The sequence below is a fragment of the Scyliorhinus canicula genome, chromosome 28, assembly GCF_902713615.1.
Source record: "Scyliorhinus canicula chromosome 28, sScyCan1.1, whole genome shotgun sequence".
In the NCBI taxonomy this organism is placed as follows: Eukaryota; Metazoa; Chordata; class Chondrichthyes; order Carcharhiniformes; family Scyliorhinidae; genus Scyliorhinus; species Scyliorhinus canicula.
The window spans coordinates 12,538,924-12,611,012 of NC_052173.1; the positions used below are offsets into that span (position 1 = coordinate 12,538,924).

Below are 72,089 nucleotides of genomic sequence, written 5' to 3' on the forward strand. Positions count from 1 at the left end.
AAATTCTTTAAGAAATCTATGATTGAAAGCGACTCTCAGTAATGGTAACCATAAAGCTGTGATTGTTGCAGAAACCAGGGACAGGTAGCATTGAGGAAGCAGGGGGGCTGCAGAAGGACTTGGACAAGCTGGGAGAGTGGACAAAGAAGTGGCAGATGGAATCCAATGTGGAAAAGTGTGAGGTTATGCACTTTGGAAGGAGGAATGGAGGCATAGACTATTTTCTAAATGGGGAAATGCTTAGGAAATTGTTCAAGATTCTCTTAAGGTTAACGTGTAGGTTCAGTCGGCAGTTAGGAAGGCAAATGCAATGTTAGCATTCATGTCGAGAAGGCTGGATTACAAGAGCAGGGATGTACTGCTGAGGCTGTATAAGGTTCTGGTCAGATCCCATTTGGAGTATTGTGAGCAGTTTTGGGCCCCGTATCTAAGGAAGGATATGCTGGCCTTGGAAAGGGTCCAGAGGAAGTTCACAAGAATGATCCCTGGAATGAAGGGCGTGTCACATGAGGAACGGTTGAGGACTCTGGGTCTGTACTCGTTGGAGTTTAGATGGATGAGGGGGGATCTTATTGAAACTTACAGGGTACTGAGAGGCCTGGGATAGAGTGGATGTGGGGAGGATGTTTCCACTAGTAAGAAAAACTAGAAGCAGAGGACACAATCTCAGACTAAAGGGACGATCCTTTAAAACTGAGATGAGGAGGAATTTCTTCAGCCAGAGGGTGGTGAATCTGTGGAACTCTTTGCCGAGGAAGGCTGTGGAGGCCAAATCACTGAGTGTCTTTAAGACAGAGATGGATAGGTTCATGATTAATAAAGGGACCAGGGGTTATGGGGAAAGGCAGGAGAATGGGGATGAGAAAATATCAGCCATGATTGAATGGCAGAGCAGACTCAATGGACCGAGTGAGGCGAAGGCTAAAACATCTGCCCCCCCGCTCCTGTCTGCAACTCCGACATCCCGAATGTGGCCCCGAGGGGACTGGGCTCTAAATTCACATTCACAATCGCTGACAGATGCTGAAGAACAACCGCCAAGATGTTGCCCCCTTTGGGCAGTGCGTTCTATGTACTACCTTTAGCTGCATCAACCCCTCGCACGAGGTTGAGGCATTCGCCCTCCGCAGCACCTCACGCCACAATGTCTCCTCCAGCGCCATCACCAGCTCCTTTTCCCACTTGGCCTTCACTCCCTCCAGAGACACCTTATCCTCCTCCAAAATCCTCCCATAGATCGGCGAGGTGACCCCGCACTCCAACCGCATCACTGACAACATCCCGCCCAGCAGTGAGGAGGTGGGTGCCACCGGAAAGGTCGGAAAATCCCGCACCTGCATGTACCTGAAACCCTCACCCCAAACCTGGTGCAGACTCAATTGGCCAAATGGCCTCTTTCTCAAACCACGATATAATGAAAACCACTTAATTTGGACAGTTTCCTGGAATTATCCAGCATTGAAGAGGGCCATTCAGCCCATTGTAGAGTCCCTCTGAAAGAGCTCCAATTAGTCCCACTCTCACATTTTAATTGGTTACTTGGTATCCTGTCCAGACTTCTTTATCCTGTCCTTATTAAATACAAGGTTCAAAACAGATCAAAGACTATGCAGATTGGTAGTAAAAGTGTTGGAATGCCTAGCATTCTCTACCCTTTGAAACACTGACATACCTTGTAAAAAAAACATACTGTGCTCCATTGTGTTTTTACATACATGCCAACCATTGGAGGTTTCAGAATTTGTTGACAAGAATCAGTGTGCAACATTTCATGGAAATGGTTTGGTTGCTGTATATAGTGGGCAAGGTTAGAGATGTCAATAGCGAAGGGGATGGAAACTGGGAGCAATGTTTGGAGGGGAAGAGAATCTGGAAGTGATGCTTTTGAGCTGCAGGAGCATTTTGTAAAACACTCAAGCGACCAACAGTGACACGTAGAGTCAAGCTTGCTTCAGGTTTTTTTAATCCTCTATGTTCATGACACAAAGTTTATTTAATATACCATGTAATTAATACACCATGGCACTGAAATTATATTGTGCGATAAAGTGTTACTGTGAAATGTCTCGGCTAAAACCAATAGGTTAATGCCTTCAAACCCACAATCTCATTTTGTAATTTCAAGGCAGACAGCTGACGAATGATAAAAGATGTGAGAAATGGTTGAGAGCTTCCAGAGAATTCTAACATCAGGCTTCAGCCCAGAAGCACGTCACACAAATACATACAATGGACCCAGCGGGACGTATCTAATCGACAATACAGAGCAGAGTTATTCTGTGGTAAATATCTAATTCTCTTCCTCGTAGCAGAGTTATGGGAGACAGTATTGAGATAGATACAGATACAGCCTTTAATTTTTTAAAGAAGTCAATTAAAATATTTTTACTTTTTAAAAAAAAATCACATTTTATTCAAACTTGTATCAAAGTAGGTTACAGCAAATAAACACCCCGGGAGACATTCTTCCCAACAATCAACTATACAGTTTGTACAGAGTTTTCTCCTTTTTCACCCCCCCCCCCCCACCCCCCAAGAGACGAACAACTCCTCAAACACAGTCACAAACATCCCCCACCTTTTCTCAAACTCCCCTGCTGAGCCCCTTAACTCATACTTTATCTTCTCTAACCGCAGGAAGTCATACAGGTCACCCAACCATGCTGCTACCCCCGGTGGCGATGCCGACCGCCACTCCAGCAAAATTCCCCACCGTGCAATCAGAGAGGCGAAGGCCAAGACATCGGCCTTCCTCCTCTCCATGAGCTCCGGCTTCTCTGAAACCCCAAATATCACCACCAAAGGGTCTGGGTCCACTCCCTCCTCCACTATCCTGGCTAAGACCCTGAACACTCCCGCCCAGAATCTTCCCAATTTTTCACAACCCCAAAACATGTGCGTATGATTCGCTGGTCCCCGCCCACACCTCTCACATTCATCTGCTACCCCCTGAAAGAACCCACTCATTCTCGCCCGAGTCATATGCACCCTGTGCACCACCTTAAACTGTATCAGGCTCATCCTTGCACAAGAGGAGGTCCCGTTTACCCTTCGCAGTGCCTCACTCCATACTCCCCAATTGATCTCCATTCCCAACTCCGCTTCCCATTTCTCCTTGACCTTCACCACCCACTCGCCTCCCTGCTCTCCCAGCCACTTATATATATCCCCAATTCTTTCCTCCCCTTCCACATCCGGAAGCAGCAGTCACTCCAGCAGGGTGTATCCTGGCAATCTAGGAACCCATTCCAGACCTTTTGTGCAAAGTCCCTAACCTGTAGATACCTGAACTCACTACCCCTCGGCAGCTCTACCCTCTCCCTTTGCTCCTCCAGACTGGCGAACCCTTCCTCCAAATACAAATCCCTCCCCTTGACCAGCCCCACTTCCCTCCACCTCCTGTATACACTATCCATCCTACCCGGCTCAAACCCATGATTCTCACACAGCGGCGTTAGCACCGACATCCCTTCCACCCTAAAATGCCTCCTCAGCTGATTCCATATCTTCACGTGGACTGCACCACTGGGCTCCCTGAATACCTACACGGAGCCATTGGCAATGCTGCCGTCACCATAGCCCTCAAACTAGACCCCTTACAAGATTCCTCCTCCATCCTAACCCACTCTACCCCTTCTCCTTCCCACCACCGCCGCACCTTGTCCACATTCGCTGCCCAATAATAATGAAGCAAGTTTGGCAACGCCAACCCCCCCTGCTGCCTCTGTAGCAGGGTCCTCCCCACCCTTGGCACCTTCCCCGCCCATACAAAGTCAGAGATAATTGTGTCCACTTTCCGAAAAAAAGCCTTTGGTATAAAGATCGGGAGAGCATGAAAGATAAACAAGAACCTCGACAGAATATTCATTTTCACCACTTGGATCCTCCCCGCCAATGTTAAGTGCAGTGTGTCCCACCTCTTAAGATCCTCCCTGGCCTCCTGCACCAGCTTCGTTAAGTTCCACTTATGGAGCCCCGTCCATTCCCTCGCTACCCGAATCCCCAAATACCTAAACCTATCCCTCGCTACCGTAACTGGCATCCCCCCTAAATTAGCCCACTGTGCCGGCTCATTCACCGGGAATACCTCGCTTTTGCCAATTAAAATATTATTCAATTTTTGCAATCATATTCTCATGTAAACAATTGAAACAAATTTCTGTTTGAGACACTCAGATTATACACACACCCATTTAAACCAATTATTGAATATTGAAAAACATATTAGTATGTAGGGAGCTGTCAACATTCATACTGTTAAACCTCAGGCAGAGACCAGAGAGAGTTCAAAAAAAGATTGTGGACAGCACCATCTTCTGGCAACCCAGCTTCATGTTCCATTTCGAAACATGTTTGACTGGACAATCCCTATGTAAGAGATCCACATGGTTACCAGAAACATGGAGACACCTCAAAAGGATGAAGAGACATTTCCCAATTGCACATGATTGATAATTACAATCACAATGTCCAGAATGGTTATAAAAGTTATTGCATTTAGGAAGATAAAATAAATTGGTTGAAGGTTAAATGAAATCCTAATACACGCTGCACAGGTTACGCAAAGTACAATCTCCCTCTGCAAAATAGATGCAAAGAGCCGCTGGTGGAGGAGGCTGGGGAGGATTTTAAGACGTGGGGATACACTGCACTTAACGCTGGCGGGGAGGGTCCAAGTGGTGAATCTGAATATTCTGGGGAGGTTCTTTTTTAATCTTTCAAGCTCTCGATCTTTACACCAAAGGCCTTTTTTCAGAAAGTGGACACGATCATTTCTGACTTTGTATGGGCGGGGAAGGTGCTGAGGGTGGAGAGGACCCTGCTACAGAGGCAGCAGGGGGATTGGTGTTGCCGAACTCGTTTCATTATTATTGGGCAGCAACTGGTAGATTGCACCCCAGATCACTAGTGGATAATAAGTCACCAACCATTTGCCCTCATTGCTTGAGTAAAGTTCAACTTCCACAGACAAACAGCCTCTCCATCCATCAAAGTGGGAATGGAAGATACATCATGCATTGAGAAGTCTTCCTGTTGATCCTACAGTTGAGGCTGGATAAGTCAGCACAAAGCAGGGATCAAATCTTGGCCCTTCGGTTTTGGAAAAACATGACAAAACAAAGACCAGAAGCTGGATATCTCCTGCTGATTGGGACAGGTGCAGCAATATAAATCGGGCTTCACTTTGCGATGTTTGTTAAATACATCCCATTTCAAAAGAAGCACAAAGATATTCTCAATAAAACTTTATTTGCATAGTAGTTACATATACAAAAATGTACAAGGCATACAAAAATGTTTAATGGACCAGTACAGCCATCATGGACTACAAAGGCAGTCATTAGGCATTTAAAGATTAAAGATAAACTTCACAGATACATTGCCAGATTTAGCAGAGACATTTACAGTAAAGTATAATAACTTTAATGGAAAATTTGAATGTTTAAATTAAGAAATAAATTCTAAAGCTTTCCTACAATAGTGAGTCAGGTTACAGTGAAGTTTTCCCTGTAAGGCAAAGATTAAAATCAAGAGTATACAAGATTGGAATAGTTCATCTGCAGAAAGTATTTAAAGTTCAAAATAGGAGCGGGAGCGGCTCATTGGGTAGCTCTCCTGTCTTGGAGCCAGAAGGCCTCAGGGTCAAGACCTGCTCCAGAACCCAGCCTCTGGTGCAGGCAAGCCAGTGTGCATCAGTCAGATCCTAGCTTGGATAAATGGGAGGATTAGGGGTAGGAAGGGCATTGGCTGGAAAACCAACTGCCGAATTTAAAAAATGATGGGCAACCAATCAGCATCGAGGCGACCCCAAGTAACAAGGGAAAAGCAGAAGGAGGAGCCAAGCATTTCAAGTTCAATATAGTTAAGTGGAGCTTCAAGTTGTCCTGTAATGTGTAGGGTTCTACAAGTGCCCAACCAAGCATCAAGGGATGAACTCCGAACCGGAATATTTTTTGTCTGTAGTGTAACAGTTTTAATGATATCCAGATTATCAGGTTTGCCCATCAGTAAATTAACTGTGAGTCAGAAGTATTAAAACTCAATCCTGGCTGAGAGGTAGGTGTTCTGTTTAATTGGGGAACAGGGAACCAAGACGCCCTTACAAGATTCGTGTCAGACCACATTTCCTTCGTGAAGGCGAGCACCGATGAAAATATGATGCCCTGTAATAGGTTGCAGCGTCACTGAATAATGGAGAGATGTAGGACAGGGTGGTGGCACAAAAGACAAATTAACAAATTCTTGCAAATTAACTCTGGTTAGATCTTAAAAGTTGAACACTCTTGTTTGATTCAACACTTTAAATGATTTTGGGAACTATATTAATAAGACTATTTTATACTTGGCCAACGGCTTGCCCTTGTACTGCAGATCAGTCACATGACACAATATACACTTCAGGTCTTCAGTTGGAAAAATGCCAATAATTTCCCTTAATTGTGCGGCATTAGTTATAATGTTGCCATTCCTGCCCTCGGTCTACAGGGAATATTTAATTTAACTGATACAATTCAATATTGTGAAACTGCAGGAGCTCTATGATGCTTAAGCAAGCAACTCAAAAACAAATTGCAATAACATTTCTTGATTATCACTGAAAAGAGACAGGCTGTTGAAGCTTTTTGTCTTGCACTCATCACAATGAACACAAGAATGCCAAATTTCAAACCATCACAGCAATATACACTACAGGAGAAAAGGTTGGCAAGTCGACCTTCGGGGAGCTTATACTCCTCATTACTTTCGCCATGGCAACGCTGCGACCAGCGTTGATTTGCCAATCAATCTTTTCTCCCGTAAGCCAAACTTTTGTGATCATTTGAAATTGTGTTAGGCCTGTGCAAGACAAAAAGTTTCAACAACTTATTGCTCTTTTCAGCAATATTGAAGTAACATTTCTAATCTTACCTTTTTTACAGCACAAAATTTAGAAATAAAGCCCTACAAAAAGATCTGAACCAACTGGTTAAAGAGCGTTAGTGTCAATTATGAGACTTCAGGCATTTGGAGTAAAGTCTTTCTCTCGTCTTTAGCTGAAAGATAGCAGGACACAAAAGAAATTGATACTTGAATTCACGATCAAAAGTGAAAAGAGCGCATCGAAAAGGGAGAATGTATTTTAAACATTAGTCACATTCTACAGTGATGAACTGACTATAAGACAGCAGGTTATGCCACTAGGGCACCTGTACTGATTAGGCAGTTTATATAGCTGATCGGTCACAAAATGTCCTCTTCAACATGTGGAATAGTTAGAATACTTTATGTGGTTAAAGCACAGAGTTTCTGTTTTACAAAGGAATCACCATGGATATTGAGAAGCAGCTATACTACTGGTAATGTGTCCAGAAGCACAGTCAATGAAACCTGCCTCCTCACCAGAATTAGAGGCATTGATACAGATGACAAAAAGGAAAGAAAATACGGAACTTCATAACAACGGGGTAAGACTCGCTTGCTCCTCATAAACAGACACCAGAAACTGTTGGAGAGACTTCTGGCTGGTAATGCAGCTCGATGGGGACAAAGTGCTGTGGAGCAGAAATACAGAGTTAGAATCCAAGCCAATATCATTTTAAAAACTTCTGCGATCAGTTTCAGAGCTGCAGAGAAATCTAAAAAAAAAATTAAAATCGACTGCCCCTTCCAGTTCGACTCTTGGAATAAAGCTGAACTATGGAGATAGTTAGAAAGTTTTGTAAAGTTATTCAAATTTAAAAATCTGGTCTGAATATGAGCACTGATACAGGTTTGTGCCACTTACTCTGTGAAAGAAAATACAAAAACACCCAAGGTGGGGCATATACATAATATTCCTGAACAGTTATAACACAGCTCAACGGTCCAAAATTCAACATCTGCTATAAAAAGTCAGAACTAAAACTAGCATCTTTGCTTCACTCATTTTGGTCTCAGCTGATATGAAGATTAAAATGGAATTTGAAACTTGAAAGCTCTTCCGTTCCCCATGTAGTAATAATCTTCACTGTCTCAAGTAGGCTTACATTAACACTGCAATGAAGTTACTGTGAAAAGCCCCTAGTCGCCACATTCCTGCACCTATTCGGGTCACAGAGGGAGAATTCAGAATGTCCAAATCACCTAACAAGCACGTCTTTCGGGAGGAAACCCACGCAGACGGGGAGAACGTGCAGGCTCTGCATAGACAGTGACCCAAGCCGTGAATTGAACCTGGGACCCTGGCGCTGTGAAGCAACAGTGTGCTACCGTGCCATTTTAGAACAGTACAGCACAGAACAGGCCCTTCGGCCCTCAATGTTGTGCCGAGCCATGATCACCCTACTCAAACCCACGTATCCACCCTATACCCGTAACCCAACAACCCCCCCCCCCCTTAACCTTACTTCTATTAGGTCACTACGGGCAATTTAGCATGGCCAATCCACCTAACCCGCACATCTTTGGACTGTGGGAGGAAACCTGAGCACCCGGAGGAAACCCACGCACACAGGGGGAGGACGTGCAGACTCCACACAGACAGTGACCCAGCCGGGAATCGAACCTGGGACCCTGGAGCTGTGAAGCATTTATGCTAACCACCATGCTACCCTGCTGCCTAATTAGTCTAATTTTCTGAAAGCGATATATTTGTTGACAAGTTCTAATCACAACTATTACTGTATGGAAGATTGCCCTTTCTTTTCTCAGGAACAAAATTCACATTAGATCAAGGGAATATGCGGAAATCCCTCTTTAGCAGTTGTGGTACTCACCATAACGTCTTGTTGCTCAAGTATCTTGGCTACTGGATTGGTGAAGTTTCTTTCCCTCTTTATTCTCTGATCAGGTGACTGGAAGGCACGGGCGAGACAGCAGGAAACCTCGGCATCCAAAAATGCTTCGTGGGAGGGTTTGAGACAGCCAGGTAGAATCTTGCTTGACCTCTGTTTCATGCTGGCCCAGAGCAGGCTACTTCTGTCTGGAGGTCACAACAAGAGTTTGCAAGTTCACAGAGCAACTCTCTAGGTTCTCAAATTATTTCCAAAACAAATAGAATCAACTGTTTATTGGTGAACGAATAATTGTAACCCGAGTGTGATAGTTTTTGGTTTCAATAATGTCCATAACTTGCCCTTTTAGATTTCCCTTGGGGCAGAACCATTTCTAAATTGGACCCATGAACGGATTTTACAATTCATGGATACAAGTAGTGGGACCAAACTGCAATAGTTATTCATTGATCAATGATCAACTTTGCTCAGTCGATAACACTCACCTCCAGGTCAAAAAAGTATGGGCTGAAGCACCAGTCCAGGTGCCAATCTACCCTTGTGCTGAATTGCCGCACTGACACAGCTCGAGATACTGTGCTGAATGAAATGTTAAACCAAGGCTCCAGCTGCCAGTTTGGGTGGAGATTAGGGATTCATTAAATGTCCTGGCTAAAATTTCACCCTCGACCAGCTCCACAAAAACAGCACAGCTGGCTATTGCAATCAATGGGGTCTTAATTTGTGCAAAATGGCCGCCATGGTTACCGACATAACATTTTTTGCACTTGAAAAGGAATATTTTATATGTGAAGCATTTTGCGATGTTGACGACATGTACAATAAGTGCTACACAAATGCAAGTCTTTTTCAGTTTAAAAAATTCTACTTTTGTAGGTGCTATGGAACATTATAAATAATTCCACACACTCGAGGGACCTGCATTTCTCTTTCGAGCTATAGCTGTAGTGATGAACATGCCCAGTTTCTGCTGGACACTTTCAACTCAGACTAAACAGGGATCCAAGTCAAATGGGAAGGGTGCTTTGTATCTCACGCGAAAATATTCAGGTGATGGATATGCAATGTGATTTATTTCAGTACAGTTATTGGTGTGGAATTCCCAGTCACTGCCATTTTAATCCTTAATCACTTACAATTCAAATGTTTTCACTAGCTTAATAACCAAGTTTAAACTAACAATGGAACTCTAAACAGCACAAGCCATTTAATTTCATAGAATCCCTACAATGCAAGAGGCTGCCATTCAGCCCATCGAGTCTCCATTGACCCTCTGAAAGAGCATCCTACCTCGGTCCAAACCACACTATCCCCATAATCCCACCTAGGGCCAATTCAGCATGGCCAATCCACCTAACCTGCACATTTTTCAGGACTTGTGGGAGGAAACCGGAGCACCCAGAGGAAACGCTCTCAGACACGGGGAGGAAATGCAAACTCCACACAGTCAGAGGTCGGAATCAACCCTTGTCGCTGGCACTGTGAGGCACCAGTGGTAACGACCATGCCATCCCTGGTGAATTTAAATTCTGTTTTTTTTTTTAAAAATCGACAAGGTTGTCCAAGACCATAATTGTCTAGCTTAATATTGTGGTGCTGCTCATCCTTTCTGATTTGATGCCCATGACGTTCCAAATACAGTTCCTGTGGAACCTCTCCAGCTATTTAATATGTCTGGAGTAGGCAGTCCATACCTCACAGGCATATCGAAGGGTAGGTATTACCACAGCTTTTTACACAGCAAGTTTTGGTACCTCATTTCGTCAACAATTTCTTGCATAAACAAGCAAATGCTAAGTTGCTCTGGCAATTCTATTTGCCACCTTGCTGAGGAGATTATACTGTATTAAATACCATACAACAATCCTTTCATTATAAAAACTACCTTAAAAATCTACAGATATAAATGATTCTATGTTAAATAGCTCACCTATGCTTCCACTGCAAAAAGGGGATTGAAATTTCAACCCTTTGTCAGTTGTGTTCAAGCGTGAAGAGCTATGGAAAATGGGTGCGGGCAATGTGTCCATCACATTCAAAGCCAGCTCAGTAGAAGGAAGCAACATCTCCAACTGGCATGTTGCAGCCCCAGAAACAGTGTTATTCTGTATTGAACAGTCCACAAGCTTGGGTATTTGATTGGAAGTCAGAGCTGTACAATGGGAAGGGAGAACGTGTTTTTCAGCTTCTTGCTGCTTCAAGGCGGTGATGGTTGGTCTGCTTTCCAAGATGGCACCAGCCAAATTGGGAGGTTTTTCTGGAAGGACAGGTGCACTTGCTTCACACCCGTTTTCTGTGAGCGTCTCTTCAATCGCCTTTACCTCTTGCAACTCTTTCTGAAGTCTTTGTGAAAGAAGTTCAATGTTCTGTATAATTAAAAAGAAAAATCACAACAGTTCAAAAACCTGGAGGATAAGTGGAACTTATATGACGTAGCACTCCACTGTTAAATCATGGACCACACAGAAAGATGCAGACAGTGAAAGCTCAGCCATGGAATAATGAGGATTGGAGAAGGATTGGCAGAGAATTGAGCGGCTCTTCTGCCCGTTCTTTTAGCCAGGAAACAGCAGACAGAAGAGGAATATTAGCAATGGGAAATAAAAACAAGAGAACACTTTTGAAAAGAAAGAAAACATTCCAGTTAGTCCGTTGGGCTGAGGGAATTCAAAATCAATTACAAGAACTGTATTTGTTAGTGCGCAGCTATTTTTTAAAAAAAAAAGGGATGCTGGAGGAGAGATGTGGAACAGACAGTGTTCCATTCTCTTTCCCCACCCAACACCATCTGAAATTTGGAGGTGGGAGGGAAGAAAGGGAATCACGTTAATGAGCCGGTGAAAGGAGCAAGTGACACAAAGGCAACAAAATACTGTATTGTAACTAGTGTTTAAATTACAGCCATTAAATGCTTGTTCTTATACCTTTAACTTTACCAGCTTTAGATCAACCAGCCTCGACTTTGGTCTTTCCAGTTGTTCCTTTAAACTTGGTGTCTCTGCTGCTTTCTCTACTTCATTTGGTTCTTCTGAATCATCAAAAAGACGAAGTACTATCTGATCCTAAAAAAGAGAATGTCAAACCCCCATTACATATGCAGTACAAAATCTCATCATACCTTTACTTCAACGTGTTCCGATTCATAACTTAACTTGCACACTATTAGAGAATTGGGAAATATTTGTGGCCGTTCCTGAGAGTGCGCCTCCTAGTGACAGACAATAGACCAATGCTGAGGGTCAAAGTGTCAGCTGTAGGTTCATAGGTAGCACCCTCACCTGAGTCACCAGGTTTTGGATTCACATTCTGGGGCCAGAGTATAAAAACCTATGGTCACACTCCAGTTTAGTACTGAGGGAGTGCTGCACTGTCAGAGGTGCCATTTTTCAGATGAATCATTAAACCAAGGCTTCATCCGCCTGCTCAGGAGAACGTAGAAGATCCCATGGCATTATTTTGAAGAGCAGGGATGTTCTCCCCAGTGCTCTGGTCAGTTTTATCCTCAATCGTCACCACAAAAAAGAGATGATCAGATTGCTATTTGTGGGAGCTTGCTGTGCAGCAATTAGCTGCCACGTTTCTTATAATGCAACAATAACAACACTTCAAAAGCATTTCATTGTGCTTTGAGATGTCTGGTGTCAGTGTAAAACACTATATATTAATCCAAGTCATTCTTTTTAGCTTTGATTTCTGCCCTCCCATGTTTACAAGACTACTTAAAAGTTGTCGTCAAGACAGTTAACAATTTAATACAAGGATGTGCACCTAATTTGAAAAAAATAGGTAAACAAACATGACAATTCCTCTTTCATTTTGAGAATAGCAATTTCCACATTTTGTTGGAGAAGTGACCATGGACAATATTGGTTTTGGACAATACTTAGCAACCTTTTAGATTCAAATTATTGTTGAATATGACAAATTTAATAGAGGAAAACTCTCTGAACCACTTTACAAAGGGAGAGAAAAAGGAATGGATTCTACATAACACCATTAAGGTCGCACTATCCTTCACCTACCATTGGCAGATATTCACTGTCCTTTAATTGGTCTGAGGCATTATTTTCATGTGTTTTGCCCTTAAGAGAGTGAGCATTTGACCAATTCACAGGTTTGTAAGTTGCAACCTGTAGGAATGAATAAAGTTATTCGACAAAATAATCTGGAAAAGGTTTCTGAATAACCCATACATATAGGAAATGGGACATGACAAATTAGTAAGAATTTTCAAAGAATCTATGAAGATTATTAGCTGTGTAAGGATCCTCCTGTCTGTTCCCTTTTCCTCCTTTTAATTTCCGTTATTCTTCTGGCTGTTTCAATTTTTGTACGTGGACAGTTAATGTGCCCATGCCTTTAAGATGGCCTTTAATTCGAGTGGCTGGTAAACTGAGGATTGACCTGTGCCCTCAGGTTGCAAACAGTTGTTTATATTTTGGATCAGCAGATTCAAGGGAGGCAAGTGTTGACACACCGTGATGGACTTGGTTGTTGGCCAATGGTCTGTTTCGAATTGTCGGGCCTTATCAATGGCCCCCGCCGATTGGTCGGGGTTTTCTCTGGAATGTTCCTTCCTCTAGTTGACTGTTTTTTCTCTTCTACTTTAGTTTTGGGTCAGAAGCCGGAGGGTCACAGCCCTGATCTTTCGCTCATCTAATGGACAATTTCTGAAGATCCAAAGGAAAGATCCTTCTCGCTCCACAGCCAGATTGAACTGCAAGGAAATCCAGTCCAGCCACCAGCTGAAGGCAGGATCAGTTGTTTAAAACCCTTTTAAAATGTGTGGGGAACTCTATTCCAATCTCAGTAAGGCTGTTGGTCATTCTGGTGGAGTTGGAAACAAGAAAGAATTGAACAAGCCTGAGGCTATTCCTTTGTGTGAAGGCCCAAGTTGGTAAAAGTTAAAATGCCTCTCTAGAGGAAACCCTATTGTCTGTGCGTACTGACTGAATGCTCCTGCAAGAAGACCAACTCTAACCATACACCGGAGGCGTTGATCCCCAAGCCTTCTGGGAGGACAGCCTGTGGCAATGACCTGGACATTGGAAGCAAGAACACTCATCTTTCAGTTCATTTTAATTCCTATTGCAAGGCACATGGTAGCACAGTGGTTAACACTGTTGCTTCACAGAGGCAGGGACCCGGGTTCGATTCCCAGCATGGGATACTGTCTGTGTGGAGTCTGCACATTCTACCCGTGTCTGCGTGGATTTCCTCCGGGTGCTCCAGTTACCTCCCACAAACCCCGAAAGACGTGCTTGTTAGGTGAATTAGACATTCTGAATTCTCCCTCTGTGACCCGAACAGGCGCCGGAATGTGGTGACTAGGGGCTTTTCACAGTAACTTCATTGCAGTGTTAATGTAAGCCTACTTGTGACAATAAAGATTATTATTCTATCCCTTCCGCTCCCTGTGTGTGTGTCTGTGATTTGAGTAGAGTGTGGGTAGTACTAGATTAGCTGGCTGCTATGCTGTTATAATTATTGCATTTTCAACTTTGTTCCCGTTATAAATATTGTGTTCAACTTACAAGCCTGGTGGCTATAACGTATTTTAAAATTTTTTTAAATTTAACATAGAACATAGAACAGTACAGCACAGAACAGGCCCTTCGGCCCTCAATGTTGTGCCGAGCCATGATCACCCTACTCAAACCCACGTATCCACCCTATACCCGTAACCCAACAACCCCCCCCCCCCTTAACCTTACTTTTATTAGGACACTACGGGCAATTTAGCATGGCCAATCCACCTAACCCGCACATCTTTGGACTGTGGGAGGAAACCGGAGCACCCGGAGGAAACCCACGCACACAGGGGGAGGACGTGCAGACTCCACACAGACAGTGACCCAGCCGGGAATCGAACCTGGGACCCTGGAGCTGTGAAGCATTTATGCTAACCACCATGCTACCCTGCTGCCCTGGCTATAACATATTGAGCAGTCAAGGGGTCAAAGACTCTGCAAACTTTTACACAAATTATTGGTGAATTCACTTGTGTTGGGACTCTGGGGTGGGGGGGGCTGGAATTGACCGTGCACTAACCCTAACGTGTCATAACAGTAGTGACAGGAACACATTTAATAACTTATTTTGAAGTAAAATGGACTTGTGTGTGTTTTTTAAAAAAATCACACCATTAAGTGTGAACAATAATTTTGAATCAGTAATATAGTGTCCAAGGGGAAACACCATTTTATTTGTGTTAAAATCTTAAGACGGTACATTTGAACACTAATTCCTATTTTACTTCCAGCAAGTTCCTTTATTCACCCGAAGCACTTTCGTGTAAAGATGGTAACTCATGCGAATGTATTCTTTTACACTTCTCCAGTACCTCGCCCCAATGTGGATTCTTTATGTGATCCTAGACTGCAAGTATCAGTTGGTTCTTAACCTTTGGGAGTGGGACCACGTGTATATTTGTGTTCTAACCCAGTCTGTGCTGGGTTAGCTGATCTTAGCCTCAAAGTGACACTATAATTGACCTCAGTGTCCTGAATAGAAAAACAATGGAGAAGGGATGAGGAATGAATGAATGTGGCTGTGATAGGACCTCCCTGCCCTCCCAACACCCTCCCCCCACCACCACACACACATCTGACAATCAAAAGGCTTGAATAACTGACTATGCGAGGGTGAAGGTGAGTAATTAGCAAGAAGAGAAAGAAGAAATAAAACACGTGGCTGAACCTCAAGATTGAATGTGGACATGTTTCCAATTTCCTTGACTAGAACAGGCATTACATTTTCAGTTACAAATTTATCAGACTAATCTGCTACAATTAATTTCTAGGAAATCTAATACATAAACCACCAGTTCAAATGCAACCGTAGACGTGTACTGACCACACTTGAAGGGAGAGCTGGCATATATCTCAAATGCCATTGGTTTTGAGATGATGGAACCAGAGAACTGCTGAAGTGATGGTTAGGTTGTCGTAACACTCTGCTGGGTGTTTGCATTTCTAGATCTGAAAGAGAAGTTTTCACAATATTAGTTTCATCTCAGGCTGTTAAGAGTGATGACTTGGGTCTGTGGCACAGTACTTTCGATTTTTTCCGTCAGGTTTTAGTCTTAAGCTAGCACAAAGGATGTTGGTATCACTTCTGTGACAAGTGCAGGATTTTAGATATATTAGATTATAAACATTTGGCAATTTAAGGGTTAAAAGCCTGGGTGAGAGTGTGTTTGACTGCAGTTGTCATGTTTTTAAAAATAATCTTGTTTTGCAAGACCAGAAAGCTTTTAGGGCCAGAAGTGAGATGACCAGAGTTAAAAGCCTGGGCTAATGTACTGTTGTTTGACTTGGGATGGGGCTGGGCGTCCATGTGTTTTCAGCCTGAGGAGTTAATTGGTTTTCAGTTTGGGGAGATTATGTCATTGCTGGGTGGAGCCAAGGTATTCACACATTTTGAGAAAGCTTTTGGTCTAGTTCTGATCTGGCTACCCTTTTGACTACAAGTAAAGTATTTTGCTCTCACCGTAGGATAGTTTAAAAAATATATAGTATTTAAAGCTGTGCAGACTTGTCAAAGGACAAGGAAGAAGCTGAAACAAACCAGCTGAAACAACTTTCTGAAGACATCGAGCCAGAGTCTGCAGGGGTTCTAACAGGAGCCCAATCTGTTCTGGGAAGCTAGTCTGTGCCATTGGGATGTAGAATGGATTGAGAGCTGCATGTTTGTTTTTCTTTCTTGTTGTTTAATTGGAAAGGAGTAGTATTGTTTTAGGGATACTTGCAAGCTATTTTCGGGTGTAACATTGTGTTAATAATGAAGTTTTATTTTAAAATATCAAATACCTATTTCCTCGTGCAATCACTCTTGGAGCAAAGTATTTTTTCCACAGTCTTACAAAATAAATTCAAATATTGGGGTTCCGGTCCAGTATCCTAGCCACTGTTGGGATCTGGCCTGGAATCGTAATACTTCTGACACTGAAATCAACGATCTCCAGTGAAAACTTTGCGCAGTCACCTGAAGCCCATTTAAAGCTCTTCTTTGCATATCCTAACTTTCACCAAGTCTTGTGTGTGAAATGTAGTTACTTTGAATAATGATATTTATCCCAGTATTAAAGTTGAATTACTGGTGCGCGTTAAACAGAATGGAAGTTGCAGATTCAATCTTCTGTCTGCTGAGCAATTCCTGGCCGTTCTGCAAAAGGGAAAAGGTGAATGGGGAGTCACCACTAGGTCACTCATTCGGCTCCTAACATTCACCCCACTTGCTGTGACATTATCACATTGCTGCTTGTCGAAAACTGGCTGTGCACAAAACGGCTGCTGTATTTCCCAACATACACACTTCAAAAGTATTTAATCGGTTATGAAGCAGTTTGGGTGTCCAAAGGTCTTGAAAGGCACAATATAAATGCAAGTTTTTCTTTCAATCTACCTTGGCCCTCTGGTTTGAATGCGCCAGGACCTCCATCAGAAACAAATGTGGGAGCAACAGAGCGACAGGATTCACGAGCTCCATCCATCTGAAGAGAAAAATGAAAATGTTATGAAGTGATCGATTATTCATATTTCGGGGGTGGGGGGTCCTCACTTGTACAGCTGCCAGTAATCAATCTCATTTTACTGAAACCAGGCTGATTGGAATCAGAGATGGATTTGTAGACTAGCTGGAGTGGGGGGAAAATAACCAGTTTCCAGACATTATGCTCTTCCTTCCTTCTCCAAATTCTTCCTTAAACAAAACACTTTCACAATTTCCTGTTTAGCTCTTCAACATCCAAAATAATGGGAATTTTCGGAAGTCGATCTAATTTTCCTTGTCCGTCGAGACTATTGTTAGTATACTTTACAAATCAATTGTTCACACATGCCATACACTATTTCCCCTACTTGTGGATCACCAAGAGCAGAATTGAACGCAGAGTCTGTGTAGGTCCAGGATTTCAAACCCAATCGCGCAACTGCACACCCGTTATATTAAACCGATCTGACTGTCTCATTTCTTAGAGTGAAAAGACCCATAAATCCCACGCGATCGGTTTGTGAGGACACAGAACAACAAGATTGATAAATAGGAACTATTAGTTCAAAGAAGATTTCAAAAACCAAAGTTTGCTAAAACATGTAAAAGGTCAATTTAATTGAGAGACAGCTGATTATCTAATAGGCAAAGTAAGAGAACAATTGCTCCAATGTTGCATTTTTCACTTCATAGAATGCAACAGGAATAAGTCAGATTAAGTTTGTATCTCCCATAGGGTGATCAATCGGAAACAGTGGGGCTGAAAAAAGTGACTATAATTTCTCCCTCCTTTTGTGTTCCTGCATCACTTTATGGCAAACCTTATTCCGAAGTGTCGCTTGATGATTGGCTACTAGGAGTGAAAGAACACCTCTGTCACCACCTTAAGAAAGAAAAGATACCATCACTTCCATCAGGAATCTCTCAAATAGTTTGATGGAGATTGTGTCTGATATGAATAGCCTCATTTAATAAAGAACTTTACACTGTAACTGGCCACAAACTAGATTAGATATTCCTGTGTTCTGGGGGTGAAGGGAATTAAGTAAAGAAAAGTAATTTATAATTCACATCTCATCGCACATTGCGCGAGTGAGCCTGGTTGTTTTTTTTTTGTATGCCCACAGTGGAAACGAAATGCTTGTACAAACTATAGGTCTGCTAATTTGCAAGGAATACGAAGATGCTTGATGCACAATCACTACTATCAAGAGCCATATACAGACCAAGTTGACATCCAGGCCATCAGGTTTACACCTGGCTGATTTCTGGATTGAGAAACGATGTCTGCTGCTAAATTGGTTATATAGTCTGAGAGGCTGAAGAATGGTGCTTGGAGAACTTATTTCAGTTCCTGAAAGGGAAAGCAAATGGCCAAGTATTAAAATCTTTCAAAGCTAAAATAGAAATTTTCAGAAAACAGAGAAAATTAATGTACTTTTGTAGCACTTTTTGAACACCATAATTTGTACCATCATAATCATAGAATCCCAACAGTGCAAAAGGAGGTTATTTGGCTCATCAAGTCTGCACAGACCCTCCAAAAGAGCGCAGTACCCAGGACCATTCTCCTGCTCACCTCGCCCAACCCCAGTAACCCTGTAACCTACACATGCCCGGACACTAAGGGGCAATTGATCATGGCCAATCCACCTAACCTGTACATCTTTGGACCGTGGGAGGAACCAGAGCACCCAGAGGAAACCCACACAGATATGGGGAGAACGTACAGACTCCACACAGTCACTCACCCTAGGCTGGAATTGAACCCGGGTCCCTTGTGCTGTGAGGCAACAGTGCTAACCACTGTCTCAAAAAGATTCCCTTGGGTTACCTTTTTTTTTCCTGTGATAAACCTCTGTTGTGCAGGATGGGAGTCAGAACAACGAGCTCACCCTTCCGAATTCAAAATAGGATTTACATTCTTACCAGTCTGGAAAGTTGATCGGCATTATAAGACTAGCAATGGAAGGAGCAAGGACAAAGTGATTTTCTGTCAGTGATGCTGTGAATGCATGTACCAAACTAGTTTCAGAAAGGAAGAGCAAGTCTATAAATTACGTGTTCTCAAAAGGTTCCACGTCCCAGAGTACATTACACAAGATATAGCAGAAGAATTAGGCCATTTGGCCCATCCAGTCTGCTCCGCCATTCAATCATGGCTGATATTTTTCTCATCCCCATTCTCCTGCCTTCTCCCCATAACCCCGGATCCCCTTATTAATCAAGAAGCTATTTATCTCTGTCTTAAAGACACTCAGTGACTTGGCCTCCACAGCCTTCTGCGGCAAAGAGTTCCACAGATTCACCACCCTCTGGCTGAAGAAATTCCTCATCTCTAAAAGGATCACCTCTTTCGTCTGAGGCTGTGCCCTCGGGTTCTAGTCTCTCCTACTAGTGGAAACATCTTCCCCACGTGAAATGAAAATCGCTTATTGGCACAAGTAGGCTTCAAATGAAGTTACTGTGAAAAGCCCCCAGTCGCCACATTCGGGCCCCTGTTCACGGAGGCTGGTACGGGAACTGAACCCGCACCGCAGCCTCTTAGTATTCTGTAAGCTTCAATGAGATTAAAAAGCATACAAAATCAACAGCTTGGCCCCACTGGTTGTACAGCATATGGGGAATCTTTACAATTACCAGCTCGAGACAATAACATAAAAGGCACGAATAGCACCATCTATACAAGCTTGGTGCACATCAGTCTCAGCATCAGGCCACATCACAGTATAACCTCAGCACCTTCTCTATAACCATGGTCCATTGTGGAACACTGGTTGACCAATGCTCCTTTTCTGGATTGCTCCTAAGAGTAATCCCTAACTGAATTCAAAACTATTTGAAAGAAGTGCTTAGGCGTTTTTATAAATACAACAGGAAGGTGAGGAGGAAAAATATGAATTTAACTAAAAATACAAAATTCATTTTTATACAACAGCAGCTTTCTCCAATGCACAGTAAGAAGTCTTACAACACCAGGTTAAAGTCCAAGCGGTTTGTTTCAAATCATTAGCTTTTGGAGCACTGCTCCTTCCTCAGGTGAAAGGAGTGATTTGAAACAAACCTGTTGGACTTTAACCTGGTGTTGCAAGACGTCTTACTGTGCTCACCCCAGTCCAACGCCGGCATCTCCACATCATGTTCTCCAATGCAGACAGACACGCCAAAACTATTAACAAAATGGGAGAAGAAAACTAAGACGGCGGCTCAGGAAAAGGCCATGTGTACAATGGAATGTCATTTCACATCCACAGTACGTTTTACACATGGGACATAGCAATTATTAACAGCAGGTTACCTTTGGTACCCAGTTTAGCAATGCAGGATGCACGACCCCAGGCAAGGGGGAGAGTAGGACGATTGCAAGGCATGTATGATGACCTTCCCATCTGCAAGAAAAGAAAACAAGGAGGGATGATGGTAATTACATAATTCTTCAGTACATTTACTGGGGAACAAACCCAGCAGCAAAACAAGCCACTGAATCCAGAAAAACATAACGTTGCAGCAGTTCAAATTAGTGTAAACTTCATTATTATCAGGTACCATAGATGAAGTATTAATATGCTCTACATGCAGTTAAAAAATAATACATTTACACTACCCAATTCTTTATTTTTCCGATTAAGGGGCAATTTAGAGTGGCCAATCCACCTACCCTGCACATCTTTGGGTTGTGGGGCGAGACCCACGCAGACACGGGGAGAATATGCAAACGCCCCACGGATAGTGACCCGGGATCGAACCCAGGTCCTCGGCGCTGAGGCAGCAGTGCTAATCACTGCACCGCCGTGCTCTCCCTACATGCAGTTAATGTACAGCACACCTATCGAAACACTAATAAGTGTCTTATTAGTTTTAGAAATATTTAAAGATTATTAGCTGACAGGGCAGCATGGTGGCGCAGAGGTTAGCACTGCTGCCTCACGCCGCCGAGGTCCCAGGTTCGATCCCGACTCTGGGTCACTGTCCGTGTGGAGTTTGCACATTCTCCCCGTGTCTGCGTGGGTTTCTCCCCCACAACCCAAAAAAATATGTGCAGGGTAGGTGGATTGGCCACTCTAAATTGCCCCTTAATTGGAAAAATGAATTGGGTACACTAAATTTATTTAAAAAAAAGATTAGCTGACCTTTTGCAGCATTGCGCATATTGGGTCAGAGAATTTTCTTTATGTATTTCATATGTTATCAAGGTACTCATTTACAGAGGTTGCATCAACAACATAATTTGACTTATTCACAGTGGCACAGTTAGCACTGCTGCCTCACTGCTCCAGGGCCCGATGGGTCGAATGGCCTTCTTCAGCACTGTAGGGATCCTACGGCATTTAGGGAATGTTAATGAGATTTTCAGACCCAAGTATATTTGTATTTAATGTGTTGATATGGAGAGGATTATAAAATAATGTATTATTGTTCCAGCATATTTTAGGAATTATTGGGAACAGAAACAATGATGGTTCAAAATAAAGGTCAAGGTGATTGGCTGGTAGGATATGGGAGTGGGGAGGGAAAGGGAATAAGAAACTGTGTGTATTCAAATTCTTAATTTGTGCATTCAGTAGCTGTTTGTTGAATTGGCATTACAGGGATATTGGAAAGAGCAGAGTGTGGGACTAACTGTGGCTCTTTGAAAGAGGCAATGCAGACTCAATGGGCCAAATTCTGTTCTTCGGTGCTGCACTATTCTATGATTCGTAGCTGTTTTCCAGATTGAATTATGGCTCAGGTATGGGGAATCTGGTTTTCCAAACATAGCTGCATATCGACTGGTCACTCAATATTTGTAAATAGAGGGCAGCACGGTGGCCTAGTGGTTAGCACAGCTGCCTCACGGCGCTGAGGTCCCAGGTTTGAATCCCGGCTCTGGGTCACTGTCCGTGTGGAGTTTGCACATTCTCCCCGTGTCTGCATGGGTTTCACCCCCACAACCCAAAAAATGTGCAGAGTAGGTGGATTGGCCACGCTAAATTGCCCCTTAATTGGAAAAAATAATTGGGTAATCTAAATTTAAAAAAAAAAAATATTTGTAAATAGTTCCAACTGTCTGCAATCATGGAGTTGGCTGATGAAAGAAACCGTCCAAAAGAAAAATACATGATATGAATAGGACATTTTGGATGTGACAAACTCCAGTAGCTCAGACTGTAACTGCCACTTTCTCTTCCACAATCTGAAATGGATGAGTCAGTGGTTCTGAGAAGGGATTAAATAGAGAGGTGGGATGGGTTGATGCTTCCTTCAGAAGACCATGTTGGCAGAGCAATCTGCACCCTTTGCATCAACCTGCTTTCTTCTCCAGGACCCCTGTGCCACGGAGGGCTGCCCCATTCGCATAAAAAGGTGCTTGGTGCACCTTTGGTGTGGAGGAAGTGTGAATTAGGGGATCGTGGAGAGAGGTAGGAAAACCTTTCGCTGATAGAATTGTGTTAGAGGTGGTGGAAAATGATCTGTTGAAGGCACAGGCTGGCAACATAGAAGTGAGGACAATGGTGACCGGGATTTTAAAAAAGTTACCTGCATTACTGCAGTTTTAATATTAAATACAAACACAAGATATATAACATTTATCAAAGAAATCAGACTCCTTTGTCGGTTTTACAATACTGGAATGTCTTCCAAGGGTCTTCAAACCACCCGGAAAAGGGAAATAAAACACTCTTATTAAAACAGTTGTTAGTAAGGAAATATACTTACATTCTGCGGTTCGTCAATAGCCATTTGAAGCCTTGCTCACATGGAGTTAGAGGGTTAACACTCAAGCGGAGCCAAGGTTCCCCAACATTGAAATTAGAGCTTACAGTGCAAGATCTCAGACAAAAATTATTCTGGTTCACAATGCAAAACCGAGAGAGGTTGATGGGTCCAAATCCAACCCTCGCACAAGCTATCTATAGGGTCTTGCAAGGTCAAGGTTTTGCGCAGAACTCATCCATTTTGAGACTAGGTACTGTGGCGGGAACATGGAGTGTTTCTTGCTGCGGTGGCCAGGGAAAAAACACATCAAATCTACCGGCCTCAACCACATTAATTCTGCACCCAGGTATTACATGGCGTATTCAATGGCGGGACAGGCAAGATGGCGTGTAATCCACCACAGTGACCAGGCAGCGTATTGAAAAGGCGCCCAACATCACTGACACACCATTGAAGAAAGGAAGGAAGGTTGACCACCTGAAAATGAAGATGGATCTCCAGGAACATTCTGAGATTCTGAGGCTGAAAGATGGACCCTCTCCAGGACACTTGATCTGAAAGGTTCACCTGCAGATGCTCCCCCCCCCCCCCCCGGCCCACTACTGTGGTGTTCCAGGGTTGCGGGTGGCCTTCGTCCTGAACTCCGGAGGCGGCCCCAGGCATTGTTCATACGAGTCCCAACATCTGCACGCCACGGACGTTGTTGCAAATGCGTTTTACGCTGTTGATGGTGGCTTGGGAGAACTCCGCCCTCGGTCTATTTGAATAACTTCAGGCAGGAGTCAAGATTTTTAAAGAACACAGGATTCTTCAAATGTGGTTCACACAGCTTGGAATCCATCTATTGCCCATGGTGAGAAACTGTTGAGACATGGCCCCTCAAGATCTGCAGTTCAAGTTGCATTACTTTCCCATTACTGAAGTTCAATGTTTCTCTGACAGTCTGCAGTAAATTACACTCACACAAAATTAATTGATCTGAATGCTGCATTATTTAAAATAGGCATCGCTATTTCAAGAAAGGGAGAAACTATTTCCATTGGTGGAAGGAACAAGAACCAGAGAACGCCAATTTACGGTAGGTGTTAGGAAGGTGGTTCCAGGATTTTAATCCAGTGACAGCAAAGGAACAATTATATATTTCCAAGTCAGGATAGGGTGTGACTTGGGAGGGGAACTTGCAGGTAGCGGTGTTCCCGTGTATCTGTTAACCCTGTCCTTCTAGATAGAAATTGTGGGTTTGAAAGGTGCTGTTGAATTGCTGCAATGCATCTTGCAGATGGTGCACATGGCTGCCATGGTGCATCGGTGGTGGATGTGGGGGAAATCAAGCCAGCTGCTTTGTCCTGGATGGTGTCAAGCTTCTTGTGTTGCCGGAGCTTCACCCATCCGGGCAAGTGGTGAGTATTTCATCACACTCCTGACTTGTGCCTTGTAGATAGTGGACCTAATTGGCTGAAAGGCAGACTGGGATAAATTTGAATATTTGTGGAGTTACTAGTTTTAATTATTTAAATTACTTTAAAAAAAAAATGTGACTTAGATTACTATTTTTAAGTTGATTTAAATTACTATTTTTAAGTTGATTTAAATAACTTTTTAAATTTCAATTAAATAACTTTAATTTGTTGTCAGATCAAGCAAGATAAATACTCAGGGATAAAGCTAATTAAATAATATACAGGAGATTAGATATAATCCGACACAAAACATCTTTCTAAAGTTTAATTTCAAAAGTTTAAATTAAAGGAATAAATCATGGTAGGACAGCTCCAAGGTGTGGTCTGTCCCTCTTGCTCTATGTGGCAGGTTGGGGACAGTTCCTGTCCCCAGGGTCAGCATGTGTGCAGGAAGCGTCCAAAGTTATAGCTCCTGGAAGCTAGAGTTCCCACCGGTGGTCACACCGCAGGCTCAGACTCCGCAGGCAGGAAGGGAATGGGTGACCACCAGATAGAGCAAGAGAGCGAGGCAGGTAGTACAGGAATCTCCTGTGGCCATTCCCCTGCAGAACAGATATACCGCCTTGGATACTGTTGAGGGGAATGGCCTCTAAGGGGAAAACAGCAACAGCCAAACTCGTGGCACCACGGTTGGTTCTGCTGCAGAGGGGAGGGGTGATAAGTGTGACAGTGCAATAGTTATAGGGGATTCAATTATCAGGGGAATAGACAGGCATTTCTGTAGCCGCAAACGAGACTCCAGGATGGCATGTTGCCTCCCTGGTGCTAGGGTCAAGGATGTCTCGGAGCTGGTACAGGACATTCTGGAGGGGGGAGGGTGAACAGCCAGTGGTCGTGGTACACATCGGTACAAACGACATAGGTTTTTAAAAAAGGATGAGGTCCTAAAAGCAGAATACAGGGAGCTAGGAAGGAAGTTAAGAAATCGGACCTCGAAGGTAGTGATCTCAGGATTACTACCAGTGCCACATGCTAGTCAGTAGCTAGTGGTGTCCCTCAGGGATCAGTGTTGGCCCCACAATTGTTCACAGATGATTTGGAGTTCGGGACCAAGTGCAATGTGTCCAAGTTTGCAGATGACACTAAGATGAGTGGTAAAGCAAAAAGTGCAGAGGATACCAGAAGTCTGCAGAGGGATTTGGATAGGTTAAGTGAATGGGCTCGGGTCTGGCAGATGGAATACAATGTTGACAAATGTGAGGTTATCCATTTTGGTAGGAATAACAGCAAATGGGATTATTATTTAAACAATAAAATATTAAAACATGCTGCTGTGCAGAGAGACCATGGTGTGCTCGTGCACGAGTCGGAAAAAGTTGGTTTACAGGTGCAACAGGTGATTAAGAAGGCAAATGGAGTTTTGTCCTTCATTGCTAGAGGGATGGAGTTTTAAGACTAGGGAGGTTATACTGCAAAGGTTAGTGAGGCCATACCTGGAGTATTGTGTTCAGTTTTGTTTTCCTTATCCGAGAAAGGGCTTACTGGCGCTGGAGGGTGTGCAGAGATTCACTAGGTTGATCCAGAGCAGAAGGGATTGGATTACGAGGAGAGGTTGAGTAGACTGGGACTGTGCTCGTTGGAATTTAGAAGGATACGGGGGGGGGGGGGGGGGGGGGGGGGGGGGGGGGGGGGGGGGGGGGGGGGGGGGGGGGAAAGAGAGAGATAGGATAGATGCAGGCAGGTTGTTTCCACTGGCGGGTGAAAGCAGAACTAGGGGGCATAGCCTCAAAATAAGGGGAAGTACATTTAGGATTGAGTTTAGGAGGAACTTCTTCACCCAAAGGGTTGTGAATCTATGGAATTCCTTGCCCAGTGAAGCAGTAGAGGCTCCTTCATTAAATGTTTTTAAGATAAAGATAGATAGTTTTTTTGAAGAATAAAGGTATTAAGGGTTATGGTGTTCAGGCTGGAAAGTAGAGCCGAGTCCACAAAAGATCAGCCATGATCTCGTTGAATGGCGGAGCAGGCTTGAGGGGCCAGATGGCCGACTCCTGCTCCTAGTTCTTATGACAGGCTTTGCAGAGTCAGGAGGTGAATTACTTGCTGCAGAATTCCCAGTCTCTGACCTGCTCTTATAGCCACAGTATTTATGGTTAGTCCAGTTCAGTTTGTGGTCAACGGTGACCCCCAAGGTGCAGATGGTGGGGGATTCAGCAATGGCAATGTCATTAAATGCCATGGGGAGATGGTTAAATTCTCTCTTGTAGGAGATGGTCATTGTCTGACACTTGTGTGGCATGGATGTTACTTGCCACTTGTCGGCCCAAGTTTGAATGTTGTCCGGGTCTTAATGCATACACGGACTGCTTCAGTACTCGAGTCGTCATGAACGGTGTTGTAAATTAAGAAATCATCAGCGAACATTTCCATTTCTGGCCTTTGACAGGAGGTCATTGATGAAGCAGCTGAATGTGGTTGTGCCTCAGACACATTCTTGAGAAACTCCTGCATTGATGTCCCAAGATTGGAGATGATGCAGGGACCTCTGCCAACCTCTCGCAGGAACCCTCTGCCAACCTCTCGCAGGAACCCTCTGCCAACCTCTCGCAGGGACCCTCTGCCAGCCTCTGTTACCTTGCTGTGTTGTAACCATTCAATGATTTTATTTCAACAATTCAGTCTCCACATATAAATGAAGATCATCCAAAACAGGGAACCACTGAGAAACTGTTCCAACTGGACATGTAACCATCAAACTATGATTCAAAATTATTTCTGCAGCCAACTCAAGTTTAGGAGGACATAAATGTTATTCCACTACTCGAGTGAACATATTACAGACATTTGTACTATTATCAGTAAGGGAAGATGAATTCATGAGGCATTTGCCTAACGAATAATAACTACACTTCAGAAGTAGTTCATAGGCTGCAAAACGACCTGGGGCACATTGAGAATCTGAATATATTTTCTCCCTTTGAAGTGTTGAGATACCATAAAACATAGAAGCAGAATTAGGCCACTCGGTCCATCGAGTCAGATCTGTCATTCAATCATGGCTGATATTTTTCTCATCACCATTTTCCTGCCTTCTCCCCATAACCCCGATCCCTTTATTAAATCAAGAACCTATCTATCTCTGTCTTAAAGACTTTCAGTGATTTGGCCTCCACAGCCTTCTGCGGCAAAGAGTTCCACAGACTCACCACCCTCTGGCTGAAGAAATTCCTCCTCATCTGTTTTAAAGGATCGTCCCTTCAGTCTGAGGCTGTGTCCTTCGGTTCTAGTTTCTCCTCCAAGTGGAAGCATCCTCTCCAAGTTTACTCTATCTCGGCATCAGTGCATCACCAATTTAAATTACATAAAACACTGAACCTCTGGTGTAAAAGTGTTACATTTATCCAGTGACTAAATGCTCCTGTGGCAAGTTGATTTTGAAGGTCAATCAGGAATCTAACATGCCTGGAAACCCACCCAGCATCTAGCTAAAGAATCTGCAAAATAGAAATCTGCACAAGTCATTTTTTAAATTTGCTGTTTGCGAATCACTCGCTTCGTATTAGACGAAGAAGGTACAAATAGAATTCACAAAAACGATACTAGAACTGAGTGGTTATAGCTAACCAGGAAAGATTGAACAGGCTGCGGCTCTTTTCTCTTGAAAAGAGAAGGCGGAGGGGGTGACCTGATAAAGATGTTTCCACTTGTAGGGAGACCTACAGTAGATGAGTCACCAATGAACCCAATCAAGAATTCAGGAGAAACTTTTATCCAGAGAGTGATGACAATGTGGAACTCACGACCCCAGAGTGAATAGCGCATTTAAGCGGAAAAGCCAAATAAACACACGAGGGAGAAAGTAATAGAGGGATATGTTGATGGGGTGAAATGAAAAAGAGGAATAAAGAGGGCCAAAATGGCCTGTTTCTGTGCTGTACATTCCATGTAATTCTCCGCCATTTGGCACACAGCCCTCGGTTAAATTGAATGCAAAGCAGAAAAAGCCAAGGCCTATGGACGCCCATTTATCCTGCTCGGTACTGCTGGAATTTAGATAGTTAAAACTGTAGCTTTCTAGCACAAAACACCAGTAAAGCAGCACGTTGTCTGTCCAAGTTGCTTTGTATCAGAGTTATTGGGAGCCCACTGGGGGGAGAACACTAGCCCACAGCGGTACCCGTGCCATAAGTTACTTTAAGATGTCAATGAGCCAAGTTGCTGGATCAATCATCAAAAAATAATATGACCTGTGTGGCTCAGGCTTCAGATTAAGGAGCATGTCACAAAGGATCATCTCTGTTTCAATCCCCGGTAAACCATTCTAAGGAAAAAGATTTTTCTCCGAGGAATGCAATTGCCAGTTGGAGACATAGATAAAATGCAGTTCAAACAAGGTAAATCTGAATACACCAACTTCTTGGGTAATGCCTTTCAGCGCAGTCATCCTAAGTCACCTCGTCAGCTATGTGACAGGATGTTTCTGCGGCGGGAGGAAAGATACATTAAAAACTTGTGATGTGCTAGTCAATTAAATGTTCTAAATAGCACAGTCCAGCACCCTGGATCAGGCTTATTCTACCAGCTTCTTAATACAGGGCTGGAGATTGGGAGTTATGCCTGCCGTGGGTCTGACGTTTTTTTAGCCCCCTTTAACAGTTTCACCCTTTTACCATTAATCTGCTTTACTTGTTAATTCATTAATCTTGTGCAAGAGCCAAAAGAAGCAGCATGCTCTCAACAATGGTGTAATACTGTATAATACAGTTGGGCACCTCTGCCAAATTGTGCACGAAGATTACAGCAAGTCCTCACTGAAGTTAGTGTTGTGTTAATGAAAATTACGATTTTCTCATTAAAACCAATGTAAAAGCTGTACGGAGTTCCTATAGAACCTCCAAGAAAAAAATACAACAATATACCCTAGAAGTTGACATACTTTTGTTAAATTCCTATATTGGTAAATGAAATATGTTTCAAATTTATTTTTAAAAAGAAATGTAACTTTCAGCTCGCTGGAGACCCTGCTTCTCGAACCTCCCGCTGGCCACACATCCTGCTCTCTGACCTTCCCAATTGCTGTTCACACAGCTGACTCAGCTGTGTAGCCTCACCCGCTCTCCAACCCACTCTCTGCTGACCCTCCAACTTGTGACCTCTGCCACTCCCTGATTTAACTGCTCGCCGACTTTCCTACTCCCGACTCTCCTGAACCTGTGCTCCCGTTCAAGGTCCAGGACCAATTTGAAGCTCCAGGGTTGTGAAAGTGCAGGTCCTCAAGTGTGGGGCAGATGTGCCAAGCTGGGTCCGTGATAATAGATTTTTTAAAAAATTGCCTCCGCTTGCCGCTTCCCTCTCCTGCACCTGGGGACATGACCGCAGCTAGAGGCCTGTTGGAAATGTGTGCAGCAGATAGTGTGATATTGTGTGAAGGTAAACTCATTCCTGGCTTCACATACATTAAAACAAACAATCGATTAGAACAATCCCAGCTCAGCATTGCTCAGCGTCAGGACCCATACTGCCACAACATTGGAGCTCTGGCTTCCGATTGGATCTGGACTTAAGACCTTCCTCTAAATGGGAAGGCAGGTTTAGGAGAGGAGAGTGGGAGATAGGACAGCGATTCTTGGAGCAGCAGAGGCCTCAAGTCGGAGTGTGGACAGAAAGAGGGTGGGTTAGGGGGCGGGAGAGGCTGCTCCAATCGGGTCATGCTGCCCTATGTCAGACCGGTGGAAATGACCAAAACGAATCCCGCAACACTAAAAAAAGAATACAGGCCCCATTAATTAATGGATGTTAAAGCAAGTCAAAATGGGGACTTACTCCACTTGAGAAGACAATGTCAAAGTGCAAAAGAGAGGTGTTTTCGTTCCCTCCCCCCCACCCCCGAAGAAGTCTTGATTTTAATAGAATTTGCAAATCAATGCAAGCCTCAACTGAGACAAAGACCTACATCTGACATAACACTTCAAATTGCTCACAAACATAGGTGGTGCGATTTTTTTTTTTTTTTGCAGCAAATTGTTTTTGCATTCTTTTCAAAGTGACCTACCACATATGGGCTTTGCGCAGGATACTTGCAATGGAGTGCACTGTCCTTCACAGGGGCTCGCATTGCCATGCTAGGTTTGCCACAGAAGTTGCTGAAAGTATTCTCGCCATCAAGAGTCGATGGGGCATTCCGCAGTGCCATACCATCGTTATTACCTACACCAAGAAAATCCAGACAATAAAATAAAACCTACAGGAATGGTCTCAGTGAAGCTTCCAAACTAAACAAATGTCTTCAGTTTGAAATAATTTCAAAATTGTTTTTTAAAAATGCTCTATAGGAAAAATACCTGGATTTAGGTTAGATGGTTTACAATTTTGGATATTCATTTTCATAGATACCATGTGTGCCCGGCTGAGTTTGCCATGGGGAACATTAAAAGCATTAATTCCCACATTCGATAGGATACTCTGTAGAGCCATTGGATTACTCATAAAATCTTCATCACTATTGCCTACAATTGCACAGAAAAATAATTATTTTAGAGCCCTCCTGATGGAACCACGACACAATTTTACATCACTTTAAAAACGTAATATACGAGCTCAACACCACATGTAATTCAAGGAGCTCGAAAAAATATCAAATTATTAAACTCACTGCCTACATGAGGGCAGCATGGTGGCACAGTGGTTAGCACTGCTGCCTCACGCCGCCAAGGTCCCAGGTTCGATCCTGGCTCTGGGTCACTGTCCGTGTGGAGTTTGCACATTCTCCCCGTGTCTGCGTGGGTTTCGCCCCCACAATCCAAAGATGTGCAGGGTAGGTGGATTGGACACGCTAGAATTGCCCCTCAATTGGAAAAAATGAATTGGGTACTCTAAATTTTAGGAAAAAACTCACTGCCTACATATATTCTGCAATTATTTTACAATGGAAGTTATGCACATTGGAATTCTTCCAAAGGAACACAATGCGTTTCTAACTATTTTAAAATAGGTACGCGCCTTTTAAAAAATTAATTGTGGGCGCTGCTGGCTGGGCCAGCATTTATTGCCCATCCCCAATTGCCCTCAGGAAGGTAGTGGTGAGCTGCCTTCTTAAACATTCAAACTCCATGGGAAAAATGAAGTTTGTATTATCCATGCACATATATATCACTTTCTCAGGGTATACCAAAGAGGACTGTTTCATCCAAAATAGATTTAGTCCGTACATATTGGTCAAACTATTTTCCATAATGGGAGGACCCAATGGACATTTCTCCTATTCTCCATACTGTGATTAGGGATTAATTGTTAGCCAAGACATGATACCCCCCACCTGGCAGTGAATTGGCAAGTTCTTGTTCACAAGATTGTTTACAGGTGGAAACTGTGAAGGAAAAGAACGTGCAAGCTAACATGGTGTTCCACCTTTATGAAAATCTGAGTTGAGGGACCCCCAAGAATATCTACTGTAGGAGCAGATATGCAGCCAAAGCAGCAGGGTAAGGCACACTGAACAAGATGCCACAATTTTACTAGCAACACTGACTGGAGCTCTGGTAGGGCAGAGAATATAGAGCACCCTGCAGACCAGCTTCCAGAACATGGCAGCTGCAATGCAGGCTATTGTATCTCAAGAATTTCAAGATCTGACAGCTGCCATCAGCTCAGCCATCCCACAGATCAGTGAGCACTCAGATCGGGGGTCCAGTGGAATGGTAGTAACTGGAGTCACCCACCTTATACTGCCACAGCAGCACATGCCTGGCCTACCCTCTCAGGGCAGGTCACTGGAACACGAGAAGCGTTGCCAGCATGCTCAGGAATAAGGTCTATAGATGCAAACACAAAAGGAGGCCAGCCATGTCCCATGACTATTTGTAGCGGATGAGAAGGCCAACTCTCTGTGGTGATCCTGCCCCTGGTTTCACCCAAGAGAAGCAGGGTGTGTAACTTGGCTCCAGTCCACTTTGGACTTCAGTATAACAAAATAGAATGTGCACTGATGATGCACTTTGTTTCTCATGGAATTTAGATTTCGGCAGGAAAGGCTGCACTTATTTGGAGTTGATTTACTCACTCAGGTGAAGATTACTGACACAGATAAGAAGAAAATTGAGGAAATGTTCCAATATTTAAAGGTGGAGGAGGAGGTGGTAAGGCACTGGTGCCAAAGATAGACTGTGTTACATAGAAGTTTTCAGTAATGAGATGTGGTCAGATGGCCTTTGCAGTAAACGCTGCCCAATTCTCCTTTGCGCCAACCTGTACTGCTCTTCCTCTGTACCAGAAACACCCTCACTGTGGGAAGGAGAGCGAACATTGCCTGGTGGTCTCATCGGAACAGAGGCAGGTTCAGGTAGTTCTTGGTTTGACTTAGCGCAAGTGCTTCAAGAGTGTAAAAGCAGGAAACTGGCTGCTGCAGTGCTAATGGCCCTCATTTAATACAGCTCTCTAAAAAACAGCCATTGAGGTGCTAGGGTGGCATGGTGGCAGAGTGGTTAGCATTGCTGCCTCATGGTGCCGAGGACCGGGTTCAATCCCGGCCCTGGGTTACTGCCCATGTGGAGTTTGCGCATTCTCTCAATGTCTGCGTGGATCTCATCCTCACAACCCAAAGATGTGCAGAGTCGGTGGAATGGCCACGCTGAATTAAAAATTTTTTTTAATAATGTGTCCTGCAATTTTACATGAAAATATATTAAATAAAAAAAAAAGTACCTGGACAATTCGGCTTGGCACTACATTGGCACCACGACATGGGGCTTGATTACCCATCAGCTTTGCTGCTTTGCGCCCCACCCTATCCCCACATTCTGAGCAACCCATGACCCCCCCCCACCCAACCCAGCTCGGCCCAAATTGCCCACGGCCCGAATGCCTGACCCAAAATGCAGCAAAATCCAAAATCTGGTATGACCACAGTCTCGAGGTTGCTGGTTTTGAGACACTGTACAAACGGTGCCCCACTGAAATCATGCCAAAATGGCACAGAAATTCTCCACTTAATATCTGAATTTCTTTACTCTCTCTACAAGCGGTTTCATCATGTTCTTTTTGGTTAGTTAGCTGGTGCAAAGCATGCCAATTACATTTTGAATGCAAAGATTTCAAGAGAACATCCCAAACAAGTATTGTATTTGTTTTGGGAGCATTTTACTATTTACTAGAAATACAGAAACGTTTGTAGAGAATGTCACAAGTTTCAGACAATATTCAACTCATCAATATCCAAGGAGTGTGCTGCAGTCCTCGAGACTGAAAGATTTGAAATGGGATGGACATTCTGACAATTGAAGTCAATCTTTGACCTGGATTTGAAATGAAGGGTTAACACCCCCTCTATTTTGATCTCTATTATTATTCCAGTTTACATCCTACTATTTTACATTCTTGTTCCACCTTTCCATTTACCACAAGAATGGATCTTATGCTTAAACGCGTTAACTCCCCAAAGGTTAATGGGGGGGGGGGGGTTACTGGTATAGGGTGGATACGTTGGCTTGAGTAGGGTGATCATTGCTCGGCACAACATCGAGGGCCGAAGGGCCTGTTCTGTGCTGTACTGTTCTATGTCTATGTCTAACTTTGAACCATTTTCTGCAGAACAGAAGAGAAAACTGCTACACCTTCAGTCAATTAAGAAGGGAACAAAATTAAATTACCAGAAAGGAGTTTTGCTTTGACTGAAGGCATGGTAATGCCGTTTCTCTCTCTATTACTAAAGATGTGCTTCTTTTTCGATAAATTTAGAGTATCCAAATATTTTTTTCCAATTAAGGGGCAATTTAGCGTGGCCAATCCACCTACCCTGCTCATCTTTTGGGTTGTGGGGGTGAGACCCACGTAGACTCGGGGAGAATGTGCAAACTCCACAGGGACAGTGACCCAGGGCCGGGTTCGAACCTGGGACCTCAGTGCCGTGAGGCAGCAGTGCTAACCACTGCGCCACTCTACTAAATCATAGTACAGAACGAGGCCATTCGGCCTTTCAAGTCTGTACTGGCCCTTGGAAAGAGCACCCTACCCAAGCCCACACCTCCACCCTATTCCCGTAACAGCACCTAAACCTTTTTGGACACCAAGGGCAATTTATCATGGCCAATGTACCTAACCTGCACATCTTTGGACTGTGGGAGGAAACCGGGGCACCCAGGGGAAACCCACGCAGACACGGGGAGAATGTGCAGACGCAGTACAGACAGTGACACAAGCCAGGACCCTGTAGCAGTGAAGCAACTGTGCTAACTACTGCGCTACCATGCCACCCTCAAGTGAGATCACAGGCACACGGGTAGAGTAAAGCTTCCATTGTTCTCTCCGCATTCCCCAAATCACATTTTGGTAACACTTTAACACAGAGACAAGTAATCTGCACGTTGCAGTCAAACTGGGCTTTGATTTTGTATATTTGGGTCAATTAGGTTAACTGGCTCACACATGGGTACATTCACCCATCCAAAACAGAATATTGATTTCACGTGCCCCGACATACATTCTACTCTCTTCTAGATCGCATCAAAGGAGTTATTCCAAGCACCTGTCTTTGGTTTAATGTTTTCATTCCGTAGCATTTCTACTTTTGGTGGCAAAGGTGGTTTGATTTCAGGTGCTGAATTCTGGATGTAGGAGCTCCTAGTTTTACTTGGAGTTGCATTTGTCTGCCATGGAGCCATGCTGGAGACAGATAAGAATATTGAAACTACATTATTACCATAAGCACTAAATCAGAAAACATATTAGAAGTTCAAGATCATTGAATGCCCAATCTTGGAGGACCCAATCTTGTTAAAAATACTTTTTGCGCAATAACTAGGGGAGTTTAGAATACACGTTTGTACAAACTCAGAATATCAGTGTTTGAGTAAACACAATCTCAATAAATGTATGATGCTCGCAGATTAAAACAGACTGGAGGGGATTTGATATGTAGATCGCCCCTTTCCCAATTACATAGTAAAAGAATAATGGACTCCATTTTCCAACGATTAGTCAGGAACAGGTTACCTGCTCAGGAGGTTAATTGAAAATCCTTCAAGTAATATTTCAGTCAATAAGGAAATAAAAAAGGTAAATTGTGCCAGCTGTGAAACCGGCATCAACCATGATTAACCTCAAAGTCCTTTTACAGCAGATGACAGTTCCAATTTGTATTTTCACAAAATTATATTGCTCTAATTAGTTTGTGATTTGGCATTTTGTCTCTTGTTAACCTCAATGCAAGAGGCCTGATGGGCAAGGCAGATGAACGCAAGGCATGGATGGGTACACAGGACTGGGATATTATAGCTATCACTGAAACATGGCTTAGGGAGGGGCAGGACTGGCAGCTCAATTTTCCGGGGTACAGATGCTATAGGAAAGATAGAACAGGAGGTAAGAGAGGAGGGGGAGTTGCATTTTTGATGAGGGAAAATATCATGGCATTACTGAGAGGGGATAAACCGAGAGTTCACGCACTGAGTCTACAACTGAAGGGAGTGATCACTTTGATAACATTGTACTACAGGCTCCCCAATAGTCAGCGGGAAATTGAGGAGCAAATATGTTAGAAGATTACAGATAGCTGCAAGAAATCCAGGGTCAAGCCAGGATGGGGACTCGCGATCTTTGGGGTTGGGGTAGAGCCGGGAGTGCAGGAGGCGAAAGAGGCCGGTGTGCTGGCCTTTGCGTCCCTAGTAGCCCGGCGAAGGATTTTGCTACAATGGAAGGACGCGAGGCCCCCAAGCGTGGAGACCTGGATCAATGACATGGCGGGCTTCATTAAGCTTGAGAAGGTTAAATTCGCCCTGAGAGGATCGGTGCAAGGGTTCTTTAAACGGTGGCAACCTTTCCTCGACTTTCTGGCTCAACGATAGGGTACTGGGACAGTAGCAGCGGCAACCCGGGGGGGGTGGGGGACGTTGATTATGTTAGCTTATTTTATTTAAATTTGATTTATCTAATTTTAATTTATGGTTAAGTTCTCTTGTTTGGGGGGGGGGGGGGGGGGAATGTGATACATGTGATGTTACGGTATGGGGGGAATTGTGGGTGTTATGGGGCTGTTAGTTGCATATTACTGCTTTTTGCTATACTTTTTGTTATATTTTCTGTAAAAAATTCCAATAAAAATTATTTTAAAAAAAAAAGATAGCTGCAAGAAAAATAGGGTGGTAACAGTTGGGGACTTTAATTTTCCTAACATTAACTGGGACAGCCATTGCATTAGGGGCTTGGATGGAGAGAAATTTGTTGAGTGTATTCAGGAGGAATTTCTCATTCAGTATATGAATGGCCCGGCGAGAGAGGGGGAAAGCTTGACCTCCTCTTGGGAACTAAGGAAGGGCAGGTGACAGAAGTGTTAGTGAGGGATCACTTTGGGACCAGTGAACATAATTCCATTAGTTTTAAGATAGCTATGGAGAATGATGGATCTGGCCCAAAAGTTAAAACTCTAAATTGAGGCAAGGCCAATTTTGATGGTATTAGACAGGAACTTTCAAAAGTTGATTGGAGGAGTCTGCTGACAAGCAAAGGGACGTCTGGTAAGTAGGAGGCTTTCAAAGGTTAACCAGGGTTCAGGGTAAGCACATTCCTTTTAAAGTGTAGGTCAAGGCTGGTAGAAGTAGGCAACCCTGGATGACTCAGGATATTGAGGCCCTGGTCTAAAAGGAGGAGGCATATGACATGCAGCTGGAATCAAGTGGATCCCTTGAAGAGTATAGAGGTTGTCGTAGTAGAGTTAAGAGAGAAATCAACGGGCAAAAAGGGGACATGAGATTGCTCTGGCAGATAAGGCAAAGGAGAATCCAAAGAGCTTCTACAAATACATAAAGGACAAAAGAGTAACTAGGGAGAGAGTAGGGCCTCTTAAGGATCTACAAGGTCATCTATGTGCGGATCCACAAAAGATGGGTGAGATCCTAATGGATATTTCTCAATCGGTATTTACTGTTGAGAAAGGCATGGATGTTAGGGAACTTAGGGAAATAAATAGTGATGTCTTGAGGAGTGCACATATTACAGAGAAGGAAATGCAGGAAGTCTTAAAATGCATCAAGGTAGGTAAATCCCTAGGACTTGATGAAATGTATCCCAGGATGTTGTAGGAGGCTAGGGAGGAATTTGCAGGTCCCTTAGCAGAGATATGTGAATCATCGACAGCCACAGGAGAGGTGCCTGAAGATTGGAGGGCAGCAAATATTGTGCCTTTGTTCGAGAAGGGCTGCAGAGAAAATTACAGACCAGTGATCAAGTTAAAAGAAGGTATTCTGAGAGACAGGATCTACAGCCGTTTAGAGGGGTAAGGACTGATTAGGGAAAGTCAGCATGGCTTTGAGAATTGAATATCATGTCTCATGAATTTGATTGAGTTTTTTGAAGGGGTGACCGAGAAGGTAGACGAGGGCAGTGCAGTCAACGTTGTCTACATGGACTTTAGCAAGGCCTTTTGACAAGGTACGACATGGTAGGTTGTTGCACAAGGTTAATCTTCCGGGATCCAGGGTGAGGTAGCCAATTGGATCCAAAATTGGCTTGGTGACCGAAGGATGGTTGTAGAGAGTTGTTTTTCAAACTGGAGGCCTGTGACCAGCAGTGTGCCTCAGGGATCAGTGCTGGGGTCACTGTTATTTATATTAATGATTTCGATGAGAATTTAGGAGGCATGGTTTGTAGGTTTGCAGATGACATCAAGATTGGTCGCAGAGTGGACAGTGAAGAAAGTTATCTAGGATTTCAAGTCTCTTCAAGATCGTATCAAAGGATTTATTCCAGGCACCTGCCTTTGGTTTAATGACTTTTACTTTTGGTGGCTTTTTTCCCCCTAAAGTGTAGGAGGCTTAGGGGTGATCTTATAGAGGCCTATAAAGTAATGAGGGGCAGAGATAAGTCAACTTCTTTTCACGAAGATAAGGGAGTCTAAAACTAGAGGGCAGAGGTTTAAGGTGGGGGGGGGGGGGGGGGGAGAGATACAAGAGGGGCAATTGTTTCACACAGAGGGTGGCGAGTGTCTGGAACGAGCTGCCAGAGGCAGTTATATGGGAAAGATGGGTATAGAAGAATATGGGCCAAATGCAGGCAATTGGGACTAGCTTAGTGGTAAAAACTGGGCAGCATGGACAAGTTGGGCCGAAGGGCCTGCTTCCATGCTGTGAACCTCTATAGCTATCTAGCCAACCGAGGAAACCCACAGCGAGTCGAAATATCTGGAAGAACAGGTCAGCGTGCAACATTCTAGCTATTTTATCACCAACCAGCCGTGAACATCATTTTACACATTATCCTCACTTAAAAAAGTGAACATACATAATTAATCAAAAAAGTATTTTTAGAAACAGATTGCTTATTTAACGTTATATCGATTCCTTTGTTTGATTTACTTTACCAGCCCTTTTGCTTCTTTCACAAGTGGGGGCTGGGACTGAAACTAATTTATACTTACCAATTTCCTTTGTTCACCACCTCACTCTGGTCAAGATTCAGGGTTGCAATGTTGGGACCCAGGTCGCTGCATTCTTGGTGGGTTGCTGGCCTGCAGCCATGGTTTTGGGTTGGTTTTGTTTCAACTGCAGCCTGATCTTTACCTGACATCACACACTTGGCATGAACTGGATAACTTTCCTTGGATTCAGTTGACTCTTTCTTGGTTACCACAGAAATCACTTGGGTATTTTCATCTGTGCTCACCAGCGGAGTTGACTTGGGTCCCCTGGATGTTGCAAAGTTAAATGGAACTGGCTGGGTACAGGCCTTTTTGCCAGTTGCTTGTTTCTGAAATGATATAAAGCCAATAATACTGAAAATGTGATCGGAATAAAAACATGACAAAGATACTGGCAACACAAATTTACTAAATTCAATGGTGCTTAGTAAGAGATAAATGATTCAAATTGTCAATTTCAAACTCAGTCAGGTCATGTTAAGCAATCAAAATTGGGGAAGAATTTCCCATTGCAAACGAACAGTCTGAAATAGTCTTGAAATCTAGAAATCAAAAATATAGCTTGGACTGTAACAGAGTTTTTTAAAATAAATTTAGAGTAGCCAATTATTTTTTCCAATTAAGTGGCAATTTAGCGTGGCCAATCCACCTAACCTGCACATCTTTGGGTTGTGGGGGTGAAACCCACGCAGACATGGGGAGAATGTGCAAACTCCACACGGACAGTGACCCAGGGCCGGGATTCGAACCCGGGTCCTCAGCGCCGCAGTCCCAGTGCTAACCACTGCGCCACATGCTGCCCTGACTGTAACAGAGTTAACTCAAGAAAAGAGTTTTGCTGGAAGAGGGCACCTAGGTATAAAGGTTCTGAGATGCGCTGGACTAGCTACATGGCGAGAATCTTTTTACCGTAAAATCTAAATGTCTAAGTATTGTTGTGTTATGCTTCTTAATGTAGCATAAGCTGCTTCCTTGATGTATACTCTGACAAAGGAAGGTTCAGACTTGGAGATAGGTTTAACACATTTATTGAACAGTTAACAATTCTCCTACTTGAGTTCGACTCTCCTGCTAATCTAACTATAGTAACTCGATCTAACTAACCAGTCTGCTCTAATCCATGCGATGGGTGTGATGCGTCCTGATCTGCCCCAGTCTCTCTGAGTGTCGCCTATGGAAAAGAGGAAGAGCATGTGTGCCCTGTCCTTTTATATGGGTAGCCCCCTTGTGGTAGTGTCACCTCTGGGTGCGTCCTGACTGCCCATTGGTCATGTCCTATCTTACTGACCTATTGGTTGAGTGTCTGTGTGTGTCTCTGGTGCTCCCTCTAGTGTTTACTTAGTTGCAGTGTATCTACATTAACCCCTTGTGTATTTACAGTGATGCATATCACCACAAGTATTTTACAAGGTTTGGTTTAGGAATCAATTTTCCCCAAAAAGAGGGAAATGCTGCCAAAGCTTTTCAACTTGCACTTATCAGGCAAAATGCAAGAATGCCAAATTTTAAACGATCACATTAATATTCAGCAATATTCAAGTTCCAAGCAATTGTTTGAATAATTTCTTATTGTATTAAATTCAACCTAGTGAGTCATAACAATGAACACCAACTAGTTCCAGATCAACTTAATCACTCCAAGATACACTGCAAGTTTTTTAAATTACCTGAAAAGCATGGGGTGCAGCAATTCACAAAACAACAGAAAGATCCGAAATTACACCCCTTGCCATCTTTGCTCAGTTAGCTAACCCAGTTAGGATAGTGATAGGGGTGCTACATTGCATCTCCATTTCTGTGGGCTGAAGGAGGAGGAAGAGATATGATACGGCTCCCACTCCTGCTGGAAAGCATGTGTCCAGGTTTCAAGACTGGGACAGGATTGAGTTTCCCTCCCCATGCTCAAACAGCTTCTTACCCCCGATTAGATTTGCACTTAAACAGCTTTCTCATTGAGCGATCAGAAGGATATTGGCAGCTGTGGAACCTCCAGCTATCATGAACCAACACCTTGAGGATAGCATTGGGGGAATAGGCAGCTTTTCCTGACTGCATGACACAAGTCGGACGGCATGGCAGCACAGTGGTTAGCACTATTGCTTCACAGCTCCAAGGTCCCAGGTACCATTCCCGGCTTGGATCTGTGTCTGTGCGGAGTCTGCATGTTCTCCCTGTGTCTGTGTGGGTTTCCTCCAGGTGCTCTGGTTTCCTCCCACAGTCCAAAGATGTGCAGGTTAGGTGGATTGGCTATGCTAAATTGCCCTTAGTGTCTTAAAAAAAAAGTTTGCTGGTGTTACTGGATTATAGGACAGTACAGCACAGAACAGGCCCTTCGGCCCTCGATGTTGTGCCGAGCAATGATCACCCCACTCAAACCCACGTATCCACCCTATACCCGTAACCCAACAACCCCCCCTTAACCTTACTTTTAAGACACTACAGGCAATTTAGCATGGCCAATCCACCTAACCCGTACATCTTTGGACTGTGGGAAGAAACCGGAGCACCCGGAGGAAACCCACGCACACACGGGGAGGACGTGCAGACTCCGCACAGACAGTGACCCAGCCAGGAACCGAACCTGGGACCCTGGAGCTGTGAAGGGTGCTCTTTCCAAGGGCCTGTGCAGACTCGATGGGCCGAATGGCCTCCTTCTGCACTGTAAATTCTATGATTCTAAGTCATAAGTTGACCAATACACTGCATTTTTACAACTCCCTTCTGATCACAACAGAACAAGCAACTGGTGTAAAAGGGGGATTAAATTCTATAACTGGTTTTTGTTAATGATTAAATTCCCTTGAGATCTTTACAGGTTGCAATTATGCATGACCAAAATTTGTTCACACTACTTTGATACATTAGTCTCTCTTGGTTATCCAACCAGAAAAACGCAAAACATTTGCCTAAGAGATGCTTTGAGATTCGTACTGTTTATTTTGAATTGATGCCAAAACTTAGAGCACTTAATCTCACAATATGGTGTTCAATAAACTGATGGGTACTTTAGAAAATCTGGTAGTATAAGCGAGCGCCATTAAATATTATAAGCCAGCACCTGTGGACATTTGCAGCAATTTGAATATCTGCTGATGATTGGCTTGTGAAAACACGGTTTGAAACATTTTTCTATTTATGGAGGCTGGTTAACAAAAGAATAGAAAAAAGACTTGCATTTACACAGCACATTTCATGACCACCGCACATCCCAAAGTGCTTTCCAGCCAATGAAGTATTTTTGAAGTGTAGTCACTGTTGTAATGTAGATAACCCAGCTGATAATTTGCACTCAGCAAACTCCCACAAACAGCAATGGCGAACAAGAGTTAACTGTTGGCCAGGACACCAGGGTAATGCCACTGCTCTTCTTTGCTGTCAGATGGGTCTCGGTGTGACATCTCATCTGCCAGTGCAATGCTCCCTCAGTACTGCACTGGATTTTTGTGCTCAAGCCTTGGATTGGAACTTGAACCCACAGCTTTGTGATTCAGACGGGTTTGCCACCCAAAATCACAGCTGACAGACTATTCACCTTTGACTCAGCCTGGCTTGGAGATGAAAATCCTCTTGAAAGTTGTATTGGTGTCTGAGGCAATGGACAACTAGCTCCTATTGGATACGGACAAGCGCATCTATGGACACTGGATATGGATTAGAGCTTAAGTTCTATCACAATCTCACTAAGCAGTCACAACCGGAAGGATGATTGGTGGGTGAAATTCATATAGATATACAAGGGGCACTTCATTCTGCATCTGGCATGGGAGTGCTCAATCACAACACACTGAAGCCAAAATGGAATTATAATTATAATTCCCATCTCCGATAGCCCTCCCTTCCGAGCACAAAATGAAAAATATGCAGAGAATACATTTCTCAGGACAACATGTAGGAAAGTAAACTATGGTGATTGCTGGTTTGGTCACATGGGTCAATTTCAGAACAGCCAGTGCCAAAGAAAAGCTTGCTGAAAGGATGCCTTTTCATGCTTCCATCAGGTAGTTTTCCCCCATGTTGCCTCCACCCACTAAGAGTACACTCGGTGATGTATGTGCCTGAATTCCCCAAACAGTTATTCAGGCGATCAGCAAACATGGTTCTACAACAGGAGCATCAAGTCATAAAATGATCTTTCATTTGTATACAAAATGAACAAATTGGAGCATTTGAAGGTTGGGATAACATGAAATGAAAATCAACATCAAGAAATTGTTAAAGTTTTGATATCATCTAGGAGGACAAGGGCAGCAGATCATAGAATTTACAGTGCAGAAGATACCTGGGAACATCACCACTTGGAAGTTCCCCTCCAAGTCACTCACTATCCTTCACTGTCGCTGGGACAAAATCCTGGAACTCCCTCCCTAACAGCACTGGGGGTGTACCTACACCTCAGGGACTGCAGCGGTTCAAAAAGGCAACTCACCACCATCTTCTCAAAGGCAACTAGGGATGGATAATTAATGCTGGTCTAGCCAGCGATGCCCACATCCTCTAAATGAATAAAAGCAAACTTCACAACAGCGTAACCAGAACCGCTCATCATGTGACTGATTGCCAAAATTCAAGGATCCCTCGGGTTCAGGAGATGATCATTCAAGCTTTTCTCTTGGCACAATTGGGGGATTAATTCATCAAGAGGTTAATTTTCCCTTGCATAATTTTTACAGCACAGAAACGGTGATAAGCCCAACAGGTCAATGCGTATTTACATTCCGCATGAGCCTCTGCCAACTCCTCCATCTAATCCTATCAGCGTAACCTCTATTCCTTTCTCCCTTGTGTGCTTAGCGGACTTCCTCACAAATCCCTCTGATATACGCCTCAAATACCTCTTGTTGCTGAGTTCCACATTCTCACCACTCCCTGGATAAACAAGTTTCTCTCGAATCTCCTATCAGATTCATTAGTGACTATGTTATATCGATGACCTCTGCTTCTGGTCTTCTTCTCTACCGTTGCAACTTCTACTTTATCAAACGCTTATTAACTTAAATTCCTCTATCAGCTCACTCAAGAAAAGAGACCCACCCTGTCTAATCTTCCGTGCAGAAACATCTTCCACTGTCCTGATATTGCGATACAAAACTTTCCCCAATCTCTCATTAAAGATCAGCAAGCTCACCAATGCATAGCAATTCCATGCATCATGGAAAAAAACCTTACCTTCTGGAAGTTTTGATCCCAATTTTGATGCAACTTTTTGAAATCTGGAACAGATTTTACTTTTAACTTTTTCACGGGTATAGGCAGTCTACTGCCACTCATAGCAGCTCCTTTCACTGGCCTCAGACAGTTTTCTTTGTTGGCCACAGTTGGCTTAGAGGGGCGAGCCTTTTGAGTGACACACTCATTTCTGCCAAGAAACCAAATAGTTATTTTGTGTGCCATATTTGTGGTACATTATCAAAGCAAAATTATGGTAAATCATTTTTATATCAGCTTACAAATAGTGTAGTGTACTGAAACTAATCACCATGTCTATATGTACCTACAACATTCATGGGTGTTCAATCAAGGTAGGAGTTGATGATTGGAGAGGTGTTGCACAGATTATTGCCTGGAAGGCATCTGGGTGCCTTTGGCATCAATTCCATTGTTATCTTTCCTGCCACTAGATTGGTCAAGACGACAGAATAAACATGCAGTTGCCAAATCTAAACACCAAGCTATTCAACTAACTCACTGACCTGAAAGATAAATTGTTTCTCTTTCCACAGATGATGCCGGACCAGATGAGTATTTCCAGCATTTTTTCATACAATACCTACAGTGGAGAATGATGTCATTCGGCCCATCGAGTTAGCACCGGCTCTCTGAAAGGACACCCTATCTTGGCCCACTCCCCCTCCCTATCCCTGTAACCCCATCTAACCGTTGGATACTAAGGGGCAGTTTAGCATGGCCAATCCACCTAACCTGCACATCTTTGGAGTTTGGGAGGAAACCCGACACAGGGAAAACATTCAAACTCCACACAGTCATCCAAGGTTAGAATCGAACCCAGGTCACTGGCGCGGAGGCAGCAGTGCTAACCACTGTGCTACCCTTATTTCTCATCTTATAGATTGACATTCCTGTCATTTTCCACCCTCCCTCAGGAAACTCCTGCAAGGAAGGGTGGCTTATCATAGAATTTACAGTGCAGAAGGAGGCCATTCGGCCCATCGAGTCTGCACCGGCTCTTGGAAAGAGCACCCTACCCAAGCCCACACCTCCACCCTATCCCCATAACCCAGTAACCCCACCCAACACTAAGGGCAATTTGGACACTAAGGGCAATTTATCATGGCCAATCCACCTAACCTGCACATCTTTGGACTGTGGGAGGAAACCGGAGGAAACCCACGCAGACACGGGGAGGATGTGCAGACTCCGCACAGACAGTGACCCAAGCCGGAATCGAACCTGGGACCCTGGAGCTGTGAAGTGATTGTGCTATCCACAATGCTACCGTGCTTAGTGTCAAGCTTCTCTCAAAGCTGCTCTCAAATAGACTTTAAAAGGCACTCGAGCCAGCGTCTGATGGAAGTTCCCTCCACCATCCCCTTATCAACACCTCCCTGGATATTTAACTTGAAAAGCCAAGTCTAAGCATCATTGTGCACAAATCACATTACTTCGATGATAATGAAAGGTTAGGTTTTGCAGAGGGAAGGGAGTGTGCTTTAGGTTTAAATGACCATCTTAGTGGCGATTCTTGGATGCTGACTGCCGAAATTCGGTTATTTTGAACATTTCACCAGGAGTGACAGACACACACAGAGCCCCTGGAGGGACAAAGTGAACTCGCTTCACCCGAGCCCGGAGATGTTCTTCCAGCCAACTGTGGCCAGGAGCCTCCTGAACTCGGCTCCACTGGGAATACTCACCCGGGGGCCGGCGGGGCCGGCGCTCCCCTCACGGCGGCCATCGAGTGGAGGCCTCTGCTTCTCGCTCCCTGGGCAACTTCCCCTCCAACTCCCGATCGTCGCCCTTAGCTGCGTCTCCGCCGCCGGCACCTCGCTTCTTCCGCGACGATATTGAATTTTCCCGTCCAGTTCGTAAAAAAATAACCACTGTTCGATTGGTCCGTTCCTCTGCCGAACCGTCCAATCAGCCACTGCGGAGCAAAAACATCACCGGGGCAACCCGTAAGATCTCGTCCGTTCTCGCGAGACGTATTTCTGGAGCTCGAGTCTGCACGAGGCGGGGTCTGCGCGAGAGGGGCGGAGTGTGCGCGAGAGGGGCGGGGTCTGCGCGAGAGGGGCGGGGTCTGCGCGAGGGACGCGGAATCTGCGCGCGAGGGACGGAGTCTGCGCAAGGCGGGGTCGGCGCGCGCGTTATCTGTTTGAGACTTTCCTTGACAGGTAGCCACCACAGAGGCTGCCGTGCCTAATGCACACGGGGACTGATGTGTTATTTAATTTGATACGTTTTTCTTCTTTACATTATTATTGTTTGTGCCTGTTTAATTTGATTGTTCACTAAAGTCATCCCAGTTGGTACCAGAGAGGAGGAGGAGGAGCAATTCGTTACAGAGAAACCATTTGTAGTTACCTGCCCTGGTCTTTTATCCAGATGCTTTCAGTATTTTTGTTTTATTTAGAGTACAGTAAACCCCTGAGGGGATTTAGTTCTTCATAGCAGAGCCTCCAACAGCATTTGAGTGATGTAATTAGCTGCTGTACTGGCAATCCAAATGACCTACGTCCATGAACCAGTTCCCATGTTTGCAATCCTAAATTAGTGTCGACTAGGGCAGCACAGGGGTTAGCACTGCTGCCTCACTGCTCCAGGGACTCGGGTTTAATTCCGGCCTTGTGTGTCTGTGTGGAGTCTGCACGTTCTCCCTGTGTCTGCGTGGGTTTCCTCCGGGTGCTCCGGTTTCCTCCCACAGTCCAAAGATGTGCAGGTTGGGTGGATTGGCCATGATAAATTGCCAAATAGTGTCCAAAGGTTGCCTAAATTGCCGAAAGGTTGGGATAGGGCGGGAGGAGTGGGCCTAGGTCGGGTACTCTTTCAGAGGGTCCGGATAGACTCGCTGGGCCAAATGGCCTCCTGCAATGTAGGAATTCTAAGATTCTATCATTAAAAAGATGGGTCTATAATTCTGACATTGGGATAAGAGAGTGGATTTGCAGTATAAACACAAGGTGTCAAATCACAGAATTGGGTCAAAATTATTTGAGTGTCACCACCTCTGCTCTTCCTGCAAGTTTATTCTGTATATTGATCACTCTTTGCTTGACTCAAGAACTTTGCATGTTTTCCCAGTTATAGGTTGCCAACCCTGCCGGTTTGCCTGGGAGTCTCCAGGAATTAAAGATTAATTTCCCAGTCACTGCTTTGAGTAACCTTGGACAAATATCAGAGGGACATTGCAAAGAGTATGTTTTGTTTCCTTTTCTTTGAACATTTTAAATTGTTAGTTATAAAAATATTGAAAAAGTTGAAAATGCTTTGTGACTGACAGGAAGCATCCAAGCCGGCGAGGAAGTCTGTTTGCTTTCCAGGTGGCATGGGAAGGCTTAAATGTGTTGGCCGACCAATGACCAGAGTGTGCAGCAGGGTCTGTAGATAGTCATGGCGGTAGATGGTCATGTGATTAAATTTTTAATACTACCTCCAGCCAAACTTGCCAAACACATTTCTCGAGGGAGAAAAGAATATAAGGATATGTTAATGAGGTTAGATGAAATGGGCTGGGAATAGGCTCATCTGGAGCACAAACAATTGGGCCAAATGGGCTGTTTCTCAGCTGTAAATTCTATGAAAACAATAATTTGTAGTACCAGTAGCGATTAATCTCACATTGCTACTGTTGTGACGTAAACCCTATCTTTGTGTTGTCTTGGGCAGCACGGTAGCACACGTGGCTAGCACTGTGGCTTCACAGCTCCAGGGTCCCAGGTTCGATTCCCCGCTGGGTCACTGTCTCTGTGGAGTCTGCATGTTCTCCCTGTGTCTGCGTGGGTTTCCTCCGGGTCCTCCGGTTTCCTCCCACAGTCCAAAGATGTGCAGGTTAGGTGGATTGGCCATAATAAATTGCCTAGTGTCCAAAAAGGTTAGGAGGGGTTATTGGGTTATGGGGCTAGGGTGGAAGTGAGGGCTTAAGTGGGTCGGTGCAGACTTGATGGGCCGAATGGCCTCCTTCTGCACTGTATGTTCTATGTTGATAGTATATACATGCAATATCATTTTTCTTTGTTCAAGCATTTTGTTTTGTACCTCAACACTTTTTCCTCTAAATCTGTTGAATTTTCTATTGAATTAAATGATTGTGAGGATTGTAACTAGCAGACTCTACCATTAGGGGGAAGCAGAAACCCATATTTCAAACTTCATTTCACACTTCCTCTCAACCCTTTCAGTGCTGAAAAGGTGTCACAATTTTCAAAGGGCAGAACAAGAACAGTAGAGCGGGTTCAATTCCCATACCAGCCTCCCCGAACAGGCGCCGGAATGTGGCGACTAGGGGCTTTTCACAGTAACTTCATTGAAGCCTACTTATGATAATAAGCGATTATTATTATTTCAAGGGGTAGCAGATGAGTGTGAGAGGTGTGGACGGGAGCCAGCAAATCACACGCACATGTTTTGGGGTTGTGAAAAATTGGGAAGTTTCTGAGTGGGAGTATTCGCGGTCTTAGCCAGGATAGTGGAGGTGGAGGAGGAGGTGGACCCGGAGGTGGCGATATTTGGGGATTCAGAGAAGCCGGAGCTCATGGAGAGGAGGAAGGCCAATGTCTTGGCCTTCGCCTCTTTGATTGCACGGCAGCGAATTTTCCTGGAGTGGCGGTCGGCATTGCCACCGGGGGTAGCAGCATGGTTGGGTGACCTGTATGACTTCCTGCGATTAGAGAAGATAAAGTATGAGTTAAGGGGCTCAGCAGGGGGGTTTGAGAAAAGGTGGGGGATGTTTGTGACCGTGTTTGAGGGGCTGTTTGTCGCGGGGGAAGTGGGGGGGGGAGGGTGAAAAGGGGTAAAACTCTGTACAGACTGTATAGTTGATTGTTGGGAAGTATGTTTCCCGGGGTGTTTATTCGCTGTAACCTGCTTTGATACAGGTTTGTAATAAAATACATTTAAAAAAGAATGAGCACCTTAGCTTCTCGCTGGTGGCCCTCGATGTTGTGGAGGTCAACATGTATACGTCGAACCACTTAGAATAGGTGTCCATGGGCGGCATGGTGGCGCAGTGGTTAGCACTGCACCGAGGTCCCAGGTTTGATCCCGACCCTGGGTCACTGTCTGTGTGGAGTTTGCACTTTCTCCCTGTGTTTGTGTGGGTCTCACCCCCACAACCTAAAGATGTGCAGGGTAGGTGGATTGGCCATGCTATATTGCCCCTTAATTGGAGAAGAATTTATAAAAATAGAATAGGCGGCCACGAGGATTAGAAACATGGACCCCCATGAAAGGTCCCATGAAACCCATATACAGCCATACCCAGGGACGCCTTAGTCATGCCCAGCGGTGAAGGGCGGCTGAAGGTGTGAGCTTCTGGTGTCCCTGACATGCCGGGCAACTTCGCACGACTCGCTCCATGTCCCCATCGATCCCCGGCCATCAGACGTAGCTTTGTGCCAGCATCTTCATTTTTGAAGCCCTTGGGTGATCAGGAGGACGTCAACTCCTGGCCTGGCGGCGGGATGATCACATGAGCTCCCCACAGGCAAATGCCGTCTTTGACACTCAATTCCTGCTGATTTTGGACATGAGGCTGTAGGACTGCTGGGGAGGTCAGTGGAAATTGACTGAGGGCGTCAGCATGGGCTATCTGGACCCCTGAGCGATGTTGAGAAGTATATTCGTAAGCCGCCAGCAGAAATGCCCAGCGCTGAATTCAGGCCGAGGCTATGGGGTGAATACCCTTGTCCTTCTTAAAGAGACCCAGCATTGCTAGTGGTGGGTGATGACGAAAAAGTGTTGCCTGTAAACATACTGATAACGTTTTTTCAAAGCGAATATCACCACCAACTCTTCCTTTTCTATCTGGGCATAGTGGTGCTTCACGTCTGCCAGAGTTCTGGATGTAAATGCTATGGGGCGCTCTGTGCCATCGTCCCATCTATGGGACAGCACTGTCTCAATGCCATCAGGGGAGGCATCAAAAATAAGGACGATCGGCCCGGATGGATCACAGTGGGCCAGCAGCTGGCAGGATGACATCCGCTTCTTCACTCCTGCAAATGCCTTAGCCTGTGGAATCCCTCAGGCCCATTTCTGGTTCTTTATAACAAGATGTGGAGGGGTGCCAGCAGGTGCCCAAGTTTGGAATAAACTTTCCATAATTTATGAGACCCAGAAATTATCGCAATTCCGTGGTATTTTGTTGAGTTGGGGCTTCTTTTATGGCCTGAACCTTCTCCTCCAAAGGGTGCAAGTCATCCTTATCCACCCTGTACCCCAAAATGTCACAGCCTTTGCTTAGAAGATGCACTTGCTTCTTTTCAGGCGGATGCCTGAGAACCTCCCCTAGATTATAAATGTGCTCCTTTTCAGTGGCTTCCCTGATGAGCACATCATCTAAATACACCGCTACTTTTGGAAGTCTCAGGAGTATGCCTTAGAATTCCTACAGTGCAGAAGGAGGCCATTCGGCCCATTGAGTCTGCACCGTCCTGAGCAACTTACCTCGGCCCACTCCCCTGCCCTATCCCTGTAACCCCACCCAACCTGCACATCTTTGGACTGTGGGAGGAAACCGGAGCACCCCGAGGAAACCCACGCAGACACGGGGAGAACGTGCAGACTCCGCACAGACAGTCACCCAAGGCAGGAATTGAACCTGGGTCCCTGGCACTGTTGAGGCAGCAGTGCTAACCACTGCTACTGTGCCTTCCATCTCCCTTTGAAAGATTGCTGGAGCTGGAGAGACCCCGAAGGGGGGGTGAGTGTATTTGAATAACCACCTGTGAGTATTTATAGTCACATACTTTCACAATGTGGTGTCTAATTCTACGCATGGCTCATATCCAGCTTGGTGAACGAGCATCCTCCAGCCAGTTTTACGTGCAAATCCTGTACGTGAGGCATAAGGTAATGGTCCAGGCGAGGTGCCCTGTTTACAATTAGTTTATAATCCCCATAGAGGCAAACAGACTTGTCTGGCTTCATCACCGCGATCACGGATGCGGCACATTCCACAAATAGCACAAGGCGGGTGATGCCCAAACCTTCCAGGCACCGTAACTCGACATCCATCATAGCAAGCAAGGCATGAGGGACAGGCCGTGCCCTGAAGTACCTGGGCTGAATCTCTGGGTCCATGTAAATGTGCACCTTGGCTCATTTTATCTTGCTCAGGCCCTCCTGGAATACCTCTGGATATTTACCTCATAATGGTCTCCAATGCCCATCCAGAAAATCTGCTGCCAAGTGAAGTGGAGTACTTGCAGCCAATCGCGCCCCAGCAGGTTAGGTCCCGGCCCCTGCACCATGACCAAAGGTAGCCTGACAGTTTGTTGCCTGTGAGTTACCGGGATCACGGTGGTTCCTATGATGCTCAGTGGTTCACCAGTGTAAGTTGTCACTCTAGCCTTGGTGTCACACAGGCTTAGTGGCAGGATTCTTGTGCGGAGTCGATGGAAGGTCTGCTGATCAACGATGGAGACGGCAGGCACTGTGTCCATCTCCATGACTAGGGGTGCCCATTCACCTTCCACTGTGACCTGATTCCATGCCTCTTTCGGAGCTGTGATGCAGTTAGTTGCATCAGGTTGTCCTCCTTGGATGGGGCCACGTGCAAGGCTCTGGCTCGGGGTGACCTCATCATCTGTCCAGGATGGTGCGTCCTCTGTCACAAAATCTGTAACTGGCTCCCCTGGAGTTCATAGAGCCATGTTGAACCGGCACCATTGCATCATAACTGATAGTTTTGGGTCATAATGGTTAGACACCAGTGCAACTAATTCATCAAACAATTTTGAATCTGGAGCAGCCGGGTACATGAGGCTTTTTATAATACTAAAAGTTGGAGCCCCGCAGGCTGTCAGGAAGATTACCATTTCTAGGTCCTCTCCCAAGATGCCATTGGCCTGAAATAAGTACCTCATCCGCTCTACGTACTGAGCCCAATCTTTCAGGCCTGTGTCAAAAGCCTCCAGTCTCCCGAAAAGAGGCATTTTTGAAAGTGGAGTTCAGATTTTCCTTTTTCCTCATTGCCAGTTGAAGCCAGTGGTAGGAATAGCATAGATTTTGATTAAAGTAATGTAAAATCAGCCCATGGCAATGAATCTTTTACACTACACAGTGCTGTTGGGATAACGAACATTCCGGTCCTGTTTGGGCTGGTTTTTATGCTCGATCTTACGAGCCCCAGCTGGCTGGGATTCTGCCCACTAGTGAGGAAGCTCGTATCCCACGAGCCCCACGGGGAGATCAATTATGGTTTCCCCGTGGGCATTGTGCGGGTTATTACTGTCTATGGAACAAATAGGCCTGATGAGTAAAGTGAGGTGAATTTCCTCAGGACATTTCCATTTCTGCCATCCTAACTTCAGCAGATGCCCTGTATGCGTATGTAAACACTGAACCCCCATTGTAGTTACAACAGTGTAGTTGGAGATGCCTCAAGGAAATTCATTCCCACCATCTTTTCAAATACTCAAGTATTACATGGAAAGAAAGACTTGTGTTTTTATAGCATTTTTCAAGGTGCTCAAAGCCAATGAAGTACTTTTTCAAGTGTAGTCACCGTTGTAATGTAGGAGATACAGCACATAGTAAGCTTCCACAAAGAGCAGTGTGATAATGACCACATCATCTGTTTTTGGTGGTGTTGGTTTTGGGATAAATATTGACTAGGGTTGCTTCCCTGCTCTTCTTCAAAATAGTGCCAAGGAATTTATTTTTACATCTGCCCGGGAGAACAGTTTAATATGTCATCCTCATTCTCTGATAGTGTAGCACTCCCTCAGTACTGCACTGTGAATGTTAACTTGTATATTGTATATGGTCAAACTCTCAGAAATGGAACTTGAACCCACAATTTCTGATTCTCAAGGAAGAGTGCTTTACAACTTCCTTCGAGTGCCATTCAACTATTTGCAGTGGAGACTGGCTGTTAGGAGCATGTGCTTTGTGTACTCCTAACGTTGTCATCCCAGTACCAAATATTAACATGAATCATGAACTAGATATTCATCACACTGGACAGAGCAGATAGGGAAAAACTATTTGCATTGGTGGAAGAATCGAGTACCAGAGATTAAAGGCGCTTTAAGGAACAGTGATGAGAGGAATAATCTTCCACACAGCAAATGCTCCAAGTGTTAAGTGGAGGCAGATTCAGTCATGGCTTTCAAAAGAGAATTGGATCATTAACTGAAGAAAAAAATTGCAGGGCTACAGGGAAAAGACAGGGAGGGGGACCGGGTGAGTTGCTCTTGCAACTTGAGAGCTGTCATGGACATGATGGGATAAACACCTTCCTTCTATGCTGCAGCCTTTCTATGATTCATGCATGAGCTTCTATAGAATATTGAAAGTGGGTGCCAATGTACCCCTTAAATCCACAAAGGGAAATCCATAAGAACTAGGAGCAGGAGGAGGCAATTCAGCCTCTTGAGCCCGCTCCGCCATTCAATACGATCATGGCTGATCTCCTCTTGCTGGTCACCTGCTGGTTTGCACATACTATATGCTGTGAGCAGCATCTTCAGAATTCCATAGTCTTCTATTTTTATGTATTGGCTGAATTATTTGTGTTGCCTCTGAGAGGCTGCTTGCTAATTTAAAAAATATTTTGTTGCAATGGTAGGACCATTTCCCTTTGTGTAGCTGTTACTGTCTTTGAGTCCCTGGGAGGTTTGCTATGAAAATAGCTGCCAAAACAAGACAACCTTTTGCAACTCTCAAATTAGTCAGCTGCAGCCCGGTGGAAGTTTGATTGCTGAGGTGTGGAAGAAAGGCTCCTGGTCTCTTCCTTCCCACTGCTTTCAGCTCATGAGCGCCTCCTTGTGGATCATCTAACCACAGCACAACCATTTTCTGGAGAGCGAAAAGCTGGTTAGGATGTCTCACCTTGACCAAGGATAATTAAAAGAAAAGTCTGGAGAGGTAAATATTGGGAGGAGTAGGCAGACAAATGGAAAAATAAAGGGAATAATGTGCATTTGAAAAACAAAAGGACCAATTAGTTTGCAAAATACTTCTGGGGCAACTTTGAAGAAAAAAATCCATTGAATTTGTTTCTATTCAGCCTGCATGAGTACAGATGAAAGGAAGTATTAAATGCAGATGTAAGAGAAAGCAGAAGGCTGCACATATTTTGTTACAGAGATGATTTATGCAGCGGATTTGAAAGATATTGACAGTTTGGTGAGAGACTCCTACTTGCAGGGAGGATTGACCTGTGTGTGACAAGCCTGCACATTGATTTTTTTTCTGAATAATTCCATAAAGTTATTCCTCAGACACTCGCCCAGTAAGGATGTGGATGAAGAAATGTGAGTCGTCAGTCAAACCTGTGCACTTTTTAATAAGATCCCAGGATGGCCTGACACGCAGCCCATGTAAAATAGAATCTATCAATTTATTTCAACAGCAGGTACAGGCAGCACAACTGAAATACAAATGAGATGATGCTTAAAAAAGGGGCCTGAATCAGGGAGAAGCACATTCTTTTGACAGCTTCTTGCCTACTCCTCAGACACTGGGCAAAAAGCATCCTTTTCATGCCCCACTCCTAGCTGCTGTTGCATACCCAATATATTCATATGTGTTTCTCAAAATGCACCAATCTTTATGACAGGGAACAGTTAGTATCTAATACATGTTAGGGACCTGCTGGGGACCCAAAGAATATAATGCAGTGTTGGATATTTATGATTTCTGCACATGTAAATAGAAATTGTGAATTTGAAGGGAAAATATTAATAAAACTCAGGATGAGAACTGCCACTTAGTAATATTGGAGGGCTGGTAATGGACAGGACTATTTTAATTGTTTAATTTAGATCTCCTGTGTTTAGTATGATTATTTATGTAGTTAAAGTGGGAAAACACTGGCTTTCAATTTCATAAAAGTTCAGCAGAATCCCTAAAAGGAATGGATGTGGTTCTGTAATAATCAATTGATTGCTCACACGCCTCATAGTATAAATGCACAATTCCATTGTATTTGGGAATGATAAAGAAAGAAGCGAAGTGACAAATCATTCCAGCCCCATTTTTCGGTCAATAATTTAAATTGCAGTGCATTCCTTATAACATCAATTGTAGCTTGCCAGAGGAAAAAAAATCAATCCTAAGCAAGGAGTCTCCTCATTATTCTTCTCCCCTCCCCTTTTAAAAATCATGGCATTAAAGAGCTTAACTTCATGACATTAGGAGGGGCAGATCATTTGTCTCATCAAAATTGCCATTTTGTTAACCATAATGTCTTTGTTTTTGTGTTTAACTGTTTTATTTAAATACAATTAAGACTAATTATTCCATCAAAAGGGAAATTAGCACGGAGCAGTTACTGACCTCCACAGAGTGAAAGAGCTGAAACAACAGAGTTTAAATAAAGTGTTGAAACAACTGGCACTGGTGTTAAGAGTTGGGGAAAATTAAGATGAAAAAGCAAAGTAAAACAGGGAGTTGATAAGAGGCAGATGTCTGGAGAAATGATGAGAAGTGAATTTACCCTTCAGTGGAAAACAAGCATTTTATATATGTGATTAGAAAAAACAATGGGGGGGGGGGGACTTCCGGTTGCGGATATGCGGAGCTAAGTCGCACGTTCGGCAGCTCCCGCCAGGAAAGGACTTTTGGGAATTTTTTAGGGCCCCCAGTGGTACTTTTTCGACGTTTCCCGACGTGGGAAGGAGTCAGCAACATTTCCCCGGCAGTATATGGCCTGGACCAGGAGTGGGGCGAGTAAGAAAGTGGTTGCAGCACCAAAGCAGAAGCGAGGGAAGAAGCATAAGATGGCGGCGGGCGGAGACCAGGAGGCAGTGGGCGCAGGAGCAGCAGGAGACTCTCTAGCGCTGCTTCAGGGAGCTTAAAGCGGAGCTGCTGGAGCCGTTGAAGGCTTCAATTGACAAGTTGCTGGAGACCCAGACGGCCCAGGGGGTGGCAATCCGAGAGATCCAACAGAAGGCCTCCGAAAGAGAGGACGAGACCTTGGGCCTCGCGGTTAAGGTGGAGATGCACGAGGCGCTCCATAAAAAAAGGCAGGAGAGGTTCGAGGAGATGGAGAACCGGTCGAGGCGGAAAAATCTGCGGATCCTGGGCCTTCTGGAAGGGCTGGAGGGGTCGGACATGGGGGCCTATATGGCCATCATGCTAAATTCGCTGATGGGAGCTGGGTCCTTTCAGGAGCCCCTGGAGCTGGAGGGGGCCCATCGAATATTGGCAAGAAGACCCAAGCCGAATGAGCCTCCACGGGCGGTGCTGGTGCGGTTCCACCGGTTTGCTGACCGGGAGTGTGTGCTCAGGTGGGCCAAGAAGGAGCGGAGCAGCAGGTGGGAGAACGCGGTGGTGCGGATCTACCAGGACTGGAGTGCGGAGGTGGCAAAGAAGAGGGCCGGGTACAATCGGACGAAGGCCGTGCTGCACAGGAAGGGAGTGAAGTTCGGAATGCTACAGCCGGCGCATTTGTGGGTCACCTACAAGGACCGACACTTTTACTTTGAGTCCCCGGAGGAGGCGTGGGCCTTTGTGCAGGCCGAGAAGTTGGACTCTAACTGAGGGTTGGGTGCGGGGCTCTGCATGTAACTGTTATATTTTGAGGGGGGGGGGGGGGGGGGTTCTCTGTTTAATGTTGGTTCTTTGTTGTTTTCAGGGCGGGTGGGGCACTGTTTTCTGCTTGGGTTTGTTGGATGGGCTCGAGGAGGTGGGCAGACCTGCAGTGTGGGGGGCTGATGGTGTGGAGGAGGGTTGGGGCCCTGCGAGGGGACCGGGCCGGTAAAGGGAGCTGCTGTGGGAGGTGGGGTCGGGCAGGTGGAAAGCGCGGGCTTTTTCCCGCGCTGAGGGTTGAAGGGGGTGGGGCCGGAGCTGGGAAGCGCAGGCTTTTTCCTGCTTGAGAGCGGGAGGGGGAGGAGGAAAGCCTGCTGGTGGACACTGGGGAGGAGGGGAAGCCCCACGCTGGGAGGGGTCGGAGGAGTGGCGGGAGTAGCCGGGGTCAGCAGGAGCCAGCTGACTTGCGGGAGTGCAATGGAGGGAGCAACGCAGCTAGGGGGCGGTCCTAGCTGGGGGGGGGGGGGGGGGTACCGGGTTGCTGCTGGAATGGCCAAGAAGGAGCTGGAGTATGTAGAGGAGGTCGGGATGGGGGTTTGTTGCCGTGGGGAACGGGCTGAGCGGGGGGGCGCGGGCACGTGGTGGGCTGAGGAAGGGTAATGGCTAGTCGGCGGGGGAGGGGGGCAGGTAGCCCCCTGATCCAGCTGATAACCTGGAATGTGAGGGGACTGAATGGGCCGGTCAAACGGGCCCGTGTGTTTATGCACCTGAAGGGGCTGAAGGCGGATGTGGCCATGCTTCAGGAGATGATGCACCTGAAGGTGGCGAATCAGGTTAGATTGAGGAAGGGATGGGTAGGCCAGGTGTTTCATTCGGGGCTGGATGCAAAATATCGGTGGGGGGGGGGGGGGGGGGGGGGCGGGTGGCGATCCTGGTGGAGAAGAGGGTGTCGTTTGAGGCGTTGAATGTGGTGGCAGACAGTGGCGGGAGGTATGTGATGGTAAGCGGCAAGCTGCAGAGGGAGCGGGTGCTGCTGGTCAATGTAGACGCCCCGAATTGGGACGATGCGGGTTTCATGCGGCGCATGTTGGACCGGATTTCAGATTTGGAGGTGGGGGCCTGATAATGGGGGGGATTTCAACACGGTGCTGGATCCGCCACTGGATCGATCCAGATCCAGGACGGGGAGGAGGCCAGCGGCGGCTAAGGTGTTGAGGGGGTTTATGGACCAGATGGGAGGGGTGGATCCATGGAGGTTTGCGAGGCCGAGGGCCAGGGAATTTTCATACCTCTCCCATGTGCATACGGCTTACTCCCAGATTGATTTTCGTTATGAGTAGGGCGCTGATTGTGAGGGTGGAGGATGCTGAGTATTCGGCGATAACCATTTCTGACCATGCCCCGTACTGGCTGGACCTCGAGCTGGGGGGGGGGGAGAGGGACCAGCGCCCGCTTTGGCGCATGGAGGTGGGGCTGTTGGCGGACGAGGAGGTGAGGGGGAGGGTTCGAGGATGTATCGAGAGGTACCTGGAGGCCAATGACAATGGGAGGTCCGGGTGGGGACGGTCTGGGAGGCGCTGAAGGCGATGGTTAGGGGGGAGTTGATCTCCATTCGAGCCCACAGGGAGAGGAGAGAGCAGAGAGAGAGCGAGAGACTGGTGGGGGAGATGGTGAGGGTGGACAGGAGATACGCAGAGACTCCGGATGAGGGATTGCTGAGGGAGCGGCGTAGTCTCCAGGCTGAGTTCGACTTGTTGACCACCAGAAAGGTGGAAGCTCAGTGGAGGAAGGCACAGGGAGCGGTGTATGAATATGGGGAGAAGGCGAGCAGGATGCTGGCGCACCAGCTCCGTAAGCGGGATGCGGCCAGGGAGATTGGTGGAGTTAAGGATAGGGGAGGGAATGTGGTGTGAAGGGGGTAGACATTAATGGGGTCTTCAGGGACTTTTACGAGGAACTGTATCGGTCCGAACCCCCAGAGGAGGAGGGGGGGATGGGGCGCTTCTTGGACCGGTTGAGATTCCCAAGGGTGGAGGAGGGACAGGTGGAGGGACTGGGGGCGCCGGTTGAGCTGGAGGAGCTGGTCAAAGGGATAGGGAACATGCAGTCGGGGAAGGCGCCGGGGCCTGATTGGTTCCCGGTCGAATTCTATAAAATGTATGCAGACCTGCTGGGCCCTCTGTTGGTTAGGACCTTTAACGAGGCAAGGGAAGGGGGGGCTCTGCCTCCGACGATGTCTCGGGCGCTGATTTCCTTGATCCTTAAGCGGGACAAGGATCCCCTGCAGTGTGGGTCATACAGGCCGATCTCACTCTTAAATGTAGACGCCAAGTTGTTGGATAGAGGACTGTGTGCCGCAGGTTATCCACGAGGATCAAACGGGGTTCGTGAAGGGGAGGCAGCTGAACACTAACATACGGAGGCTCTTGAATGTTATAATGATGCCGGCGGTAGAAGGGGAGGCGGAGATAGTGGTGGCGTTGGACGCGGAGAAGGCCTTTGATAGGGTTGAGTGGGGGTACTTTTGGGAGGTGCTGGAAAGGTTCGGGTTTGGGGAGGGGTTTGTCAGGTGGGTGAGGCTGTTATATGAGGCCCCGATAGCGAGCGTGGCCACGAATAGGAGGAGGTTGGAGTATTTTCGGTTATACCGAGGGACGAGGCAGGGGTGTCCCTTGTCCCCCCTGTTTTTTGCGCTGGCAATTGAACCCCTTGCCATGGCACTGAGGGAGTCGAGGAACTGGAGGGGGCTGGTGCGAGGGGGGGAGGAACACCGAGTGTCGCTCTATGCGGATGACCTATTGTTGTATGTGGCGGACCCGGTGGGGGGAATGCCGGAGGTGATGAGGATTCTCAGGGAATTTGGGGATTTCTCAGGGTACAAGCTCAACTTGGGGAAGAGTGAGCTGTTCGTTGTACACCCGGGGGACCAGGAGAGGGGGGGGATTGGGAGGCTCCCACTAAAAAGGGCGGAGAGGAGCTTCAGTATTTGGGGGTCCAGGTGGCCAGGAGCTGGGGGGCCTTGCATAAACTTAACCTCACAAGGCTGGTGGAGCAATTGGAGGAGGAGTTTAAGAGGTGGGACATGCTGCCGTTGTCTCTGGCGGGTAGGGTGCAATCAGTCAAGATGACGGTGCTCCCGAGATTTCTGTTCCTGTTCCAGTGCCTCCCCATCCTTATCCCAAAGGCCTTTTTCAGGCGGGTTAACAGGAGCATTACGGGGTTTGTGTGGGCGCACGGGACCCCGAGGGTGAGAAGGGTGTTCCTGGAGCGGGGCAGGGATTGGGGGGGGGCTGGCGCTGCCCAACCTCTGTGGGTATTATTGCGCTGCTAACGCAGCGATGGTGCGTAAGTTGGTGATGGACGGGGAAGGGGCAGCATGGAAGAGGATGGAGATGGTGTCCTGTGTGGGCATGAGCCTGGAGGCGCTGGTAACGGCGCCGCTGTCACTCCCTCCAACGAGGTATACCACGAGCCTGGTGGTGGCGGCTACCCTCAAAATTTGGGGGCAATGGAGACGGCACAGGGGGGAGGTGGGGTCCCCGATACGGGGGAACCACCGATTTGTCCCGGGGAGAATTGATGGTGGGTTCCTGAGTTGGCACAGGGCAGGTGTTTGGAGGTTGGGGGACCTGTTTGTAGACGGGAAGTTTGCGAGCCTGGGTGAGCTGGAAGGGAAGTTCGGGCTCCCCCCGGGGAACACCTTTAGGTACATGCAGGTAAGGGCGTTTGTCAGGTGGCAGGTGGCGAAGTTCCCTCTGTTGCCGCTGCGTGGGGTTGAGGACAGGGTGCTCTCGGGGGTGTGGGTTGGAGAGGGAGGATCTCGGAGGCATACCAGGTGATGCAGGAGGTAGACGAGGCCTCAGAGAAGGAGCTGAAGGGTAAATGGGAGGAGGAGCTGGGTGAGGAGATTGAGGAGGGGACGTGGGCTGATGCCCTGGAAAGGGTGAACTCCTCCTCCTCTTGTGCGAAGCTTAGCCTCATACAGTTTAAGGTGCTGCATAGGGCTCACATGACCGGGACAAGGATGAGCCGGTTTTTTGGGAACGATGGTGTATTAGGTGCTCAGGGAGCCCAGCAAACCATGTCCATATGTTCTGGGCATGCCCAGCGCTGGGGGAATTTTGGAAGGGCGTACCAAGGACGGTGTCGAGGGTGGTAGGATCCAGGGTCAATCCAGGCTGGGGACTCTCAATATTTGGAGTTGCAGAGGAGCCGGGAGTGCAGGAGGCGAAAGAGACCGGCATTCTGGCCATTGCGTCCCTAGTAGCCCGTCGGAGGATTCTTCTTCAGTGGAAGGATTCGAGACCCCCAAGCGTGGAGGCCTGGATCAATGATATGGCAGGGTTTATTAAATTGGAGAGGGTGAAATTTTCCCTAAGGGGATCAGTGCAGGGGTTTTTCAGGAGGTGGCTGCCATTCCTAGATCTCCTGGCAACCCCGGGGGGGGGGGGGGGGGGGGAGGGGGACGGATGTTTTCTGGGGGGGGTGGGAGGGGGACGGACGTTTTCTTTGTTTTGGGCTGAAGGGATGTGTATATTTGTTCATTGCTAAGGACGGGCGTTAATTTATTTTTTCTTCTTTGTATACATGGCGGGGGGGGGGGGGGGGGGGGGTTGTTCTTTTCTTGATTTTTTTGTCATTGATATTTTGTGAAAATTTGAATAAAAATCATTTATTAAAAAAAAGAAAAAACAATGGGGTTATAGAGGTGGTAACTTCTCAGTGACAAGATAAGGAAATTGATATGTACCTGCCAAAAGCCAACTCCACAGGGTAAATAACATCAAAGGGAAAGAAATAGTATAACTATAGAATTCTAGGGGAAAGGGAGAGTGACAAAGAATATTTCCCAGACATGGCCATCTTAGCCTGGGTGTGGTAATTATTTGCTAGATTTAGCTCATCGACTTACTTGGATGTTATTTGGGAAAAGGGGTGTTTCAGAGTTCAGATAAATAAGGTAGTTGCGGACCAAGGGACAGTAAAATTGTGTGCGTGTGTCGGCATCAGTCTACTTAAGTGTCAGTGTATTATAGCCCTTCTTGTCGTGTGTGTTTTTGTTTGTCTTTTAATAAATATCGTTTCTTAATTGTTCACACAACCACTGGACTGTTCCTCACTGCTTTGTACATTGTTCCTCACATTAGACCAGAAAAAACACAAACACCTCTATGAACCAGTGTTCCAGGTTACCCTTCTGGGTTTTGGGATACCCTCGCATTTAACATCAGCGTGGTTCATAACACTGGTAATTGTATCAGCTAATGTCGATTTAATTCCTATGCATCAATTTTTAAAAGAAAGAAATGCAACACAGTACCATACGTCATCATTTTGTTTTTAAAAGCATTTTATTCAAACTTGTATCAAAGTAGGTTACAGCAAATAAACACCCCGGGAAACATTCTTCGCAACAATCAACTAAACAGTTTATACAGATTTTTCTCCTTTTTCACCCCCCCCCCCCAAAAACATGTGAGCATGATTCGCTGGTGTGAGAGGTGCTACCCCCTGAAAGAACCCACTCATTCTCGCCCGAGTCATATGCACCCTGTGCACCACCTTAAACTGTATCAGGCTCATTCTTGCACAAGAGGAGGTCTCGTTTACCCTTCGCAGTGCCTCACTTCATACTCCCCAATTGATCTCCATTCCCAACTCAGCTTCCCGTTTCTCCTTGATCTTCCTTAACCTAACCTGGCCCTTGACACGGAGGTGTGTCTCCTGCAAAAAGACAACCCCCGCTTTCAAGCTCCTGTGGTGCGCGATCACCCGCGACCTTTTAACCGGCCCATTCAGACCCCGGACGTTCCACGTTACCAACCTTACCGGAGGCTTGTGCCTCCAATCCCCTCTACCGTCTGTCATCTTCCCCACACAACTCCTGCCCCCTTAGCGTGTCTCAGATGGCCCCTTTCTTCGCCCTTGACTATGTCACCTCTCACCCCCTGCCGCATCGCAGAAACCCCCCCCTCCCGCTTTTCCCCTTCGTCCCCCCCCACTTCCCCTTTCCCCCCACCCCCCCGGCCACCCCTCTTGGCCTTCTCCCCCACCACCTCCCTTCCATTCACCAGCGTAACTTGCTAGGCTGCCCCTGCCCAAAGACACATCCTAATGACCCCCCCCCCCCAACTCCTCAGCTCAAAGAAAAAGGCCTCCTGCTGGCCTTACCCGCCCCCATCCAAACAAGGACTTCTCCTGAACTCCAGGCAGCCTTCTCCAAAAGCAAATAAACAGATGTTAAACATAAACAGTCCCATAAAACAGGAGGGGGGATGGGAAAATCCATCCCCATGTAAACTTTTCATCCCTACAACTCCTTACAATCTCAACATAGTGCCAGCACCCCGGTTCCCAAGCATTGTCCACTCAGTTCTCCCCCAGTTTATGCTCCTTCATGAAGTCTTCGGCTGCTTCTGGGGTCTCGAAATAATACTCCCGGCCTCCGAACGTCACCCATAATTTCGCCGGGTAGAGTACCCCAAACCTGATCTGCCGCCGGTACAGCACCGCCTTGGTCTTGTTGAAACCTGCCCCCCGTTTTGCCAACTCTGCTCCGAGGTCCTGATAAATCCAGATGTTATTTCCCTCCCAGTCGCAGCTACGCTTTGCCCTGGCCCACCGTAGAATTTTCTCTTTCTCCACAAATTTATGGAGTCTCACGATCACTGCCTGCCACGGTTCCTCGCGGGCTCTAGGCTTTTGCCTCAGAGACCTATGAGCTCGGTCAACTTCAGGTGCCTTATCTAGCACCCCTTCTGCCACCAGTCCCGCCAGCATCCTCGAGACGCGCCTCGTACACTTACACCTTCCACTCCTTCGGGCAGGCCCACTATTCACAGGTTCTGTATTCTTGAGGCATTCTCCTGCTCCTCCACCTTTGCCCTCTGTTTTACAGAGGTCCCCTAGGAGCCCCACCTCCGCCTCCAGAGCGACCACACGATCGCTGTGGTCCGAAATCATTCCTTCAATCTCCCGAATCTGTGACCCCTGCACCTCCAAACACCTCTCCATCCGCTCCAAAGCACTCTTCAGGGGTGCCACAGCTTCTGCAATGGCCTTTGCATGATCCTCACACATTTCTTTCTCTGTTTATGGAATTCCTCCTTGATAAAAGTCATCAGTTCCTGTATCTGGGGCCTTACAGCTTGCCCCTCCCCCGCCTGCATGCTGGAAGAGACTGTGTGAAGCACAAGACTGTTTCAGCTTTCCAGCCAAACCTCTCACTGTTTTCTGCCGGGTCCGGTGATCAGAAGACATACCATTCCAGGGGTAAACTACTCCTCTAACATTCACCTCAGCCTTTTCATCAAAATTCCACCCGGATCTGGGTAAAAAGAGCCCTTTTCTGTGACTTTGAACAGGAACAGCCCTTTATGACCAATCACTCCATGGTAACAAGCAGAAGTTTCACCGTGCGTCATCATTGATTGCTACGTCACGCTAATGTATGATTTGTGCTCACAGCAGAAAGCATGTGGCTTACCTGCTTAATCACAGTATGTGTGTGGTGCAGGGAGATCAAGGGAATGAGAGATTACAACCGTTATTTTAACAACAATTAATGGAAAATTAATTATTTGATTTTTATGAAGGGTATTCTATGATAAGATTCCCTTTTAAAGATGAATTTGAATTTCTGGGGTTGACGTAGTTAGGGAACCAAACTCTTGAAACAGTCAAGCCAAAATAAGAAGTCAAAGAGAAACATTCCACTCAAATGTCAGCTTGCCCTATCATAGATATTGTGCCTATTTTCTGAAGACTTTCAAGTGTTGCTCTTTATTAACCATTGCAAATTTGCAGCAGCAGATACGATTGGTGATGTGTTGATCCCATTGTGTGCTATTTTGTGTCCACAAATCTGATAACGTGTCATAAGAAGACAATGCCCTGTTAAGATTCAGTGTTTTGTTTTGGTAAAAGCTGCTGCTACTGGGCTCACTCTAATGATTTTCTTCCTCAGTGGCTTCCTCCAGTAGCTGCAGCTTTATCATGAGGAACTAGGGTAGAGAGGGTGTTTGTGGGGGAAATGCGGTTTGTGGGAGATAGAAAAATGCTTGGTAAATGAGACTTAAACCAACAGTGGATGGTGCAGAACCCTCAAGCACCAATATAGTTGGTCACAAGGGGTAAAAACAGGCCATTCGGCTCAATCAGTCTATCCCCATGTTTATGCTCCACCTCTCTTCACCTTCCCATATTGGCACATTCTTCACTTATTTTCTCCATAGATTTACATAGATGATTAGGAGTTGGGGACCAAGTGCAATGTGTCCAAGTTTGCAGACGACACTAAGATGCGTGGTAAAGCAAATAGTGCAGAGGATACCGGAAGTCTGCAGAGGGATTTGGATAGGTTAAGTGAATGGGCTAGGAGCTGGCAGATGGAATACAATGTTGACAAATGTAGGGTTATCCATTTTGGCAGGAATAATGGCAAAAGGGATTATTATTTAAATGATAAAATATTAAAACATGCCGCTGTGCAGAGAGACCTGGGTGTGCTAGTGCATGAGTCGAAAAAGTTGGTTTACAGGTGCAACAGGTGATTAAGAAGGTGATTAATGTGTTTAATCAAGCTTTCCCTTAAATGCATCGCTGCAATTTGCCTCAACCAGTCCCACATTCTTCCCACTCTCTAGTTAAAGCAATTTCTCTTGAATCCCCTTTTGGATTTAGTAGTGACTGTCTTATATTGATGATCCCCAGTCTTGGGGAATTTTGTCCTTCATTGCTAGAGGGATGGAGTTAAGACTAGGGAGGTTATGCTGCAATTGTATAAGGTGTTAGTGAGGCCACACCTGGAGTATTGTGTTCAGTTTTCGTCTCCTTACCTGAGAAAGGACGTACTGGCGCTGGAGGGTGTGCAGAGGAGATTCACTCGGTTAATCCCAGAGCTGAAGGGGTTGGATTATGAGGAGAGGCTGAGTAGACTGGGACTGTACTCATTGGAATTTAGAAGGATGCGGGGGGATCTTATAGAAACGTATAAAATTATGAAAGGAATAGATAGGATAGATGCGGGCAGGTTGTTTCCACTGGCGGGTGAAAGCAGAATTAGGGGGCATAGCCTCAAAATAAGGGAAGTAGATTTAGGACTCAGTTTAGGAGGAACTTCTTCACCCAAAGCATTGTGAAACAATATAATTCCTTGCCCAGTGAAGCAGTTGAGGCTCCTACATTAAATGTTTCTAAGATAAAGATAGTTTTTTGAAGAATAAAGGGATTAAGGGTTATGGTGTTCGGGCTGGAAAGTGGAGCTGAGTCCAAAAAAGATCAGCCATGATCTCATTGAATGGTGGAGCAGGCTCGAGGGGCCAGATGGCCGACTCCTGCTCCTCATTCTTATGTTCTTATAATGTGTTTAATCAAGCTTTCCCTTAAATGCATCTCTGCAATTTGCCTCAACCAGTCCCACATTCTTCCCACTCTCTCGTTAAAGCAATTTCTCTTGAATCCCCTTTTGGATTTAGTAGTGACTGTCTTATATTGATGGTCCCCAGTCTTGGGTTTACCTACCAGTGGAAACATTTTCTCTACATCTACCCTATCAAACCCTCCCATAATCTTTAAGACCTCTGTTAGGTCATCCCTTCCCCATCCTTCTTGAATAGTACTTGACACTCCTGAACTCTATTCTGCACTTCATCCACGGCAATAACAGAATGATATGCCCAGATAAATGCCTGCCCAAATATGCTGGAAATTGCTATCATTTTCTATTTTTATTATAACTGGGTAACTTTTACTGGTCTATAATTACTAGCAAGCTGAGCAGCAGAAAATGCCAGGTTTGAGTGCAAATATCAGAGGAAAAACAGTGAAACTCAGCAGTCCACTAGTCTTTAAAATCTATTAGCCCAGCAGGTATCCTGGATGCCAAGCTCTTGACTCTTGTTAAAAAGCATTTACACCCAAAAGGGAGAACAAACGTTACTTAAGATTACGTTACACATTGGCCATTTTTTGTCCACAAAATGACGTTGATCATTTCCCGGACAAATATCGAGTGATTGCACAATTCTTTTTCCACTCACGAAATCCCTGAGGAACTTGTGACCAATAACGAGACCTCTTTCACGAGCGAAGCGTTTGCCGCTTTTATGAAAAGCAATAGGATTCAGCATGTCCACATCGCCCATACCATCCGGCACTGAATGGTTTGGCAGAGAGAGCCACGCAAATGATTAAATGGGGCTCAAGAAACAGACACCTGGATGAATAGTCACAAGACTGCTGAGATTTTTATTTTTGCACAGGACCGTGCCACACGCAGAAACTGGGGTAGCTCCCGCTGAGATGTTAATGGGTCGTAGGCTTCATACACGATTGAGTTTGATTCCACTGTACATTTGCTCAAAGATGCGCCATAACCAAGATTGGCAAGGGCGTTGCCCAGTTCGACGTCGACCTCTTCAATGCTTCACACCTGACAAATGGTGTTCGTTCGTAACTTCAACGACAGTGCTCGCCTGCTCTCTGGGATTGTCGTCCATCAACGGGACCAGTCTTACCGAGTCCAGGTCTGGGGGCAACTAATGAGACGGCACCTGGATCACATTCGCTCACGATGTTGCTCCCTTGTGAAGTACCTCTGTAGTTCAGCCACCTCCTGACGATCGTCTGCCACAACGTTCCTGCCGCAGATGACATTGACCAGTGAGGTATCCGCTGACTGATTTGACTATCAGCTCCATGATGACTTGCCGGAGCCGAAGAGACTCCGATGTCCTCCGCCTGCTCCTCCTCCTCCACCTCATTGCTCATCGAGGGGGTCTTCGGACTTTGGCATAGGAATGTAATATCCAGCATCGAACCTCCAGGGTGGGAATGCTTTTCGTCTCCGTGCTCCTTGCGGAGTACAAGCTCCGCCGGTACGGGGCAGGATATCTCAATTAACACATGTATTGGTGGCACGGTTGCACGGTCGTTGGCACTACTGCCTCACAGTGCCTGGGACCTGGGTTCAATTCTGGCCTTGGGTGACTGTGTGGAGCTTGCACATTCTCCCCGTGTCTGCGTGGGTTTCCTCTGAGCGCTCCGATTTCCTCCCCCATTCCAAAGATGTGCAGTTTAGATGGATTGGCCATGCTTAATTTCCCCTTTTAGTGTCCTAAAGGTTAGGCAGGGATAAGGTGGGGCATGGGCCTAGGTAGGGTGCTCTTTCGGAGTGTTGGTGCAGACTTGATGATCCGATTGGCCTCCTTCTGCACTGTAGGGACTTTTTGATTCTATGATTCTATTTAAGGTCGGCAAGTAAGGCATCAACCTCAGCAGGAACCCAGTAGGGATCAACCGGGTAGTGTACATATCGTTTGTGTAAATAAAGCTTTGTTTCTTATTTTACTCGGTGTGGACTCCCCTTGTCCTTATTAAAGACACCAACATACATTTTGGAATCTGTAAGGAATTGGAGAATGTGACAGACTGACAATCAGATCGGGCTTCCATCCCGTGACCCTCAAATCCCCCAAGCCTCAGCCACCCTTGCGTGTCCCCCTTCTCTCAGAGTGCCATCCACTGGGCCAATTGTGATGGAAAACGTCACTCTGCACACTCACCCCTGGCCATGCCCCCTGCTGGGAACATTAGGGAGACCGTGCTCAGGTGTCCTCCCATGATCCACACACTCACCCTTTGGTCGCGAGGATATCCCCAGTGCTGAAGCCCAGCTTTTGAGTGTTTGATTGTTGGCTGCTGCCTCTGTGGTGCTGATTCTTCTAGCGTTCAGGCAAACTGTTCCGGCTTCAAGGTTTGAGTGAAATGCGATGCAGGCACGTGTACCCAAGAGAATCCACTTGAGAGATGTGAAGTGCTCTCACAACCAACAAGGCCAATTCCTTATTAGCAATAGCCTTCAGCTGTGAAGCAAGAGGCTGCTCACAGTTAAAGGGAGTTAAAGTGACCTTCAGCCTATAACCAAGAACAGGGCTCTGTCCTGGAAGTGTTTGGTAGGACAGATGAGCAACAACTTTAGTTGCCCCTGTTATGGGTATCCACAATATTTAAAGATAGCTTGAAGATCACACAGATTGCCCTTGAGCTGCATGTCGGAAAATGGAAATGGCTACTCACCTCTCAGTTCCCTTCAGCAGCCAGCGCGCCAGTTTCACGTTTTAAAAAGGAGTACTAAACAACGTCCACGTGATTTCACGCTGGAGAGTCTGTTCATTCCCTGGAGACCGTTACATTCAACTTCAATCTTGTTAATGAGATGGAAATTGATGCAAATTGGGACAATTAAATGCTCGCCATATACTGGGTGTGATCCGGAACTTTCCATCGGGAGTGGGCCGGTTAGATAGCAAATTGACGATTTTGGCCTTTCCCGCTATTTAACCAGCAAGGGCAGATACGTGCTGGGCGCGACACGGTGCTTAATTTGTGCCTACCTTTAACAGTGGTACTGCAAGATTTAGGTGCCTGCCAGACTGGTGTACGGGAAGCAATACCAGCGGGTAGGGGGAAGATATGCATGGCTATGGGGGGAATGCATGGAACGCTGGAGGGAAGGGGGAAGGCAGATGCATGACTTGGGGGAGGTGTTGACCGGAGCACAGGAGGATCTCCTCGTGTCTGCGTGGGTTTCCTCCGGGTGCTCCAGTTTCCTCCCACAGTTCAAAGATGTGCACTTTAGGTGGATTGACCATGCTAAATTGCCCTTAGTGTCCAAAAAGGTTAGGAGGGGTGACTGGGTTATTTTTCTGCAAGCAGCTCAACAGATCATTCAGTACATGGAAGAAAAGGGAATTAAACAAAATACTAGAAAATGCATGAGAATACATAATAGGGCAACACAAGATATACAATGTAACTACATAAGCATTGGCATCGGTTGAATCATACGGGGTGTAGTGTTAATGAGGTCAGTCAATAAGAGGGTCATTTAGGAGTCTGGTGACAGTGGGGAAGAAGCTGTTTTTGAGTCTGTTTGTGCGTGTTCTCAGACTTCTGTATCTCCTGCCCGATGGAAGAAGTTGGAAAAGTGAGTAAGCCGGGTGGGAGGGATCCTTGATTATGCTGCCCGCTTTCCCCCGGCAGCGGGAGGTGTAGATGGAGTCCATGGATGGGAGGCAGGTTCGTGTGATGGACTGGGCGGTATTCACGACTCTCTGAAGTTCCTTGCGGTCCGGGGCCGAGCAGTTGCCATACCAGGCTGTGATGCAGCCAGATAGGATGCTTTCTATGGTGCATCTGTAAAAGTTGGTAAGGGTTAATGTGAAGATGCCGAATTTCCTTAGTTTCCTGAGGAAGTATAGGCGCTGTTGTGCTTTCTTGGTGATAGCGTCGACGTGAGTGGACCAGGACAGATTTTTGGTGATGTGCACCCCTAGGAATTTGAAACAGCTAACCATCTCCACCTCGGCCCCGTTGATGCTGACAGGGGTGTGTACAGTACTTTGCTTCCTGAATTCGATGACTAGCTCTTTAGTTTTGCTGGCATTGAGGGAGAGATTGTTGTCGTTACACCACTCCACTAGGTTCTCTATCTCCCTCCTGTATTCGGACTCGTCGTTATTCGATATCCGGCCCACTATGGTCGTATCGTCAGCAAACTTGTAGATGGAGTTGGAACCAAGTTTTGCCACGCAGTCGTGTGTGTACAGGGAGTAGAGTAGGGGGCTAAGTACGCAGCCTTGCGGGGGACTGGTATTGAGGACTATTGTGGGGGAGGTGTTGTTCATTCTTACTGACTGTGGTCTGTTGGTCAGAAAGTCAAGGATCCAGTTGCAGAGTGGAGAGCCAAGTCCTAGGTTTTGGAGCTTTGATATGAGCTTGGCTGGGATTATGGTGTTGAAGGCGGAGCTGTAGTCAATAAATAGGAGTCTGATGTAGGAGTCCTTGTTTTCGAGATGCTCTAGGGATGAGTGTAGGGCCAGGGAAATGGCGTCTGATGTGGACCGGTTGTGACGGTATGCAAATTGAAGTGGGTCAAGGCGTTCTGGGAGTATGGAGGTGATGCGCTTCATGATCAGCCTCTCGAAGCACTTCATTACAACTGACGTCAGGGCCACCGGGCGGTAGTCATTGAGGCATGTCGCCTGGTTCTTCTTTGGCACCGGTATGATGGTGGTCTTCTTGAAGCAGGTGGGGACCTCGGAGTGGAGTAGGGACAGGTTAAAAATGTCTGTGAATACCTCTGCCAGCTGGTATGCGCAGGCTCTGAGTGCACGACCAGGGATCCCATCCGGGCCCGTCGCCTTCCGTGGGTTCACTTTCAGGAAGGCCGATCTGACTTCAGAAACTGTGATGGTGGGTATGGGTGAATTATGGGCTGCTGGGGCACTCGACAGCGGATTGTTGGTTACCTGCTCAAACCGAGCATAGAATGCATTAAGTTCATCGGGGAGGGGTGCGCTGCTGCCAGAGATACTGCTCGGCTTCGCTTTGTAGCCTGTTATGTTGTTTAATCCTTGCCACAACCGCCGAGAGTCTGTCTGTGACTCTAGCTTAGTTTGATATTCTAAGAGAAATACAATGCAGCACATTGTGCAACAAGCTCCTTAATAGAACAGATCGTTGGCATGTTGAAGATTCATTTCAGATGTTTGGACTGATCATAGTAATCTCCACAGTGGGTGTCCCTCATCATCACTGCTTGCTACACCCTACACCACCTATGGCTGAGTTACCACATGGAGGAAGTACACACCTTGGATGAGGAGGAAGTGGAACAAGATGATTTTGAAGAGGGCGAGGATTCTGATGTGCTACATGCAGAGGCTTTGCATGGACATGACACGGAAGATGTGTTGGTGAGACCCTCCCAATGACAAAGTTCCAGGGTGAATAAGGTGAAGTCAAGCTAATATGAGCACAGTTGTCCTGTCCCTGCAATGCAGGGTACCAATATTGTCTTCAACATCTCAGTGCAGGTCATCAATCTCAGAATAAATAGTCACATTCATGTTTAATGATGGCCTTCTATAATAGGATAATCACTCCACCAGCGTTCAATGGAAGTACATTGTGCAGTCCTTTCAACCACAGCGCCAATATTCCGCTGGCTATGGCAGCCTTCAAGAGGCAGAAACACTACTGCAAACGTCAATGCAATCAAGGCAGTATGCCAGGAGATTAACAAGGTGGTTTAAGGAGGAAAATCATCAGTCACTGGTTAGCGCTTGATCGTCTGAAGACTGTTCTAATTCCAGATAGCAGCATCTCTCCAAATGCCATCTCTCATGCATGCTTAATGGTGAGGCTGAAACTTGATGCTGAACTCCAGGATGACATCGCTCTTCAGGACGCTGTGATCTGTCACTCTACAACATGGAAGCGAGCCTGCAAGTCAGGTAACCTTCTATAAATATACAGAGTGCTTCAGCAGGATCATTGTGTGATCATTGACAAATATGCGTGACCCTGCCTTTGTTGAACATCCAGCATTGCCTTGGCATCTGGGAGAGACATGGTCCACTCAGCATTGACACAGCATTTAATGAGACCTTAGTACCCTCGTAAGTACTGAGGAGCACTCCGGAGATGTGCAAGAGCATCACTCTCATCTCATCACAGTCCTCCAAATTTTCAGTATGTCAGAATGCGATATATACGGGATATCCGAGTCACTGATTGCACTGTCACGTCATGAGATCCATGTTGATTGCCTTTCTGAGACTTAACACAGGGATTCCATCAAGTCACACTAGACAGACCTTCAGGTGCGGGCTAACATCTTCGCAT

The 72,089-nt window shown here is 45.8% G+C and overlaps 1 protein-coding gene and 1 long non-coding RNA gene across 3 annotated transcripts; one reads left to right on the forward strand and one right to left on the reverse strand.

The window, feature by feature from the left end:
• The first annotated feature begins 2,142 nt into the window (after window positions 1-2,142).
• Window positions 2,143-13,971, forward strand: LOC119958149. The gene is made up of 3 exons (XR_005458969.1): window positions 2,143-2,282; window positions 7,301-7,445; window positions 13,364-13,971. It is a non-coding gene; the product is annotated as an uncharacterized LOC119958149 (long non-coding RNA).
• On the reverse strand, window positions 5,230-45,890 carry LOC119958141. Of its 2 annotated transcripts, XM_038786435.1 has the most exons (15): window positions 45,620-45,890; window positions 43,914-44,103; window positions 38,748-39,076; window positions 34,863-34,999; window positions 30,685-30,849; window positions 30,396-30,550; window positions 20,545-20,635; window positions 18,473-18,600; window positions 17,160-17,247; window positions 15,609-15,733; window positions 12,776-12,883; window positions 11,678-11,815; window positions 10,684-11,119; window positions 8,736-8,941; window positions 5,230-7,532 (listed from the first exon to the last, which is right to left on the reverse strand). In XM_038786435.1, exons 1-15 carry the CDS (start codon window positions 45,658-45,660, stop codon window positions 7,464-7,466), a joined length of 2,406 nt encoding a protein of 801 aa, XP_038642363.1. In that variant the 5' UTR covers window positions 45,661-45,890; the 3' UTR covers window positions 5,230-7,463. The 2 variants fall into 2 exon arrangements, with proteins under 2 accessions (XP_038642363.1, XP_038642364.1); XM_038786436.1 differs by lacking the exon at window positions 12,776-12,883.
• Between the last annotated feature and the right edge of the window lie 26,199 nt (window positions 45,891-72,089).

Bases quoted from the DNA above. Each gene is read 5' to 3' on its own strand.
- LOC119958141 (XM_038786435.1), bottom strand. From the start codon at position 45,660: ATGGCCGCCGTGAGGGGAGCGCCGGCCCCGCCGGCCCCCGG. The intron at 15,734-17,159 runs GTAGATTGAAAG...CTTCTCTTTCAG, and splicing joins ATTCAAACCAGAGGGCCAAG to ATCTAGAAATGCAAACACCC. The intron at 11,816-12,775 runs GTAGGTGAAGGA...TCTCTTTTTTAG, and splicing joins ACAGTGAATATCTGCCAATG to GATCAGATAGTACTTCGTCT.